This window comes from Cajanus cajan, chromosome 4 (genome assembly GCF_000230855.2).
Source record: "Cajanus cajan strain Asha chromosome 4, NIPB_CcT2T_4, whole genome shotgun sequence".
NCBI lineage: Eukaryota > Viridiplantae > Streptophyta > Magnoliopsida > Fabales > Fabaceae > Cajanus > Cajanus cajan.
This window is the reverse complement of record NC_138520.1, coordinates 540,556-612,644: the sequence shown is the minus strand read 5'-3', so window position 1 is coordinate 612,644 and position 72,089 is coordinate 540,556. Positions and strand designations below refer to the sequence as shown.

The 72,089-nt window shown below is 30.4% G+C and overlaps 7 protein-coding genes and 1 long non-coding RNA gene across 10 annotated transcripts; 5 read left to right on the top strand and 3 right to left on the bottom strand.

The window, feature by feature from the left end:
* The first annotated feature begins 8,308 nt into the window (after window positions 1-8,308).
* LOC109810245 (putative BOI-related E3 ubiquitin-protein ligase 3) lies at window positions 8,309-9,812 on the top strand. Its single transcript, XM_020373665.3, has 2 exons — window positions 8,309-9,047; window positions 9,156-9,812. Exons 1-2 carry the CDS (start codon window positions 8,727-8,729, stop codon window positions 9,705-9,707), a joined length of 873 nt encoding a protein of 290 aa, XP_020229254.1. The 5' UTR covers window positions 8,309-8,726; the 3' UTR covers window positions 9,708-9,812.
* An 8,842-nt stretch (window positions 9,813-18,654) lies between these two features.
* LOC109810157 (chloroplast protein FOR GROWTH AND FERTILITY 2) lies at window positions 18,655-20,995 on the bottom strand. The gene is made up of 2 exons (XM_020373551.3): window positions 20,640-20,995; window positions 18,655-19,677 (listed from the first exon to the last, which is right to left on the bottom strand). The coding sequence occupies exons 1-2, from the start codon at window positions 20,931-20,933 to the stop codon at window positions 18,841-18,843; spliced, it is 1,131 nt and encodes a 376-aa protein (XP_020229140.1). The 5' UTR covers window positions 20,934-20,995; the 3' UTR covers window positions 18,655-18,840.
* Window positions 20,996-35,828: 14,833 nt separating this feature from the next.
* Window positions 35,829-37,028, top strand: LOC109810262 ((-)-isopiperitenol/(-)-carveol dehydrogenase, mitochondrial). The gene has a single exon (XM_020373685.3). It carries the CDS (start codon window positions 36,116-36,118, stop codon window positions 36,917-36,919), a length of 804 nt encoding a protein of 267 aa, XP_020229274.2. The 5' UTR covers window positions 35,829-36,115; the 3' UTR covers window positions 36,920-37,028.
* A 4,226-nt stretch (window positions 37,029-41,254) lies between these two features.
* LOC109810208 (retrovirus-related Pol polyprotein from transposon RE1) lies at window positions 41,255-43,653 on the top strand. The gene is made up of 2 exons (XM_083073227.1): window positions 41,255-41,377; window positions 42,025-43,653. The coding sequence occupies exons 1-2, from the start codon at window positions 41,255-41,257 to the stop codon at window positions 43,651-43,653; spliced, it is 1,752 nt and encodes a 583-aa protein (XP_082929353.1).
* Window positions 43,654-48,149: 4,496 nt separating this feature from the next.
* On the bottom strand, window positions 48,150-48,565 carry LOC145957552 (uncharacterized). The gene is made up of 2 exons (XR_014433579.1): window positions 48,423-48,565; window positions 48,150-48,265 (listed from the first exon to the last, which is right to left on the bottom strand). It is a non-coding gene; the product is annotated as an uncharacterized LOC145957552 (long non-coding RNA).
* Window positions 48,466-53,155, top strand: LOC109810272 (uncharacterized). Of its 2 annotated transcripts, XM_020373694.3 has the most exons (13): window positions 48,466-48,606; window positions 48,705-48,842; window positions 48,961-49,042; window positions 49,320-49,396; window positions 49,595-49,695; window positions 50,055-50,184; window positions 50,550-50,666; window positions 50,759-50,844; window positions 51,678-51,744; window positions 51,973-52,051; window positions 52,261-52,352; window positions 52,545-52,688; window positions 52,788-53,155. In XM_020373694.3, the coding sequence occupies exons 1-13, from the start codon at window positions 48,505-48,507 to the stop codon at window positions 52,821-52,823; spliced, it is 1,251 nt and encodes a 416-aa protein (XP_020229283.2). In that variant the 5' UTR covers window positions 48,466-48,504; the 3' UTR covers window positions 52,824-53,155. The 2 variants fall into 2 exon arrangements, with proteins under 2 accessions (XP_020229283.2, XP_082929985.1); XM_083073859.1 differs by lacking the exon at window positions 48,466-48,606 and having other exon boundaries at window positions 48,966-49,042.
* Window positions 53,156-61,559: 8,404 nt separating this feature from the next.
* Window positions 61,560-62,912, top strand: LOC145957551 (putative aquaporin PIP2-8). The gene is made up of 3 exons (XM_083073858.1): window positions 61,560-62,272; window positions 62,392-62,532; window positions 62,614-62,912. Exons 1-3 carry the CDS (start codon window positions 61,697-61,699, stop codon window positions 62,731-62,733), a joined length of 837 nt encoding a protein of 278 aa, XP_082929984.1. The 5' UTR covers window positions 61,560-61,696; the 3' UTR covers window positions 62,734-62,912.
* Window positions 62,913-67,729: 4,817 nt separating this feature from the next.
* On the bottom strand, window positions 67,730-70,833 carry LOC109810202 (uncharacterized). 2 transcript variants are annotated; one of them, XM_020373615.3, is made up of 5 exons: window positions 70,677-70,833; window positions 70,455-70,563; window positions 69,858-69,995; window positions 68,837-69,060; window positions 67,730-68,740 (listed from the first exon to the last, which is right to left on the bottom strand). In XM_020373615.3, the coding sequence occupies exons 2-5, from the start codon at window positions 70,555-70,557 to the stop codon at window positions 68,000-68,002; spliced, it is 1,206 nt and encodes a 401-aa protein (XP_020229204.1). In that variant the 5' UTR covers window positions 70,558-70,563; window positions 70,677-70,833; the 3' UTR covers window positions 67,730-67,999. The 2 variants fall into 2 exon arrangements, with proteins under 2 accessions (XP_020229204.1, XP_082929983.1); XM_083073857.1 differs by lacking the exon at window positions 70,677-70,833 and having other exon boundaries at window positions 70,455-70,668.
* Window positions 70,834-72,089: the final 1,256 nt, after the last annotated feature.

Here is a 72,089-nt window from a genome sequence, read left to right as displayed (position 1 = left end):
GTCACAAGTACAAATCACATGTAAACATTATGCATACAAAATCAATATCACTTGCACACTCATTTATTATGGAATGATGTCATGGACTCGACTCATAAATGCATGCATGTGGCGCCATACGGAAGTTTCACTTTTTTCATCACTGGTGACCCAAGGTACACCTAAAATAAGTCATTTCATGACATTGCCTATTACATCACTGGTATGCAGCCTAAGCTGCACACCTGGCATAAGTCATTTCATCACATTGCCTGTTACATCACTGGTATGCGGCCTAAGCAACACACCTGACATAAGTCATTTCATCACATTGCCTGTTACATCACTGGTATGCAGCCTAAGCAATATACCTGGCATAAGTATATATGCATATGATGCATGTCTCACATTCACAATTACATTGACTCAATACTTCACATTTCATTTCACATTTCACATCTCATCACATTTCATGTCACATTATGTCACAATGTCTTATTATAATCATATGTTCACCTTTCACATTCTCACATCATATTCCCATAGTCTCATACAGAAACTTCTCATCATCATATACATCAAAATGATACATAAATCATATTCCTAATTTTACCTCATAGGGTTTCCCAAATGAACCCACATAGCACTCTAATTCATATCAAAACTTATATGATTTTGAAATCAAATACATATTCATACATCACATCCAATAAGGAACACAATGAAAGAATCAGAAACCAAAACAGAAAACATTCCTATTTTGCTTGTTTCTCATAGGGTTTCCCGTAGGAAAACATAGAGCACTCTAATTCATATCAAAACATGATCATTCTCAAAATCAATCACATATTTACACATCACATTCAACAAGAAGCCCAACAGAACAATCAGAAGTCAAAATAGAAAACGTTCATATTTTGCCTGTTCCTAGAAACATGCATCAGGCAAGGGATTGGAGGTCAATCCTACTACCCAACAATTATTCCCGCACCCTGAGCGAGGTTTCTCACTCCCCCTTACCTGGATAAGCAGAAGACAAAGCTAGAGCGAAATCTGGTTGATCTCCTTCTCTTGGTTCACCTTGGTCTCTAGAAAGTGTGTCCAGAAACAGTGCACATGTGCTCTATTTATAGATTTCCGGAGAGGCCAGAACGGCCTGTTTCGAATCCAGAACGGCCCGTTCTGGATCCTTGAATATGTAAACTTGGCACCTGGAACGGCCCGTTCTAAAACTAGAACGGGCTGTTCTGGCATCTGGAACAGCCCGTTCTAAAACTAGAACGGCCCGTTCTGGGTCTGCGTGTTAGCGCACAACGACCATATTTGGAACGGCCCGTTCTAAAACCAGAACGGCCCGTTCTCAACTAGGGTTACAAGCCTTTTGGGTGGTTTGGAACGCCCCGTTCCAGTTTGAGAACGACCCGTTCTGAGCTACTAAATCACGCTTGTTTTAGTAGTCTGGAAGGCCCGTTCCAATTTTGGAACGGCCCGTCCTGGGCTACTAAGTCACACTTAAAATTACTAAATTACCCTTATCAAAAGCATGAAAACTAGGGTGTTACATAGGGTCAAGTCAGGCAATACTATTAATGTTGTGACCTATCGAGTAAGGTATGAACTTGATGTGTAAAATTCTAAACTACTTACTAGAAGGGTGTTTGGTATCGCAAGCATAATTAACAGGTTATACCCATATGCGACTTAGTTAATGCATGTCAATGTCCTGACGGACCCACACCCAAGTTATACTATACCTGGCAACTATTATTATACTTTCCTAGTGTAAATGGTGAAATCGATAAATAATATTGTGTTGGAAATAGATTGATATCCAACTTTGTTGTTGACCTAGCAAGCCACAAAGGTTATGTTGTATTGGTTCGGTAGAGTTAAGCCACTTAGATTACTTACTTGTGTTGTAAGAGATCTATTGGTTGAAATGTGTGGTGACACATAAAGTTGTTGTGTTATTAAGATATTATGTTGAAAAGTTGTTGTGTTGTAAGGTTGTTGCATTGTTAAGCTATTATGTTATATGTTGATAATTTGTATAGTGTGGTATTGTGTTTTGTCAAGGTGTTGTGTTGCTAAGTTGTTATGTTGTTATGTTGTTGTGTTGGTATGTTGATGAGTTGTAGAATATGTTATCAACTTGTTAAGTTGAAATGTTGAGTTGTAAAGAAGTTAATCAAGTGAATGATTATTTGTGTTGTTCTAGGTTGTTAAGTCAAGTATGAAGATGATGTTGTGTTTATTGGTGTAAAGTTGTCTATATAGTTAGCAAATAACTTCTATATTATATGTTGTTTTCTTTGCATACAAACTTACCCTTACTTTTCCATGTTATTAGACTATGACGATCATATCATTATAGAAATAGGTTAAGATTAGATCGAGGATGAGCGAGATGTTGTGCCATGCTAGTGATGGCTTATTTTGGTCGCAACTGTTCAGATAGTTAGGGACAACTTGGGATATATATATATATATATATATATATATATATAAGACTTGTTATAATCCCAATAAGGGACTTTATTTTTATTTTTTAATGTAACTAGAAACTCTTTTAATTTTTTTGCTCTTATTCATTATTGTTGCATGTATATCTAAGAATTGTTACATGGGAATTCTAAGTTAGTACATATTTATATTTTTCGCTACTTAATTGCTGAGTAGTAGTAAGAATAGAGATCTGTCGGATCATTACATTAAATATTATTTATTTATTTATTTATTTATTTATAAATAAATATTTAAGTGATTAATATTTCTTTTTAATTGAATTAAAATATTATCATATTAAAGTGAGTATTGTTAACACTGAACCCTAAACCCTATAGGTTTATGAGCAAGAGATCTCATTGTAGGTCCAAATAGTAGAGGATTATTGAGTACAATCTTGAAAAAATACAATAGTTTGAGTAAAATATTTTTTCAACTTTTAAAGGGTCTTACTATAAGTCCAAATAATGGAGGGGCATTGAGTCGAAAAAACACAGGCTATGTGAGTGTAATTTACTCTAACAATAATTGATTATACTAATAGTAAGTTATTGAACTAATCTAATTTTTACAACTTTTTCACACATACTTATTGATTAAAACTCATTGAAAACAACAAAAATATTGAGAGATTCATTAAACATAGTATAAAACTACCAAACTTTATAATTTTTAATAAATTTCAACCACTTAAAAAATATGTTCAAAATAATGTATTAAATAGTGTTATATGAGGGTTTATGAATAGGAGTACTATGAACCTAAACTAGTCTAACCTAACTCAACAATTTGCTTCAAGATATTGGAGCATTTGTGTGAAATCTAACACATCAAATAAACTTTAAATTTAAATTTCATTGTGTCTTTGATTTATTTCATTAGTAGGATATAAATTTTAGTTTACGCACTTAAGAGTCTATAGTTTTTTTTTAAAACAACTTAAGAGTATAAAGTAAGTCTATTTTATATGATGAAAAAAATTAACCCATATAATATTACTTTAATATTTTTATTTGTATATGTATATGTTTTATTTTCTAAGATTAAACTTTTAAGTACACAAATTTACAGAATTATGAAGAATAAATTGAATGAAAGAATCTTTGTGTGTGAAACTCAAACTCTTATATGTGGCTGAGTTTTTAAGATGATCATTGCAAATTCTTGATTAGTATTCATTAACTTGCTTCATCTTGCTTAATTTCTTGTAGAATTAGGTGTTCGTTGATGCAATAATGTTTGCATTAAGTGTTTTACTAAATAGTCACTTTTAATCTGATTAAAGATGTTACTTATAACTTTTTTAGTACAAAAGGAAAGAAGTTGTTGTTTGTGCTAGTCAAAAATGACTTTTAATTAACTGACTTTATATACTTTGAGATATTTGTTTATCTTTTTTTTAACAAAAAAAATAAATCATCATTTCTTTATATGTTATAAACGTCAAAGAAACTTTATTCTTTGGATCCATCAACGAATAACATTAAAACATATGATAAAAACATTAGTGTGATATTTAAGTATTTATCTTATATAAACAAAATATTTAGTTTAAAAAGTTATTATGCATTTTTTACTTTTAGTATCATCTCCTATGATTACTGTTTTTTAAGATCATTTTATGCTTTTACAAAAACATTCATGTTGATTAGCATTAAAACATAATCTTTAAGAGATTCTAAATCGTTCTTTGATCTAATGCAAACACATTTAAGTTTTTTAAAAATGTAACAGTTTCAAATTAATATTAAATAGAGGAAGTTAAACCAAGATATACCAGTGAGGTAAGTATAAATATAAATATTAAATAAAAAATATAGTATTTATTACTTTAAAAATATAAAATTGTTTAAAAGTTATTCTTTTATTGTATTAAATGTAGTACTTATTTTCTTTTCTATTAATTGCTTTAGGGAAAGTCATGAAAAAATATTTAATACAATATATATTAAATATTTTTATTTATTTAATAAATAATTTAATATTTATGTTTTAATGATTATTTTTAAATGAATGAAATATTTAATACACAGTTTATTAAATATTTAAGTATTTAATACTTATTTTTAAAATGTATTAAATATTTAAGTATTTAATACTTATATTTAATTGAATAAAAATATTTAATATATATTTTATTAAGTATTTTCATCGATTTCTATAAAGAAGTTAATAAAGAAAGTCAAGTTAAATTCATTATTTGATGTGATATCATATTTAAAAAAAATTATGGGCATTTTTTTATTTTGTAGTTTTTCTATTAATTATGTACAAGAGAACAATTCTCATTTCAAAAGTGTAAAAACTTTAAAATTGGATCATATAATATATATGATTGATCAATGTTATAAGTTATTTGTGTGATAAATCTACTTTATGTTTTTATATTTTATTTTAAATTATAAAATAAAATTAAAATTAAAATTAAGTAATAAAATACGTAGTTAATAATTTGATAATTTAAGTAGTTAATCGATAGTTAACTTGTTTGAATGGTAAGAATAGAAATAAATTTCAATGTTATTTTTTATTATTTAAATATTTAAAAATATTTTCTTTAAAAAAAAAAAGTAAAGATGAACGATAGTTATAAACTAATATATGTTCTTAATATATACTTGTAAGAATAGAAATAAATTTCAATGCTATTTTTTATTATTTAAATATTTAAAAATATTTTTAAAAAAAAAAGTAAAGATGAACGATAGTTATAAACTAATATATGTTCTTTATATATAAGTATATATTAGAGGTCACAAAAACACTTCAAAAATTGTTATGGTGTTTATTTTAGCATCTCATTCAAATAAAATTTAACAAATTATACCATAATTTTTATTTTTCAAAAAAAAAAAATCTCACTTGTTACATTTCTATCTTTTTATTATGATAAATAAAAATTATAAGTAAAAATTTATAATTTTTTTATATTATAAAATTATATAGTTTTATTCCCGTGTCTTAAAAATAATGCTATTTTGAGTTTAGTTTTTTTTTATTAATAAGAAAAAAATTATGACCATAAAAATTAAGCCCAAGCCTTCATATATCTTTTACTAACTCCTATATTGAATATTTAAAAATTTTAAACATATACTTTTGTTGAATGCACCATATTTCATGATTAAAATTCATGAACCAAATTTCTCAAGAAAATAATGTATCATTTAAAGTATAATTTATTAAAAGTTTAGGGTTTATATTTATTAAAAGTTTAGAAAATAATTTATTAAAGAATTGAGATTTAATTCTTATGTATGATTATATTATTGACCTTTATAATAATTGTATTAAAAATTAAATGTTATTAATTTAGATTTTTGACAAAAAATAAATCATCAATGATAAATATTTCATACAAATAATATGATTATAAATAATACAAAAATATGGTTATAAAAAATGGCTTAGTTGTACATTTTGTTATTCAAATTTTTTAATTTGAAAAACTTTCCCCATCCAACTTTTAAAATTGTATATTTTGTTGTCAAATTTTTAAAATTTTACATATTTTATCACTTAATTAATTGATTATTATATATCGCTAGTTATTATTGATGTGCATGATTTGTTCATCACTAACATATCATGTTTATTATTAACTCTAATTGTCAATATAATATATGGATGATGACATTACATAATGTGTCAATAAGATGATCAATGTGATACATCAACATTTAATGATTAATAAATAATGTTAAACAATCAACTTGTAAAGTGATAAAATATACAAAATTTTAAATGTGTGATAACAAAATATCTTGTTTGAAAAGTGTGGTGACAAAATTCATGATATCATGAAATACAAATAACACAAAATGCAATTAAGAAAAAAATACTAAAAAATTATTTGATTAATTAACTATATAAAATTATTCAATTATCAACTAATAAAAACAATTAAACTTAAATTAAAATAATAATATAGGAAGATAAAAACTTGTTTTATTCATGAATTAAAAAATATAATTAACTTATCTGTATTTATTAACAACGGTGTTGAACGATCTAAAATTTATCATACAAATAAAACACCTTCAATTGTTTCAGCTAATTCTTTGTAGTTTGTTAAGAGTTACATTTTTCTTGAGTTTTTTTTTTTTTTTACTGAATTTTCTTTTGAGTTATTCAATTTATTTTTAATTATTGATACCTGATAGTTTTAATATTTAGTTATAATTGACTTTGTTATTTTTTTTTCTGGCATTTAAATATGTTGACCAATATTTGTTTTCTGATCTCTGTTTGAAAATCATTTGGATTTTTTCCTTTTACTAGATATATCATGATGTTGTGTTGTTGTGAACATAAATATATCTGGAAATTTGTATCTGTTATTCTCCAGCAAAATTCATATGGAAAGAAATATTCTTACTTACATAATCTCTATATTTTGAGAAAGATTAGTCCTGTGACTATCATTAATTATTGCACATTAAAATTTTATTAATATTTTTAGAAAAGAGATTATTGACTAATACAATCATGTCAATTAAGAAGTTCACACATTTATTAATTAATGTACTTCTATTTTTATAAGATTTTGTCTAAAACAATTTGGTAATATATATAAAAACTGTCATCCTATATTATACAGAAAATATCATTTACATCTAATATCATAGTTTATTTTTTTGAAGAATTAAATCATAGTTTTTTTTACACCAGAACTAATATCATAGTTATCATATATGATTTGTTATACATTTTATACATATAATTTATACTATAATAAAAAATAGCTATATAAGTGTTATCTCATTATTTAATATAATATAATATTTTGTTCAATTCTTAATAAACTTAGCAAAACCGGGATTGGTAACTTCTAATTCTAAAGCCCAATAATATTCTATTTCTTTTATCTCAAATTGACTTATGTTTAAGATTTTCTCGAAGTGATTAAAGAAAAATAATTAATTATTGAAATAATTTTATCAACCTATTCTTAACTTGTTTCTTAATTCCAATGAATATACAAAATTCTATATATTAAACATAAATAGTTATTTTGCATAAAAATATTTTTAAGAATTTTTTATTAAAATATTTATAGAGGTTTTTTAACATCTTATTTAATTCAAATTATTTTATTAAAAAATTAATTCAAATTATTATTTATTACATTTATTTATGATTTAAAACAACATTCAACATCTATTTATATATTAAACATGAATAACTATCTTACATCAGAATATTCTCATAGACTATTATTTAATTGAAGCATTTTTAAGAACTCTTTTAATTTTTATCTAATTCAATTCTCTATTTATCATATTTATTTATGAATTAAATTTTAATATTTTAAAATAAATTATTAATAATTAAAAATAATTTTATGTAATAATATAAATTATTTATTTTAAATATAAATATAATTTATATATTTTTAAATATTTATTTTCATAAATTATTATAAATTTTAATTATACACATTAAATATTTAATTCATAAAATATAAATGCTAAAATATTATTTATTAAGTATTTAAAGATAATAATATTTATTAGTATACAAAATTAAATAAAATTTTTTAAAAACTAAAAATATTAGTCAATATAATTAATTGGAATGGTAAAAGAAAATGTTAGAAATATAGAAAAACGACAAAAAAAGATAAGAAGGTGAGGGTTCAGTTTTGGCCGGTAAATCCTTTCCTTTACTTTACAAAGGATGAAACTGCTGAAAAATCTGACAGTTTGATTTTCACTCTTAAATGGAAACTGACTTTTTCACCTTCACATGTTTTTCTATGTCAGTTTCTCTCACTTCAATTCTTATATTCAAATCCAAACAAACGCCTCTGACCCGATAGTTCAGTCACAAAATCTGCATGTGGTGCGTCGTTGCTTACCGCGTCCCACACTCTTCTTTCTTTAATGCTTAGACGATAAATTGAGAAAAAAGAGGAAGAAAGTTATAAAAGATGAGAGAGAAAGCATGCAGTATCCTAGGCTCCCTTTTGTTTCTTTTTCAGTTACTATTTCCATTCATTCAAAATCTATCCATTCATTTATTTCCACATCTTTTTTAATGCTTTCACTTTATATTCATATATATATATATATATATATATATATATAAATGTCCTTCCACTGCCACACACACAGACAACTCTTATGCCTCTTCCTCCAAATCGCTCCATCCACTCCACTCCTCTTATCATTTTAAACATTGTGCAAGCGAAGCAAATAGGTTCGGTTGCTTATTCATTTTTTTGATCTGGATATCTGGATATGGCCATCGAAGCACAGTTGTATCCCAACAACTCCCGTTTCCCATTTAGTGGATCAAAGAATTTAATGATAAACAATATTCAGTCATGTTTGAATTCTCAAGTGTATAGTCCGAAGCATCATCAACATCTACACCATGCCAGGCAGATGAATCCAAACATGTCTCTTGTTGATCCGTCTTTCCCTAATTCGAATGGCCAGCAGAACGTGAACCCCTTCAATAACTATACTTACAACCCTCAAACTTTAGCCTCATATCCTCAAGGCTTCTCTGTTGACTTTGATGAACAGAGGGAGATTGATCACTATATCAGATCACAGGTTGGTTTCACAATTAATTGATCATCTTTACTTTATTATATTTCTCCACAAAAATATCACTTTGCATCTTTTGTTAATGAAACCAGTTTTTGTTTTCTGATTGTGCAGAATGAAAAGTTGAGAATTTTGTTGGAGGAACAAAGAAAACAGCAGGTGGAAGAGTTATTGAGGAAGGTGGAATTGAACGCTCGTTATTTAATGAGGCAGAAAGATGAAGAAATAGCGCAAGCAACAAAGAAAACGTCTGAATTGAATGAATTTTTGAGGAAGTTGGAGGTAGAGAACCAATCATGGCGAAGGGTGGCTCAGGAAAACGAGGCTATGGTGATGTCTCTTCATAATAGCTTAGAACAGATGAAAGAGAGAGCAGTGTATGGGGTGACAACAGAAGATGCAGAGTCGTGTTGCGATGACAACATGGGAATCACGGCAAAGGAAGAAGGAACAGGGGAAAACAGAGTGTGTCCTGGTGGGGCAGTAGAGGTTGAACAAATTAGGAAAAGGACAATGAATTGCAAATGTTGTAATTCTCAGAAATCGTGTTTTATGTTTCTTCCTTGCAGGCACCTTTGTTCGTGTAAAACTTGTGAGTCTTTTCTCCAAGTTTGTCCTGTTTGTAATGTGCCCAAAAAGTCCAGCATAGAAACTTTAATCCTATAGTCTTAATGTTTTATATTTTCATTTAGATAATTTTATAGAAAAATGTTTATTTTATTAAGAATTTGTACCTTTTTTTAATATAAAAACATATACCTTTTTCATCTATTTCTATGAGTGCCTATATAGTACATATTTATATATTACACATTTATCAACACGTTTTTTTTTTTTTTAAATTACTTGTTACATTATATCACTTGTTCTTATATTTTTCTTCCTTTTATGATATCTCCAGGTTTTGGTAACGCGGAGTACTCTTTTATGATTCTTTTTCATTAGAAAAAACAAATGCAGATAACCTTTTAAATTTGGCAATTAATAATTGATGGTTTTTGTTGGCTTGAATATCCATATTTTGCAAAGAATAATGATATATTTTTTCTCAAATCGTCTAAATTTTAAATTTCTTACATTTTCTTCTTATTAATACTTCATATTTAATCAATAAAGAAAACTTTAATATTTCTATATTTCTAATACATTAAAAATATATTTAATTTTAATAAAATATTAGAACGTTTAATAGAAAAAGAGATAAGATTTGTTGATTGTAAAAAGTTAGACTAAATTTTATTTATCAAACTGTTAAATTATATAAAATTATACTTAAGATCGTGTATATTAAATTTTACATGATTTTAACTTTTTTTTATATTTTAAAAAAATATATTTATATATATTTTAAATATCATAGTATACTTAAAAGTATTAAATAATTTTATAATTATATGAAATTTGATATATAGAATTTTAAATATAATATTATATAATTCAACGATAGAGTTAATTAAATTTGTATTATATAAAAAATTATTAAAAATATAAGATTTTATATAATTTTTAGATTTATATTTAATGTCAATGGATTCTAATTCATAGAAAAATATTGAAATAATTTATAACAGTATTCAATTTTTATTAAAAAAAGTGTTAAATAGAAAATAAATGTACTTTATATGTTAAAAACATTAAAAAAAATTAAAGAATAACGTATATATATATATATATATATATATATATATATATATACGACTGAATGATAATATTTTATATATATAATTAAAAAATCATGTAAAAGATTTTTGTACAGTCAATGTAATTATCATTTATTTTAATATTTTAATATTTAGCAAATAAAAAATTAGTAAACAAATATTATTTTTGGTTACTGTTCTCAAAGTAGTCGATTTCTTGATTTTGTTATCAATTACATGTATTAAAAGACAAAACATAGTGATCATAATTACATCATTACGAGATGTAATTTGAAGGTAATATTTCAATTATTTATTTTAATATTTTAATATAATTAACATTAAATTTAAAAATAAAATTATTTATAACATTTATTTAATTTAAAATAGATTTATAAATATCTATAAAAATTTATAAGTATATGTAAATATTTATAAAATTTGCATATATTTACGCAAATATAAAATGGGTATGCGACAAATTTTTATGATACAAGAGAATAATGGGTACCATCGCTGGTTGAAAGTGTTTCCAAGGCAAGTGCATTTTCTCATTTCTGTGTCATGCCACTCTTTTTAAAGATAAAAGTCCGCTACGTGGACGTTAACACTGTACATGACATGGATCTTCTCAATCGATGTGGCCACTTTTTAATGAAATTAAATAAATAATATAATATATAAATTATTTAATACACAAATATAAATTAATTAATTAGGTTAAAAAAATTAATTAATGTTTCCTATATAATAATAAATAGTTGGATTAAAAAAAAGGTTATAATATATCTGTAAAATAAAATACATAACCTAAATCTTTAATATTAGATATAACTATATAAAAATATTATTTATATAATATATTTTTAATTATATAAAATGTTATTAATTGTGTAGTCAAAGAATATGAGTATCTGAATATTAAATATAGTTCTACAAAATATAAATTGTATAATATATTTTTAGTTTTATAAAATTTTATTAATTCAGTAGTCAAAGAATATGAATGTCTGAATACATATCATTCACGTATCCATCTGAATAGAAAACTTTTTTCTTCTTTTTTTAACACTCTTAACATTTTTTTTCCTTCTATTTCCCATTTGTTTTCCGAATACAGTTCATGATTGACAAGTTCTTAATCTCATCCACCAAACACATGTAATCAATAGTACAGTCTATTCGGTGTTAGTAAAAAATTATAGAATATTACTCGTTTTATTGATAACTATTGAAAAGTTTACTAATTATTTTTAATAAAAATATTTCTCTCAATTAATTTTTTTTTAATTTATAAGACTCAAATATGTAAAAATTACTTTAAGTATTTCAATGTTTAGGATTGAATAAGAATATAAAAAACTGAAATTTGATAATCAAAAGTTCTCTAGGTTTTTGGTAACTAGACGTATCACTTTTATGATTATCTTACACTAAGAAAACATGCTGATATCCTTTTAAATTTGACTATCAATAGTTAACAGTTTTTGATTATCTGAATATCCATATTTTTAAAGATTAATGATATTTTTTCAACGATATCTCTCTCAAACAATAATTATGATCTTATTCATATTTCATAATAGAAGTATTAACTAAACATAAAATGTATTTTATATAAATTAAAACATAAACAAAACACTTTAAGTTTAATAAATGTGCATTGTTGATATAAAAATTAGAGTAAATTACTTTACCATCATACAAGAGATAAGGATATTACATTACATTTCTCTTTTATGTTGAAATATATAATTTAGTTCATTTAACTTAATGCTGTTAACATGAAATACATTTCTCTCCTCTAAGAGATGTAAATATTATATTATCATCTTTTCATATGTTAAAATATCAAATAATTACACTTTATCTCTTAAAGATATATGTATATTATCACTCTCCTACTATATTAAAATATATAATTTAGAATATTTAACTTAGTATGGTTAAAGAATATTATATTATTATAAAAATTTAAAATACAATTTGATTTAAAATATAACGTTAAAATATTTAACTCATTTACATTAACAAGAGTTAAATTGTTAAGGTGTAATATATTTATATTTATTAATGGAGAAAAATATTTATTTTAACACAAGAAGAGAGAGGGTGATGTGATATTTACATTTATTAAGGTGAATAGAGTTTTGGTAATAACTTTTTTTTTTTTGCAATGGAAGTTAACGAAACTTTAACAAAAAATTTAAGAAGTGAGTAAAGTGTCATATCTTGGAATTTATCAAAGGAGAAGATTGTAAACTTTATCGTAAGAGGAAAGGACAATGCAATATTCATATCTCTCATTGGAGAGTAGTGTAATTTACTCTAAAAATTAATCATAAATCATATTTAGTATTATTTTGGCTAAATTACACTTTTGGTCCCTTTATTTTCATCAATCCGTAATTTTGGTATCTCTATTTTAAAATAAAGATACTTATTACAAAAAAGAAACACAATATTTATACACGAAAAAGATAGAAACATAGAATAACCAACTCAAATTTCCTCTTAATTCTATTTTACAAAATCGATCAAATTCAGTTGATCTCTCAAAAATCTAAACCACTCTACCTTTATTGGTTTAGTTAGAGCATTGACAATTTGATCATGACTACTACAATACATCAACTTTAGTCTTCTTCAGCTTACTTGATCTCTTAGATAGTGAAACCCGGTCTTGATATGTTTTCTTCTTCCATGCATCACAAGGTTCTTTGACAAACTAATAACAAATTTATTGTCGATGAGCAACTTCAAACCTTCAATCTTTCTTAGCCTCAACTCTATTAGTAGTTTGTCAAGCCAAAATGCTTAGCAAGCACATCTAGCAACAACTATGTACTTAGCTTCACAAGTAGACAAGGCCACCATCAATTCTTTCTTTGAGCTCCATGATATCAGAGCTCCTTCAATGAAGAACACAAACCTTGTTGTACTATTTTTATCGTCCTTGTCACCTCCCCAGTTTACATCAGTGTAGCCAATGACTCCAACCTCCTCCTTTGATTTATTGTTATATAGAAACAAAATGCCCATCTCAACCATTTCCTTGATACATGTCAAAATCCTTTTGGCAACATAGAGAGATGAGATACCTTAGGTCTCTACATGTATCTAAATATAAGACCAACAATAAATTTGATATCAGGCCTCGTATAACAAAGATAACGTAATGACCCAACAATTTGTTTATACTTTGTTCCATTGTCATGTTCATCACTCCCTTCCTTCTCGAGAATCAATCCCAATTCTAATGAAGTGACTGTTGAATTAAAATTTAGCATGTTGAACCTCTTCAACACTTTTGCTGCATATCAATATTGATGCATCATTAGTCCTCCTGCCACTTTTGTAAATTTGAAACCCAAGAAGCAAGACAAGGCTCCCAAGTCAGTCATTTCAAATTCATGCATCAACTCCCTCTTAAGATTGACAATATCACCTTCATGATTGCTAGTAATCAAAAGGTCATTGACATACTAACAAACTATAATCAAGCTTTGCTTCTATCAAACATATATTCCAAACTCACATGTACATTTGACAAAACCAAGTTTAAGATGTATCTGTCGATTCTTTTATTCCAGGCTCTTGATGCATGTTTGAGACTGTAGATAACCTTCTTCAACTTAAACAACTTTGCCTCTTGCCCTTCAATTATAATCCTAGAGGTTGCAACAAATACATCTCTTCTTTCAAAGGTCCATTTAGAAATGTTGATTTTTACATCAAGTTGATGCGTTGTCCAACCTTTTGAACTTGCAATAGCAACAACTATTTTTATTGTCTTTATTGAAGCAATAAGAGCAAATGCCTCTTTGTATTTGATATCGAGCTTTTGAAGGAAGCCCCTTACAACCAACATCACCTTATACTTCTCAAAATCTTCCACCACTTCATTATTTCTTTTGATTAGGTAAGTCCATAACTTTCTAGAAAAATCATCAATGAAAGAAATGAAATACCTATTTCCTCCAAGGGACTTAGTTTAAATCAAACCATAGACATTTGAGTAGAATACTTCTAGCCTCTCTTTTGTTCTCATCAACACATGATTGAAAGAGTTTCTCAACTACTTACACTCCAGGCACTTTTTACAAACTTCATTAGGTTGATTAACATGGGGAAATCCTTTCACCATGCTTTTCGATTTCAATATGTGTAGGTCTCTGAAGTTAAGATGTTTAAATTGATAATGCTAAAGTCATTCCTCCTTATTGACTGCAACAACAAAACATTCATGATTGAGTATGATGATATTGACCTTGAATGTGTATTCTTCGTTAAAGTTGATTTTAATAACAATCGATGTTGATTGTCATATACCTTAAGCATCTTATCTTCTAACTTTGATAATGTCCTTTCTCAAGAAGTTGTTCGATACTAAGTAAGTTGTTTTTCAACCCAGGAACAAACAATACATCAATGATGAAAGCTAGACTATCATTCTTTCTCTTAATCAAGATCTTTCCAACCCCTTATGCCATCAAAACTCAATCATCAACAAATTTTACTTTTCTCTTTATTGATTCATCAAGATTTACGAACCTACCTCTCGTTCCTATCATATGTGTCGAACATCCTATCAAGATACTAGTAGTTGTTGTTTCCACCACCTTTTGTTTGAGCAGTGGTAACCATTAAGAGAACTTGTTTTGAATCTTCATCTTTCTCTTGTTGAGCCATTTGAGCTTCATCTTTTCTAGGATTAAGATACCAACAACTCTAGGCTTAATGACCAAGTTGGTTACAATTGTATCATTTAACGTTTCTTATGTCAATGTTGCATCATTTCTTCTGTTGATCATCAACGTTCTTTCTAGTTTCTTCAACCTCTTTTCCTTTAACTCTACACAAAACCTACCTTAATCTATCTTTATTCTTTTTCTTCTTATTTGATATGTACTTTGAGTTAGACTAAACCTGAAGGGCTTGTTCGATCTTTCTTTCTTCACCTTTTTCGATCATCCTTTGCTCATATGACTTTAACAAACCCTAAAGCTCCTTGAGACTTAATTCCTTGAGATTCTTCAACTTTTCAATTACCACTATGATATGATCAAACTTTATAGGTAGTGTAAACAACACCTTCTCTATCACCAGCAACTCAACTAGTTTCTCCCCAAGACCCTTCATCGTGTTCACAATTGTTTGAACACGAGTAATATACTTAGCCACAATCTCACTATTCTCCATCGACAAAAGCTCATACTATTGCCGTCGCATTTTAAGTTTTACCTTCTTGGTCTTGATTGCACAACCATGCACTTACTCAAGAATCCCCCTCACTTCCTTTGATGTCTCAGCTTTCGAGATCCTCTCAAAATTGGCTACATCCTCACTTTGATGCAAGATGAACAAAGTCTTACAATCTTTCTTCTCATTCTCCTCCGCAACCTTTTGCGCCTCTATCCTACTTGCTTCGACAAGCTTAAAACCCTCTAAATTCCATACACCTTGAAACCTCATAATGACTCGAATTTGTATCTTCCAATTATCACAATTCTTCATCATGAGAATTGGAAGATTCGTGAGAATGGAACCTAATATTGCTGCAATGGCAACAATAACCATTCAAGAAAACTTCAAAGATAACTTCTCCAAGAAACTTTCTTGGTTTCAGGAACCCTCTTTTGAACCTAAGTCTTGGATAAAAATTGGGATGCAAAACTCTTTTGTATTATTCCAGAAAAGAAACATAATATTTATACACAAAAGAGATAGAATAATATAATAACCAACTCAACATTTAGTTCCTCTAATTTTAAAAATATAGAATTTCGGTATTCCTATCAAATTGACATCTATTAATCATTAAGTTTTAACATTTACTCATACTTAAGTAATATGACATTTAATAACGTGGTATTAAGAAATAATTTTAAAAAAACTAAAAAAAAAGCATACAAATAAGATTTTTATTAATAAAACAAATATTAATTACTCATAAAAATAAATACAAGCAAAGATATTTTATATGTTATTTTTAATTTTTGTCTCTATGTGACATCATTCTATATCACATCATTAAATATGACATTACTTAAGTAATGACAAATCACCGATAAACATCAAAATTTAATAATTAACAAAAATAAAATTGATGGGAAGATCAAAATTTCATACTAAATGTCTATATTAAAAAAAAAAGGGGTCAAAATTGTGGATAAACAAAAATAAAGGGAAAAAAATACAATTTTACCTATTATTTTTAAGTTAAAACTAATAAATTTAACATTATAACGATTTATGATTGAATTTCAATATAATTTTTTTTTTCCTTGTTAGAGTGTGTTTGATAAAACTTTGAAAATTATATTATTTCAATAATCAATTATATAAATATCAATTATAATCAAAATAAAATTTTGTTTGGATAAGTTTGTTGAAAAGCAATTTTAAGATGTTTAATTTCATCTGGATACAATAAAAAAAATCAGTTTTTATGTAGTAAATCATCTTAAATGGAAAGAAAAAAAAATTGTTAAGAAATAATCACAAATACCAAATTTTTAACTTCTTAAAAAAATATTTTTTTTCTAAATTTAAATTATTATCCCAAACATATAACTTATTTTACAAACAGTTTATATATATATATATATATATAACAGCTGAAAGTGGAAAAATGAATCTTTCTCTAACATACCCTCAACGTATTAGTTATTTTAATAATTTTTATGTTTAGAAAAAAAATATTAAAAGCATTAAAATTTGTTTACTTCTCAAGTTAGTCGATTACTTGATTATTTTATCGATTACATAGATAAAAAAATTCAACACAATAATTGATTATGTTATACTGAAATCAATTACATTACTACTACGTACGAGATGTAAGTTGAAGGTAATTCAATATGCTGATTTGTTACTCAGAGATTATCACAACTTACTAAGCCTAAATGACAATCATAATAGAGTATGTTAGTTAAAAAATATTTTTCACTGAAAATGTACCATCCTGCTTGCTCTAATTTAGATTATGTGAATTAGGGCAGAGTGAAGTAAGTTGGTACACTTTGAATGCTCAAACTATCAGGTCGTGCTGTTACTTTGCTCTGAAAATATTGTTATTGTAGTTAGACACTAGACACTAATTTGATATCATGACTAGATCAATGATTTAAAACTTTTGTTCTTCACATTCTAGCTATATGAAGAAATTAGGGAACAGAGTATTTATTTCACATTCTAGCTATATGAAGAAATTAGGGAACAGAGTATTTATTTATTTTATCATTCTTCAAAGTAAACTCTAACACGCAAGTTTCTTCGTATTACAAAAATATATAAATTATAAAAAAAAAAATCTGTGTTCATATTATGCGTTTGACTTATTTTTCAGTTGTATGTATGAGCACGAATCCCCTGCCTTTTCATTTTAGTACCAACTTGAAATAAGGTTAAAAGCGAGAATAATTTCAGTATTATAGAGGATAATCAAGCTTACATTTTTAGCTTTATATTATTAATAACGAGTTACAAGAGAAATAGAATAATGTTAAATTAAAGAACCAGAATTTCCATCGTGTATACAAATTTTGGGAGGATTCGTTTCTTTGACATTAACCACTGTTACTACCAAAGGTATTGATTTATGAAATCCGTATCCCATTTATTTATTCAGAAGCTGCTTCATACTGATAAAATTTCAAACACACTATAGCCGTTGGAGGTAAATCTAGTGGCGAATATTTCTGCTGCAGAAAATCCACATGCTATCGGAAACGTGGAGATGACAGCCTCCAACTTTAACCGGCCACTTTGGATAATCACGTGCAGTTTTTTTCTTTTTTTTCTTAAGTGATCCAAACCCTTAAAGAGACTTTTACAATAAGGTACAAAACAATGTTAAATGTAATTTTAAAAACTTGAATCATTAGATGAGAGAACTGCCACGCAGCAATTTTTTAGAATCCTCTTCGCAGCAATTTATGAGAATTTAGATATATAACTCAGCAGCAGAATCATAGAATTTGCACATTGTTTATACACTTTCAAATGCAAAGTCAAGTAATTGACAATCAATTTCACATCTTGCCTAGATGATGTAATTCCTCTAAACAACCAAATTTCTCTGTATCTTACTTCTTTCTAAACACCAAAACAATGTGTTCGTAGGAAACAAGAGTACCCTGATGATTAAAGATGTTTTAATACAGACTAAACCCAAAATACTGGCTAATAATGATAGCAAATCCAAGGGCTATTGCAATAAGGGAAGAAGCCCAAGTGAGCTTCTCAGTTATCCTAGGTATTCTATTCTTCAGTGCCTGGCTACATGAACCTATAAATACAGTATAGCTTCCCATCGAAAACACGGTTCCAATTAAGAACATGATGAGGAATGCAGCACCAGCCAAGCGAGAAGGCAAAGCAAGGGCAGGCAACACCATCATCAATGCATCTGGTTGCAGTCCATGAACAATCCCTGTGGCGAAAGTCGCAAAACCAATCTTCTTTTTTCCTACTGCTGGATTATCAAGTGATTCATACACGCTGACATCGCATTCACCACTTTCTAAAGCAACACATGGAGCATGTACTTCTGAAGCTTCTCTAATTCCCATAGCACCAATTATTAGCAGTGTAAGACCCACCACTATGGTGCCCCAAGTGCGCAAAATTTCAATATGGAGTTGATCCTTCAGGACTAAAAATATTAAGCCAAAGATAACCTGACCAGCATCATGGCCACAGCCCCAAAGGGCTCCCACGGCAGCACTCTCCATTCGGGTGCGACCAATTGACAATGGAGCCAGAGCAGCTAGGTGGTCAGGCCCTGATAAGGTGTGCAAGCACCCAGCAAAGAAACCAGTCCAAGCACTACTTAGGAGCTCAGTGTGGATTAGCTTTCTACCAACTGCAGCAGCAGGACCACCGGTCTTGGCAGCAGTTTGAAAGGTTGCAAAAGCTGCTGGTGCAATGGCTGGTTGGACTAAGATCATAACAAGAGCAGAAAGTATCACAAGAGTCCGAACTGTTATTGCCTGAGATGAAAAACATAAAGGGTTTTTTTCTTAAGATCTATTAATACTCCAGAATTTAAAAGACCTAGGGGCTAGGACAAACCAAAAATACTGTCAGCAGTGTAGAATATCACCAAAACCAAAATAAAACAATAAACCGTAATGTGCCACTGCCACACATAACTTTCGATATATCCAAGTCTCCATTCAATTACACATGACAAAAAACAGAAGCAGGATTATAAATTCAAACAGTAAAAGAAGTGGCTAAACAAAATTTACAAGATTGTTCTTCAAACCTTATAAAATTGACTTGAAAACCGACTTGTAAGATAAAAATTGTTCTTCATTAATATATTAATACATTGTTTTGGACTTATAACTAATTGATGAATGGTTTTCAACACATTTCCTCGTGCCGAGTACCGAACATTTCGTGCATAAAATTTGTTGGACATCCGCAGGTGATTTAATAATAGTCCAACAATTGGTGACCTAATGAATCCAATCACAACCAATAATCAATAAGATAGTTTCTAATACCATGGTAGGAAAATGAAATTGGACCTAAGTCATCCTTACAAAAATAGTTTGTAAGGTGACAAATGCTGTCCAATTATTTTCACTAATTTACCAGTTTATAAGGTGATGAATGCTCTCCAATTATTTTCACTAATTTGACCTTATCACCGGAGGATATCCAACAGAAACATGGCATTTAATTTAAGGAGGATTGTTCACCCTTCGTATAAAACTATAAAGTTAGTTGAGAGGCATCAGTCAAATCGTAACAAATTTATGTACGCATATCAAATTTGAATTCTACGGTAAGGTTCCCTGACATTTTTAAAAATCAAAGAGTAGCTTAACAATTCTATAACCAAAAGGAATTTCCATGAGAAACATCAACTTGGAAATGAACAATGATACACAAATAAAATAGAAGTCCTTAACAAGAATGGTTGGTCAGAATACAATCATACCTTCGGCTTTTGAGAAGCGCCGGTTTTGAATTGATTGAGAGATTGGGATTTGTGTGTGGAAACGGATGGAAAATGATTGGGGTGCTTGGAAGAAGCGAGAAAGGGAATGGAAGACGAAAAAGGAGATGGGTTTTCATGCTTGCAACAAATTGAGGTGACCCTCTTCAAGTCAGAACGTGTTGATGGAGAAAATTTGAATCTTGCAGTTGCAGACTCAAATCGAGTGAGAAATGTGAAAGACTTGTTGAAACTTTTCAAAGAATGGGGTGGAGACGGTGATAGAAGCCTATCCATGGCTTCTATCTACAAAAACACAAATGAAGACCAAAACACAGATGGCAGATTCTTCCCTTAAAAGTTAAAACAAAACCACCAATTAGACTATTACCTAACCCTCCCATTTTTTTTTCTTTTGTCGTTTTCTTTTTCTTTTATTTTAAATTAACATTATAAACCAAAATAGTTTGGCATTGCCATCAAAAGCAATGTTTAATGGTTGAATTTTCTTCCAACCGTGGTTAATAAGAATTATTAGGGTAATAATAATGATAATTATATAATACATAATAAAATTATAAAATCATAATATTATTTTATAAAATTTACGTTTTTTAGGACATAAACTTTAATGTTTAGAATATATAAAATTTCAGATTATTATATTTAAATCTTAAATTAATATAAAAAAATTGTTAACTATTACAAGTTTATATTTAAAATAAAAATAATGATAAAAAAAAATTAGAACAAAAAAATAAAGTAATAAATACGTTAGGCTGATTTTTTTTTAGAAAACCAAAATTTATAACATTGTATTAAAAAAAATCATTGACTTGTAAATTAATTTTAGCAAACTTTTACCAATATTTCAATCTTTTAACTTTTTTTTTTTACAATGACTACAACAAGCTTCGAATCGAAGATTTTGTTATATAATTTCAATTCCTGTCATTATTTTATGATTTACTTACATCAAACATTAGACCAGTTCATCACCTTGTCCAATTCAATCTACTATATTTTATAGTCAAAGCCAATTTTCCATAATTTACTATAAAAATAGATAGATTGTTAATTTCTTCCTCTATTATGGTTAATACATGTATGTATTTCAACTTTATATTGCAAAAACTTCATCCTGACCATTGTCATGCCCTACTTAAAACATGTACGTATTTCGTAGCTCTATATATGCAAAAACTTAATCTATATAGATAATATGAAGATTTAAGTTTAATTATTATTATTATTTACTGTTAATAAAAATAAATAATAATAATAATAATAATAATAATAATAAAACAAAATAAAAACACTTGGGCCTATGGAAGTAGTTGAAAAAAGAATAGGGTCATTTTGAATTTACTTGCATTTGTAGTGTGTGGTATGTAAGATGCAAATGTGTATCTATACTCTTCTCATGTTACCATGATTTGGTTGTTCAAATTAATACTGTCCCTTGTCATTCCCTTTTGAAAGCAACAATCACTAATATCTCATCACTACCAACAATTAAGTAAGTGGTATGAAGGAAGTTGCTAAATCAACTGTATCATGACAATCGTTCACAATTTAATGCGTACAACTAATAGTATTACGCCGTTGTCATTTTTGACTGGTCTAATTAACAACAAAAACGTGTGACCTCACAATCCTTGCAATAACACAAGTTGAAACTTGCAAGTCTTACAAATGCTTGTGGTTTGTGGGTATGTTATTCATGGCGATTTTGGTAAGTATTTATTGGCTAATGCTTTTATAATAAATATTGAAAGATTTATTAAATACTACTATAACTTGCGATCGATAGCACATTCAAAAATTCCTTCAAAGTCATAATGAGGGAAATGGATCCTTTCATGTCGAATTAAAAAACAAAATCTTTCATACTAAAAGAGAGGGAAACGTAAAGTAGAAAAGCTTATGAACAAAAAATCACATATTCTTCCCACTCTGATTTTGCGACCACGTATTATCAGCATGAATGAAGACGGAACCTTACTTTACTTAAACACAATCATTTTACTTCTTTGGTTCGAATGATTAATCTCAGAAGAAAGGGTTTTAAATTTATTTTTGGCATGAATATAGTATATTAATTTGTTTTATTATTGTAGATTTATGGAGAGAGTTGGGGCAATTAAGTTTTGTGGGACTTTGGTGACATAAAGTCCACATTCAACTAATAGTGAACGGAAACAAATAGTTTGAGACAAAAGCAACTGTTTGGCACACGATGACCCACTTTTTAACGTGCTCATGCCATGCGCTTTCGTGTGTTGGGCACACGTCGTTAACCCACTCACCGATAGGTACCAACCTCCTTCACACAGAAAGGAAACTACAAAATCTCATAAAATATTTTATAAATCAAACTACAAAATCCGAATGGTGTATGGGTAGGGTTGGCAACCTATAAAATATTTATTATAAGTAAGGTAAATAATTATTTATCGGAGGAGGGTCTAGGCGATTAATCCGCAAAAATTTATGGATGTGGGTGTGTCTCTATATATGCATGTAAGCGTTGAAATTATATTGGTATAATTTTTATAATTATTATATTATTTAATAATTTTTAAATGAATGATATTTTTTTAAAAATCTCATTTTAGATTGAAACATCATTTCATTAAGGGTATTGGACCGTCTCGGTCGTAGGCCGATTGGTATCTCGGACTATAAGGACTACACCTTAAGCCTTTTCGCCTTATAGGCTCAAGGCTGGAAGACAAGTAGACCGTCTCGGCCGTAGGCCGATTGGTATCACCGACTATAAGGACTACACCTTAAGCCTTTTCGCCTTATAGGCTCAAGGATGGAAGGCAAGTGGACCGTCTAGGCCGTAGGCCGATTGGTATCGCCGACTCGGCCGTAGGCCGATTGGTATTGCCGACTCGGCCGTAGGCCGATTGGTATCGCTGACTCGGTCGTAGGCCGATTGGTATCGCCGACTCGACCGTAGGCCGATTGGTATCGCGGACTATAAGGGCTACTATGCATGTGAGGTCGACTATAAACTCGTGCACTGCCCAGGCCGATTCACGACTTGATCTCCCCTCATTTGATCACCCGACTGTAACCTTGGCCGACTCACCCTCTTAGAGTCAATTGACATATAACCAATTTGGGCCACGTCAACCAGATACTGATCTCACTCACCCATAAAGGCCTACTCGGTCATTATCCGATTGGACACTCGGCAATGGAGAGGTCCCACCTTCACTCACCAAGTATTTCCAGATTAGAACGACTAAAGAGATCCCTACATTCTCGGGGCCCATAAGGTCCGTGAACAAGAAACTATAAAACTTAAAAACCTAGAGCTAAGTAGGCAGATTACACTTTTGAATGCTCTGTGTGACACCCTCTACCCCAACATACATATACAGTAATTATAAAAAAATAGAATTTTTCATCAATAAAAATCAAATTTCCAACCACGTAAGGGTAAAGAGTTCACATTCATAAACTTAATCCAAATAACATGCCAGTAAAATTACAAAGAAATAAAACTGAATTTTCCAAAATAATTTAATAAGAACATTTTAAACTAATCCTATCTATGTCCCGATGTCACATGTCCTATCAGGGCAAAACCCAACATAGAAGCCTAAGCTTCATCACCAACATCCTCAGTCTCACGCTGATGATCACCTGTATATCAAACAAGAGAAACAACACAAAAGAAGGGAGTGAGAAACATCTCACTCTGGCTCACGGTGTAGGAACGCACACCGGATAGCCAAACACAAACAATACAGTTACCTCATAGATCAATCAACAACAATAGTTTATTCAATCATCCAAGTCATACAAATAGTAATTTATCATCATTTAATAATAAGGATGCACATGCATGGACACGAACTTCACATTATCATGCATGTGGCGCCAGTAAAACATCACATGGCATATTGCCGCTAGCAATACAGGAAGAGTAGTCTAGGAGTACATGCCGGGTCACACCCTCTGCGCACTCACACTAGAAGGATATACTACCAGAGTCTCGTCAGGATAGCTAAGCTGCGCAAGATACATCTCATGCACACAATGGGTGAGACTAGGACTTCCAAACCGAGCTATTCCCAAGGACTAATCCCCAAAGCTTTTACACTAGGGGGCCTTCTCTGGCGGTGTATTTCATATCGTACCCTTAAAACACTTATGCAAATGATGCATGTCAATCAAGACTCTATGCATTCTCATATCACATTATCATTTCCCATGGTCATATCACATCATCGCATTTCGTCATCATATTTCATTATCACATTTCATATCCCATGTCTCAATCACATTTCACTTTACATCATCATATTCACAAAGCCTCCACAGAGCACTTTAATTTATATCAAAACTCGTTTATTTATAAAATTAAATACATATTTTTACATCTCATCAAACAAGGAATATAACAGAAAAATCATAAATCAAAACAGAAAATATTTCATATTTTGCCTATTTCTCATAGGGTTTCCCGCAGGAACCCATAGAGCACTCTAGATCATATTAAAACATATTTATTTTCAAAATTAACCACATACTCATGCATCACATCCAACAAGGAACACAACAAAGTAATCAGAAGGCAAAATAGAAAACATTCATATTTTGCCCGTTTTCTCATATGGTTTCCCATAGGAACCCATAGAGATCTCAAGTCATACAATTAATTGCATATAAGAAAAATAATAAGCAAAACAGATACAATTGGGAGAAACCCCTCATACATGAGCATACATAAAAATACAGCAAACACAAGATTGGAGGCCAATCCCACTACCCAACATACAATCCCACACCCAGAGCGAGGTTTCTCACTTCCCCCTTACCTGGATGAGCAGAAGACGGATGGTCTTGGTGTGATCTAAGATCGTTCCTGAGTACTCTTCCTTAGAGCTCTTTGTTTCTCCTCTCTTTTTTTTCCCTAACCCCTCAGAATGAAAATGAGGCAGATAGGGTTAACACTACCTGATTCCTTTCTTAAAATTAATCTATTGGGCTGGGTCAACCCAACCCATTTTCCTTCTCTTCTAACCCACTTCTCTTTCTCCTCAAAATAATTAAATAAAATAAATACATGTATATTATAAAATATTTTTCCTCTATAATAATAATATATTTCTAACCCAAAATATAATAATAAATTTCAATAACAAAATATCATATAAAATCAACCTTCTCTTAAAATATATAAATATTTATTTAAAAATACTAATAAAAATACTTATTTAATACGTACAAAATAATTGTCCAAAATAATAATTATTTAAAACGTGCAAAATAATATTTCTATATAATTATTAAAATAATTATGATCAAATACCATATAATAATAATAATAACAATAACCTTTTTGAAAACTGGAGTGTTACACTCTGGCTCGGAGGCTTGATCTAGGAAAAAACCCTAGTCCATCCTTTGGCCGGAACATTTTGGCGCCCACCGTGGGGCTACGGTGAAACTTTTCCTACGCCCCAAGTAACACAGGAGAACCCGCACTTTACCATGGCGAGAGGCGGCACATCCAACAGCGACTCACAACACCCTACCATGGAGGAGATGATGGCATTGATCAACGGTTTGAGGGAGGAGAATGCGCGATCCAGGGAGAGAGAGGAGGCTATTCAACGAGAAAACGAGGAGATTAAGAGGCGGGCGGACGAGATGCAAGCTATGATAACGGCCAACGCCAGGACGGTGGAGGAAGATGTCATGATGGAAGTCCCTAGGGATTTTTGACCTTTTTTGGAGGCCATAGAGGTCGAGACCATCCCGAGGGATCATCGGATTCCCCAAGTCGAACCTTTTGATGGAACTCAGGATCCCAGTCAGCACTTGATGAATTTCCGCGCTCAAATGTTGATTTGTGGAGGAAGTATGGAAGTCCGCTGCAAACTATTCATGGGTACACACAAAAAAGCAGCACTGGATTGGTTTAGTGGTCTCCCTGACCGATCAATCATCGACTTTGATGTCTTTAGTCGGCTCTTCATGACACAGTTCACCGCTAACAAGAAGAAGCCACCGATCACATCGGACTTGTTCGATCTCAAACAGCAGCGGGAGAAGTCGTTGAAGGACTTTCTACAAAGGTTCAATGAGGTCGCCTTGAGGATAGCGTCCTTGGAGGAAAGGATGGCAGTCATCGCGTTCCAGAAGGGCTTAAGGTCTGGAGCTTTCGACATCGCGCTGGAGAAAGCAAATTGTCAAACGATGTCGAAGGTGAGAGCTTTCGCCCTGAGTCACATCAAGACGGAGGAAGGACAAATCAACAAAAGTGCAGCTGAAAGCCGAGAAGCTGGGGTCGTCCCAAGAGATTTTTATTCCATACAAAAACGTGAAAAGGTTTTTTGCCGAGAAGGTTTTTAACGAGGCACCACTAACCAATAATTCCAACTTTATTAAATACCATCTCTTTTATCTTTCCATGATCGACAGATGTGTTATTTAAAGGCACCAAACTCGTGATTGTCGGAAAAAGTCCGACTGGGCGAGTATAAATAACTCGAAGACCAAACTCGTGATTGTCGACAAAAGTCCGACTGGGCGAGTATAAATAACTCGAAGACAAACTCGTGATTGTCGGCAAAATTTCGACTGGGCGAGTATAAATAACTCGAAGACCAAACTCGTGATTGATCGGTAAAAATCCAACTGGGCGAGTATAAATAACTCGAAGACAGACCAAACTCGTGATTGATCGGTAAAAATCCGACTGGGCGAGTATAAATAACTCGAAGACAGACCAAACTCGTGATTGATCGGTAAAAATCTGACTGGGTGAGTATAAATAACTCGAAGACAGACCAAACTCGTGATTGATCGGTAAAATGCCGACTGGGCGGGTATAAATCTGGAGGGTCGGCTTGTCCCCATTCAACCCTGTCAATCGGTATATTAACGACAAAATATGAACTTGGTTACTCATACACAGTCAGATATCGGACGACCCTCTCATATGATTGATTTTTAAACTTAGATGATTTTCTTTACCTCGTTCAAGTCGGTATTTTGGCGACTAAATATGAAACTTGTTGCTTATTTCAGTCGGATTTTGGACGATTTCATTTAATTGATTTTAAGCTTGGATTTTTTCCCTTATCTTGTTTAAGTCGGAATTTGGATGATCAAAGGTGAATTTTTATTACCAAAATGAATCGGAAATTGGGCGCCTCCTACGTTATTGATTTTAACTTGGAATAGTGCATTTACGTCCTTGAGTCGGAGTCCTAGCAATCAAAGATGAATTTTCTCACCAAAACGGAATCGGGATTCGAGTGACTGTAAGTACGGGAAAACTAATAGAATTTTGAGTACGAAACTCGGTGTTTGACCAATTGTCTATGGAAAACTTAGTTTTTGAACTTAGAAAACTTTTGTTTAAAAATCGGCATATGGCCAATTGTATTTGGGAAAAATACGTTTTAAAACTTGGAAGATTTTCATTGCGTCACCCGGAATTGTGGCGATCACTTTCTGTTTGAAAACCTCAAATGTTACAATATATTTTGGGGTCATTGGTCATTGCAATCGGAAATTAAATGATTATCTTTGGTTCAAAAATCCCCATTTTTAACTTAGAATTTTTCCTATTTGTGTGCTCTCGGTATTTGGGCAACTAAACAACGGTTTTCAAAAACAATTAAGCTTGTAACTTAGAATTCTTCTCACTGGCCATTCGAGCTCGGTGTTTAGGTGACTAAATGGTCTTCAAAAAATCCTCAAGTTTCATAACTTAGAATTTTTCTCATGGATCAAGTGCGCTCGGTATTAGCTCTTTCTTTAAATCGGAATTGGGGCAATTTGATTGTCAAAACTTAAAGGTTTAACTTAGAAAATCTTTCATCCTTCACTAAGTTAATGTCTCGTCATTCTGATCGGTAAATAGATGATTGCTAAAACGAAAGGACATCTCTTGTAAAGTCTCGAGGGATCAAGAATCGAAGCGACAAACGCCCCAAAGACTACACCTTAAGCCTTTTCGCCTTATAGGCTCAAGGCCGGAAGGCAAGTGGACCGTCTCGGTCGTAGGCCGATTGGTATCTCGGACTATAAGGACTACACCTTAAGCCTTTTCGCCTTATAGGCTCAAGGCTGGAAGGCAAGTGGACCGTCTCGGCCGTAGGCCGATTGGTATCACCGACTATAAGGACTACACCTTAAGTCTTTTCGCCTTATAGGCTCAAGGCTGGAAGGCAAGTGGACAGTCTCGGTCGTAGGCCTATTGATATCGCCGACTCGGCCGTAGGCCGATTGGTATCGCTGACTCGGTCGTAGGCCGATTGGTATCGTCGACTCGACCGTAGGCCGATTGGTATCGCGGACTATAAGGGCTACTATGCATGTGAGGTCGACTATAAACCCGTGCACTGCCCAGGCCAATTCACGACCTGATCTCCCCTCATTTGATCACCCGACTGTAACCTTGGCCGACTCACCCTCTTAGAGTCAATCGGCATATAACCAATTTGGGCCACGTCAACCAGATACTGATCTCACTCACCTATAAAGGCCTACTCGGTCATTATCCGATTAGACACTCGGCAATGGAGAGGTCCCACCTTCACTCACCAAGTATTTCCAGATTGGAACGGCTAAAGAGATCTCTACATTCTCGGGGCCCATAAGGCCCGTGAACAAGAAACTATAAAACTTAAAACCCTAGAGCTAAGTAGGCAGATTACACTTTTGAATACTCTGGCTCGGAGGCTTGATCTAGGAAAAAATCCTAGTCCATCCCTTGGCCGGAACAGGTATATATACAAAATTATATATTTATAAAAAATTATTAAATACCTCGTTTATATATTAAAATTAACGTAATATATATTTTTAAAAATATGTTAAAATATGAATATGTTGATTTTCCTTTTATTATTGTTCATTTTTTTACAAAATTTGGCATACACTCTCAATAAATACAAAGTTTCAAATTAATGATGGATTTTGAGAAAATATTATTCAATTGAAGTTATTGAATGATGTCATAGTAGTAAAAAAAATACATAAGTGTAGTTTGAACCTTTTCTTATATAAAAGTTAATAAGACAAAAATAGTTTTTAATTTAAAAAAAATTATAAACTTCAAAAAAATTTAATTTAATTATTGAATAGTTAAAATTTGATGTAGAATATGAATTATTTAATAAAGTAAATCTATATATTTGTGTAAATAATGACATATAAGTGTTAATATTGTATTGTTACTATTGACATATTAATTATTTTATTATCGTTGGTATTAAAAAGTTTTTATTAATTATTTGTTGACGAACTAATTCTTTATACATTGTGTAAGAACGGATAGTGTGAGTCTTACGACATAGAAACAATTTTTATTTCCTATACTCTCTTTCATACTCATTATTTTTTTGGACAATATTTGTGAAACTCCAACATATTTTAGTCTCAAAGTGCATAGGTTCAGACACGATACTGTGTAAACTTTTGGGGAGCAAATCGGATTTTGGATTGCATCAAATGTCCACCGAAATTTGCTTTCAGGGTAGTAATTAATGCCACAACACAATTTTTTTTCTTCCATTTTCTACTAGTATTTTCTAACAATACACACACATATATATATACACACACTATTATTTAATTAGACATAAATATGTTTTATGAACAAATTTTATTTTGGTTCTTATAAAAATATTTCTTTGTTTTTCACTCCTCTAAAATTTAGAGCTTCATTTTTTACTCCTTATTATTATGTAGTCATTTTTAATTAATTATTTATTTATTAAAAAATTATATAATTATCTCAATTATTACCCGTAATTATTAATGATATCATGTTAGTGAATGACTCTTATAAAATTCTTTATAAGTCCTTAAAATAAATATTATATCTATTTTCTTAATGATTGAACAAAAAAAATAGTATTTTAGATTTTAAAAATAAAAATAAAAATAAAAAATAAATATTTTATAAGAATCAAAACTAAAATTTACTTATTTTATAAGAATAAAAATATTTTACAAAGACTAGAAAATAATATCAATAAATTTAATATATATATATATATATATATATATATATATAACCAAAATCAAAATCTACTTATTTTATAGAAATAAAAATATATTTAAATCATTTATTTATTAAAATATAGTCTTGAATACCAAGTCTTTTATTCCTTGCACGAATTAACTTTGTTTTTAAAGTCGTTGTGCTATTTATCCATTATTTTTTCTCTAGCCGTTGTCAGCTTTCCATTCTTTATTCCAACGTCAAAAAACTATTGTCATCGTCCTCTTTCAATGTTACAGTTTATCGAAAAGAAAACATTTTAGTATCATAGCAACACAATCCTCATCGTTAGTTTTTTCATTGGAACTATGTTTTTGATGTCGTATGTTAATATTTGGATGATTTAAGAATGATTTCACATTTCAGTTGTAGCAGTTTTCTAATTAATATTTTTATGATTTGTTGATTCAACACTTAAGTAGAGTGTTAGTAGTAGGTATGGGTATTTAACTATCTAGTGAATGCAAGGATAAAAGATTAAAGTTACCAATCGAGCAATTAAGAGACTCAGTACGAGTATTTTTTTTTTCATACCCGCCAATGAGAATAAATATTACATACCGTATCTTTATCTAATGTATTGTCATCCTTTATATTCATAAAAGCCATTAACATTGGAAAAAGAAAGATATAAGGGACACGCTAGGGATGGTAAAAATACCCGTACTCACGGGTATCTAAAAATACCCGTACTCACGGGTATCTGCAGATAAAATCTGCTACGAATAATAAATGGATAGGCTAATTGGGTATCCGCGAATAATGGGGACGGATAATTTTTTACCCGTTTATAAATGGGGCAGGGGCAGGTATGATGATATTCATACTCGTGGGTACCTATTTAATAATATTTTTTAAATATCCTAATTATTCTTGTATCACATAATCCTAAAACTACACTCTCACATCTTATTTTCTTACAAAAGTGAGGTTGATGAATAAGTTACCAACATGTGTTAAGCATGTTATAGAATTTTGTTGGATGTAATTTGATTAATTTTCTAATTTTTATTGGACCAATAAGATTTATGTATTTTAAGTTGTTTACTTTCGTTTGGAATTATGAGATTGAATTATTGTAGTTTTGTTATGAGACTTTAACTTACTTGTAAGATTGATGTATTTTTAGTTATTGATTATCTTGCATTTTTATTATTATTTCAAAAAAATTAACGTTAAATACAAGTTCAAAATTAATATTGAATTTTTATTTTTAATATTTTAATGACATTAAATATAAACTTAAAATTATTTGTAATATAATTTTTTTAATTTCTTAAAAAATTTATAAATATCCATGGATATCCATAGATATTCGTGGGTATTCAAGAAATTCATAGATACTTACTTAATGGATACTCGCACGAATATAGAGTGGGTATAGAGCCAATTTTCATCTAACAGGATGGGGACAGATTTACTATTACCCGCTCCCATGGACCCCATTGCCATCCCTAGGACGGACATTGGGTTCAGCAAGAATCCATTACTTAGTGCTGGTGGTAGTGGGCTATGTGTAGGAAGGTTGATGTTAACTACATGTGGAGAGGGCCCAATTTGTTAAAAACAAGCCCGGGTGAAGTCAACCTTCGGACAATGAGTGCTCATACAGTCACACATCCAACTCGCATTATAGTTCTAACCAAGTTAATGGAATAACAAGAGCTTTCACTTCATTAGTGACAAATGCAATACTATTTAGAGACTATTAGTTGTGCATTACAATCTTTGAAGGTTTGGGATAAGCATAAAAGTGGAAAGAGAAATTTTTTTATTAAAATATATTTTAATATTAATTATTATAATAAATTATATTATTATCTTAATAAGGGAAATATTTACAAAAATAATGATGATGATAATAACATTAATAATAGTAATAGAGGCAATAACAATAATAGAAACATGATAGTGATGGATGATGACAACGACAATGTAAGTATTAGACGATAATGACAAGAAGTCGAGGTAGTGGTGATAGTGAATGTTTTTGTATTTGAGACAAAAAATTATCTTTAACTTATTGAATAGTAAAAATTTGGATTTTTGTCCAAATCTTTTTTAAGATGAACCTTGAGAGTTAAAAAAAAGGAGAAATTGTCTTGAGCCCATGAATAACAATGGCCCAAAAATAAAATTATAGTTATGATTTTTTAAACAAAAAAGAAATTAGTGTTAGGTTTTTTAATTTTTCTTCTCTTGTTCAATTTGTAATTAATTAACAACCAATTTTAAATTTTCAATGGTTTAAATATTTAGGCTTTTTCTAAATTTGATTTGGAGTGAGCCTATTGTTACTCATGTGTATGCCAATGAGTTGTTGATTATCCATAATCTTATGGCCCAAAATCGGGAGTGTTCTCTCATTCATTCTCTTCAGGAGGGTAATAGGTGTGCAGATGTATTGACTAAGCTTGGGATTTCAAGGAATAAGGATCTTGTTGTTCTTTTAAAAGTTCTAACAATATTGAATAGTTTATTACTCATTGACTCTATGGGTTTCCCCTCTTTAAGGGGTTAGGTGTATCTATCTTTCTTTTTTCTTTCTTTTTGTTTTTGTTGTTCCCTTTTCACTATATGTACCAAAAAAAGAAAATTTCGTAATTTTTCTAAATTTGTGATAATAAATACAACTTTTCTTTATTAAAATTTAAAAAAGGGTTACACTTTTATGTATCGAAGCAAAAGAGACCCTCATGAAAAATTGTGTATTTTGTTTTATAAGTGATAGACATTGCGATAATTAAAAAAAAAAAAACGTATTTTATTGATGATAAAAGTTATTATAAGACTTTATTAAAGAACGTATTTTGTTTTACATATTTTTAAAAAATTATTAAAATATTTTTCACATTGTATAAAAAATTATTATTTTTTTTTATTGAAATTACATGTTTATTTCTTTTTAAATATAATACATATTTAAATTTAAAAATATTTATATATATATAAATTCCTTATTTATTATATCATCGAAGCCCAATAAATGTCAATATCGATCTTGATTATCTTTATCTATTTTTGGCCAACCTCATAACTTTTTTATAAATTAAATGTAGTCTCTTACATGAATTTTAGCGTATCAAGACGTTAGGAACAACACTATAGTTTTGTTTGAGAGAAATGCATATTAGAATAAAACATAATTTTAAAAACCGGATCGGTCATTAAATTGATTAGGGTATTGGTTCAGTAGGTTAAATGTTAAATTGGTGGGTCACTAATTGAATTGCATGATCTGATTATATTTAATTTTTTAAAAAGATATTCATGTTAAATATATTTTATACTTATAAATTTCAATAAAATTCATATCCTATCTTAAATTTCAATTTTTGTCTTATTTAAAATTATCATTATTTTTATTTTGTATAAAGAAATACATAAAAAAATTATTTAATTTTTATTTTGTTGAACCGAATTGATCTACTGGTTCGACTCACTAGTTCATTGATTGAACCATAAAATTGACTAGTTCACTTCATTTTGAAACGGGTCAAATGTATAATCGATCTAACTCAATATTCAAACAAACTAAACCACTCGTTCCCAGTTTCACCGATCAGTTCGATCCAGTTTTTAAAACTCTGGAATAGAACACTGTATTAGTTGTACTAATTATTACTTCATATGCTCATTTTTAAATAAAAAAGTACTTGTATAAACTATTTCATATTATTATTAATATGGTTTTTTTTAATGTGTCTTTGACACATTTTAACAATTATTAAAATTCACTATCCAATATCTCTTTTAATATATTTTTTATATAAGAGAGTAAATAATAATAAATAACATTAACTCTAATTTTTAAAATTAATTTAATGTCATTTTTAATCTTGTCATTCCATTTGTTTTTCTCACTCCCAATCAAAACAATAACGAAACCTATTTTTTTTTTTAAAAGCAATCTTTTGATACGTATATAGTTTTCGTTAATTTTATATTATTTTTAATACTTATATAGTTTTATTTTTAAAACGCATAAAATTTGAATATAAGAAATGTGGACAAATTTGCATTTAACTAGAATTTGCTGTAATTTTATTTTTACTACGCATAAAATTCAAATATAAGAAATGTGGACAAATTTGCATTTTACTAGAATCTGTTGTATAATTTTATTTTTTTTGAAGTTGAAGAGGCATGGTGGGCGGGAGAGGAGGTGCAGGAGGGTGGTGGAGTCAGAAGGTTTTTTTTTTTTTTTTTTTTAAATGTTTTATTATTATTTTAATTGAGAATAAAAATAAATAAATGGAAGGACATAGTTAAAAATGACATCAAATTAATTTTAAAAACCATAGTCAATGTTATTTATTATTATTTACTCTCATATAATTATTATATTAAAAGAGACATTGGATAGTGAATTTTAATAGTTATTAAAGTATGTCATGAGGACATATACATTAGAAAAATTGGTTTTTCATAATAAAAATATAATAAAAACAAGAGTTAATCACCTATACACTATCAGTGTAAATGTAAAAAAATTTATATTGACAATCAATCATATTTTTTAATAGTATTATGTCACTTACTTATTTAATAAAATATAATAATTTAAAAAATATGATTGGTTGTTAGTGTAAAAAGTTTTACACTAATAATGTATAGATAATTAATTCTAAAAATAAACATCAAGAATCGAGTCATATTAAATAAATTTTGTATAATTTTTATAAATTTATTTACAATACTGTCATTATTCCATCATTGTACATTAAAAAGAAAGGTTTTTTTTTCCAACAATTATATAACATGATAGATGAGAAGAGATCATGGAGAAACCCGAAAGGCCAAATCATCAATTTACGTAAAGTGGAAATAAAGAAGCTAGCAACTCTATTCCTAAATTTATTTTTACACGGTTCTATTTAGTGGAACAAATATACTCTCTGCTAGAACTAAACTAAACTAAACATTTTGTGAATCTATTCAGCCTAATTTGAAGTAGGTTGAGCTCTTTAAATTTTAAATCATTGAAGGAGGCTGGATGGTTTCGAACTTTTGCACCATTTTGTTTTTTCTGCACTCATCTTTCATGGACCAATTTTTATTCTTCCGCGTTCACAATCCCACTACTTATATATTATTGCAATACAAATTGAAGAAATATAAAACACGTATGATTGTTATATTTTAATGTCTGATTCGAGCATTTTGATCCGATCGAAAAGAAAACACTAAAATACAAAGGCAGGTAGATTGATAGGAACAAGGAAACACTAGAATACAAAGGCAGGGTTGGTGAGGAAACGAGGTGAGAGGAGTCCATGGTAACTTTGGAAAACACACGTTGTAATTGAAAGAAAAAAAGAAAAAAAAGTTTGGGAGTGTTACTAGCACGATTCGCAAATCTTCTATATATAGTAAATAAGGTCGCTAGGTACGTAGCTTAAGACTCAAGAATTTACATATCCAAGAAAAACTAATGGCGGAATCTAGAAGCAGCAGCACTAACACAGGTCTTAAGTTAAGAAGCAAAGTAGCCATAGTGACCGGAGGAGCAAGCGGCATCGGCGAAGCGACGGCGCGTGTCTTTGCGGAGCAAGGCGCGCGTATGGTGGTGATAGCGGACATCCAAGAGGAGCTGGGAAATGAAGTGGCTGCGTCCATTGGAAAACAGCGGTGCAGCTTCGTGCAGTGCGACGTGGCGGACGAAGATCAAGTAAAAAAGGTGGTGGAATGGACGGTGAACGCGTACGGACAAGTGGACATCATGTTCAGCAATGCTGGCATCCTTAGCCCCTCCGAGCAGACCGTGCAGGACCTCGACATGTCCCAACTGGACAAGGTTTTGGCAGTCAACGTGCGCGGAATGGCGGCATGCGTGAAACACGCGGCGCGTGCCATGGTGGAGAGGCGCGTGAGGGGGAGCATTGTGTGCACGGGGAGCGTGGGTGGCAGCCACGGTGGACCATCGGCGACTGACTACATCATGTCGAAGCACGCGGTGTTGGGGCTGATGCGTTCGGCGAGTTTGCAGCTTGCGGAGCACGGGATAAGGGTGAACTGCGTCTCACCGAATGGGTTGGCGACGCCGTTGACTTGCAAACGGCGAGGGATGAGCGAGGAGGAGATGCAAGAGGCTTACCGGAAATTCGCCAGACTGCAAGGAGTTCTGCTCACTCCCAAACACGTGGCAGACGCCGTCTTGTTTCTCGTTTCTGATGATTCCGCCTTTGTCACTGGCCTTGATCTTAGGGTCGATGGTGGCTTTACTTATGCCCACTGACAACATCTTTTTCCATTCTTCATCTTTTCTAATCAACTTTAATCGGTTTCAATCTCTTCTACTTAATAACTTCTAATATTTTATCATGCCATCCATTCATCAAATATAACTGAGTAACCTATATCTTTATAACTTCTAAAAGTTTTTCCAATACTTCAAAAATTCCTCAATCTGCATATTTAACTTTTAAATATATTTAACTGTTAGGGAGATGTTTCCGAATTCGAATTCAGAGAATTTAACATTTTTAATATAATATTATAAGACAATTTTTCAACAAAATCATTTTCCAACATTCTACTAGTTATCATTGATTTAAGTTTTAAAGTAATGATTATTATTATTATTGTTCTAAATGTATAAGATAATATAATAAAAAACAAACAAACAAGAAATTAAATACAACTGACTAATGTTTTGAATTTAAAGTTGAATCGTTTGAATAGTATGTAAATTTGATTCTTAGAAAAAATAAATATTGATAAGATTTTACTTATCCCTCAGTTAACCTAGATTAGTCTAAAGTAAGACTTATGATACTAGTTTAAAAAAAACAGATATAGTCAAAAGGGATAAATAAGGAAGACTCATATATCACATACTTAGTCCAAGTTTTATCAGATTTAGTCATCGTAATATAAAGAGAGAATAGAGTAAAAAAAATAGAAAAAGACTAAAGTTTAAACCCTCGAAGCTCATTCACCTTTTTTTTATTTCGCATCAGTGTTGTAAGATTTCACCTTAGACTAATGCAACTCGGTCGAAAGATAAGTAAAATATGACCAAATATTATTTTTGCCAAGAGTCAAACTTGAACATTATTCAAACGATTCGACCTTATGTTAAAAGTATTAACCACTTATGTCTAATATCTTGATTAAGCGTATTCACTCTTTGTGACATAAATCCACTAATAATATATTTACTTTTTTTTAAGGATAAGCTTATTTAAGTAAACAATATATATATATATATATATATATATATATATATATATATATATATATATATATATATATATCAAAGAGTATAACTCTTATACACTAGGTCAAATTATTTTAGAGATAATGTAATATCTCTAATTATAATTTTATGTTAAAATTCAAGATCAAACTTTAACTCTTAATTAAAAATAAGAGTGTTAAATCATTTACAATAACAACTTTTGATACACACACAATGTTCATACATTTTTTTTCTTCATTTATCGAGATTCAATTTTGGGAGTGTTTGTTTCCAAGTACGTTACTTCTCTTCCATGAATCACATTCCTGAAAATATTACTATTGGAATGTTATTCCTATGAATATTTAAAAATGTGTCTAGTGAGATTTTAACATTCCTAAGAAAATTTTAAAAGTTTAAATTAATTAAAATAAATAAAAATGAGTTGAAAAAGTTTATTAAAATATAACTTCTCACATTTTTATGTGAATGCAACTTTTCCATCCTCCATCATAGAAGTCAAAATAAAAAGAATCATGTTGTGACTACTTTTTTGGAAATAAATTATATTTAAAAATATTTTTTCAAAATTCTAAATAAATATGAGAATATGACATTTTCAACTCAATAATCTCGATAATAAGTTTTTAATATGTGAAACAAATACTTTTTTTTTATTAAACCAAATTATTGATGTTAAATAAAATCTTGTTTGGTTTTTGTTTTTTAATAAATATGTTTGGTTTTCATCAGTAGTTTTTTGCCTAATTGAGATAAGAAAATTATTAAATACACACAGTTTGTTCTAATTAAATTCACATGTAAATTCACACACTATCACAAAACTAAATAAAACACTCTGTATAAATAAAATGTTTCTCACGGATTATTTGTTCATACAAAAAATAATTCTTCTTACCAATAATTATCTAATTTAGTAATGAAGAAAAATTTGTAAATGTATAAGATAATATAAATAAATAAAAAATTCAACAAAATCATTTTCCAACATCCTACTAGTCATCATCATCATCATCATATAATGTTTTTAATTTAAATCATTTGAATCGTATATAAGTTTGATCCTTAGCAAAAATAAGTATTGATCAGGTTTTACTTATCTCTCATTTAAGTTAGATTAGTCTAAAGTAAAAACTTATGCTACTAGTAAAGAAAAAAAAAGATATAGCCCAAAGGGACAAATAAGGAAGGCCCATATGTCACACACTTAGTCCAAGTTTTATCAGAGTTAATCATTGCAATATAAAGAGAGAATAGAGTAAAGAAAAGAGAAAAAAGACTAAAGTTTAAAGCCTAGAAGCTCATTCACTCTTTTTTTTTTTATTTCGCATCAATGTTGTGAGGTTCTACCTTAGACTGACGTAACTCGATTGAGAGATAAATAAAGTTTGACCAAATATTATTTTCGTCAAGGATCAAACTCAAACATTATCCAAATGATTCAACCTTGTGTTAAAAACATTAACCACCTATATTCAATACCTTGGTTAAGCGCATTTACTCTTTGTGACAATAATCCACTAATAATGATATATTTACTTTTTTGGGGGATAAGCTTATTTAAGTAAACAATATCATATATATAACAAAGAGTATAACTCTTATTCACTAGGTCAATTTATTTTAGAGATAATGTAATATTTCTAAGTATAATTTTATGTTAAAATTTGAGATCAAATTTTAATTCTTAATTAAAAAATAAGAATGTTAAATCATTTGCCCTAACAACTTTTGATAAACACAATGTACATACATATTTTTTTTCATTTAACAGGATTCGATTTTAGGAATATTTGTTTCCAAGTATGTTACTTTTCTTTGAAGAATCACATTCTTGAAAATATTACTATTGGAATGTTATTCCTATGAATATTTAAAAATGTGTCCAGTGAGATTTTAACATTTCGAAGAATATTTTAAAAATTTAAATTAATTAAAATAAAAAAATGAGTTGAAAAAGCAAATTAAAATATAATTTCTCACATTTTTATGAGAATGCAACTTTCCATCTTTCATCACAGAAGTCAAAATAAAATGAATCATGTTGTGACTACGTTTTTAATAATAAATTATACTTAAAAATATTTTTCAAAACTCTAAACAAATATAAGAATATGACATTTTTAACTCAATAATTTTGTGAATAAGTTTTTAATATGTGAAACAAATACATATTTCTATTAAACCAAATTATTGATGTTAAATGAAAATCATATTTTGATTTTTATTTTTTAATAAACATGCTTGATTTTCATCATTAGCTTTCTGCCCAATTGAGATAAGAAAATTATTAAATACACATATACGATTCTAATTAAATTCACATACTATCACAAAACTAAATAACCTACTATGTATAAATAAAATGTTTCTCACATATTATTTATTCATACAAAGAATAATACTTCTTATCAATAATTATCTAATCTAGTAATAAAGAAAAAATCATAAATGTGTCGAGACATGATATAAAATTCAAGAAAGAAAAAAATAAAATATAAATAACTTATCATAATATCAAAATAGATAATATAACTAGAGCTATAAAAGATGGATTCACCTAAGAGATTGGACAGCTCAAGTTTTAAAACTGTTCGGAATTAAATCGGGTCGATTTGCCTCGATAAATGGGTCAAATGGACTAATTATTTGAAACTTTGAAACCTATCAAACTCATTTAACTTAATATTTACTTTTTTTTTTTTAAATAATAAATAAATAAAACATAAATCGACTAATATGACATAGCCCGTTAAATCAGATCAAACAAAAAAAAATAGTGAGTTGTTGAGAACCTATATCAATCCAACTTAACTCATTTAACATGTGTTGATATGCTAATCTAGCCCATTTTAACATTTCTAATCTTTATAAACATCACACGCATAAAGAGTAAAAAAAACTAAAGTTACTTTTTCTTTTAACAGAAACAAAAGTAATGCATTTCATTAATAACATCTTGGAATATACATGGGAAAAATAATCATACTCGTGAAGTCCATCAAATAAATCAGATGCCTTAGCTAGTTTATACGGTACTGAATTGGCTTATCTATGTGTAAAGTTAACTTTACAGCTTTGAAAAAACTTATTATTCACTAGACATTTACGTATGAGAACCACTACTTGGAAGTCTGATTCAAATTCGACCCCGGACAAAACCTTGCTCCTTTGCCCACAACATGCCATCCGGCAGAGCAAAAGTAGTTTGTACAAAATAGGTTCACTTGAATACAATTGTCTTGGAAAATTACTTAATTTATATATAAAAAAGGTTCATAATAAAGGTAATAGTAATGTGGTTGTCCGTTGTCAGATCAACTTGTGTTTGCAGGTAGGGTCACCTTGGCTCAGAGTGTTATTCAAACAATGTCTGCATACTCAATGCAATCTATTCTTATCCCAAAGGGCTTGTGTGACAAACTTGAGGATACGCAAAGGAGGTTTATCAAGAAGGATAGTGGAAGGGGCTGGCATACTATTTCTTGGGAGGTTTTGTGAAAGCCTAAACAGAATGGAGGGTTGGGTTTTGTGAAACTGGATTTGCTGTTCCCAACAGAAAGTTGGGTGGGAATTAATTTCAAAACCCAATGAATTATGGGTGCAACTACTTAGATCAAAATACAAGTGTGGGAGCAAGGTGGTTCCAGAATTAAAAGTCAGGCCTACAGATTCTCAAGTCTAGAAAGGAGCGATGTGGTCAACAATATTAGATGGGTTGTGGGCATTGGTTCTGGCTTGACAGATGGCTTCCTTCTGGAGTTCTTCTGATTATTGTTGTTAATCAATTGTCGGGTTATGAGGATCGTTACTAACTGTAAGGTGGCGGATATGGTGGGATCAAATGGTTTGTGGGATGCTGATTTGTTGAATCAATGTCTATCTGCCTACTCAGGTGGTTCATGAGATATTAGAATTTATCACTAGTCGTCAGTGGTTGTTAGTGGACTATCTATTTCCTATTTTTCAGTTAAGTTATTAGTAGTGGTTGCTAGAGTCACGGGATGTGATCTCTAAGTCAGTTATTTTCAATGTATTTAAATTAAATTGCATTGAGATAAATAAATATAGTTTTCACATCCAGCACATTCAATTTACTTTTTCACTCTCTCTATTCGTTCTCTGTATTGCTCTGTTAGCATTTGCCTTTCCTCCCTAAAACCAACAATTGGTATCAGAGCCCTCTTCTTGAGGGACCTGTGTGTTTCTACATTGTCATGGAACCTGAAACAAGTTTTTCCCAAGCTGCTCTCCCAGTCTTTGATGGGGAAAATTATGACCTCTGGGCAGTGAGGATGGAATCTTACTTGGAGGCATTTGATCTTTGGGAGGCTGTGGAAGAGGATTATGATGTCCCTCCGCTGCCGGACAATCCTACCATGGCCCAGATCAAGAATCATAAGGAAAAAAAAACACGAAAAACAAAGGCAAAATCATGCCTTTTTGCTGGTGTCTCTACAACAATCTTCACTAGGATCATGACTCTCAAATCAGCAAAAGCAATTTGGGATTATCTAAAGGCAAAATACGTGGGAGATGAAAGAATACGGAGCATGCAGGTGCTTAATTTAATGAGAGAATTTGAGTTGCAACGGATGAAAGAGTCTGAGACAATTAAGGAATACTCAGACAAGTTGTTGAGTATTGCAAACAAGATAAGGTTGCTGGGTAGTGACTTTGCTGATTCCAGAATTGTTGAAAAAATTCTGGTAACGGTACCCGAGAGGTATGAAGCATCCATAACCTCATTGGAGAACTCAAAGAATCTGTCAAAGATAACTTTGGCAGAAGTGCTACATGCCTTGCAGGCACAAGAGCAACGAAGGTTAATGAGAGAAGATCATGCCGTTGAAGGTGCACTTTCAGCCAAGCATCATGTTGCTGGATATAATAAAAAGAATTTTTTTAAGAAGAACCCGTCAACAAGTAACGAGAATACAACAAACAACCAAAACAAAGGCAAGGGTAAAAAGAAAAGTTACCCACCTTGTCAGCATTGCGGAAAAATGGGTCATCCTCCATTCAGATGTTGGAAGAGACCTGATGCGAAGTGCAATAAGTGCAATCAGATCGGACATGAAGCTGTAATTTGCAGAGCAAACATCCAGCAAGTTGTAGCTGATGCACAAAATGCGCAAGAGAATGAAGACCAGCTATTTGTTGCTACCTGTTTCTCCACCAATAGTTCAAGTGAATCTTGGTTGATAGATAGTGGTTGCACCAACCACATGACTTATGACAGAGAATTGTTCAAGTGTTTGGACAACACCGAAGTCAAATGGGTCAGAATCGGGAATGGTGAACAAATTCCAGTAAAAGGCAAGGGATCAATAGTTATAACAAGCCACATAGGTACGAAAACCCTCTCTGATGTTTTATATGTACCTGAAATTAACCAAAACCTGCTTAGTGTTGGACAATTGCTAGAGAAAGGGTTCAAAGTTATCTTTGAAGATAAAAGCTGCATAATTAAAGATCCTACAAGTCTTGACATGTTTAAAGTCAAAATGAGGAGCAAGAGTTTCTCATTTGATCCAATGAAGGAGGAGCAGGTTGCATTCCCAGTTACAGCAAGCTCAGTTGATCTTTGGCACAAAAGGCTGGGTCATTTCCATCATTTGGGAATGAACTATATGCTGAAAAATCAACTAGTGCGTGGAGTTCCTTCCTTGACAGAGAAGCTAGCTGAATGTGAAGCTTGTAAACTCAGGAAGCAAACAAGGAAACCATTTCCTGAAAGTAGTTGGAGGGCAAGTCAAAAATTGTAGCTAGTTCACACTGATGTTGCTGGACCACAAAGAACTCCATCACTAAAAGGAAGTCTTTATTATATAATTTTTATTGATGACCTAACGAGAATGTGTTGGATTTTCTTTCTTAAATACAAATCGGAAGTAGCTGCGGTGTTTTGGAAATTCAAAGCACATGTTGAAAATCAAAGCAATAGTCGTATTCAGATTTTGAGGTCAGACAATGGAAAAGAGTATATAGCAAATCAGTTTCAACAATTTTGTGATGAAGCTGGGATTGAGCATCAATTGACAGCTCCTTACACTTCACAACAAAATGGAGTGAGTGAAAGGAAAAATAGATCAATCATGGAGATGGCCAGGTGTATGCTTCATCAAAAGGAATTACCAAAGAAGTTTTGGGCCGAAGCTGCAAATACAGCGGTATTTATTCAAAACAGAATTCCTACACGAGCTGTACAAAATCATACTCCTTTTGAAGCCTGGTTTGGTTTTAAACCTTCCTTAGATTTTTTTAAAATATTTGGTTGCTTGTGCTATTCACATGTACCTCAGGTTAAGCGTGATAAACATGACAAAAGAGCCGAACCTGGAATATTTATAGGCTACAGCACGATCTCTAAAGCTTATAGGATTTTTCAGCCTCAAACTGGAAAAATTCTTATAAGCAGAGATGTGCACTTCATGGAGGACGAAAAATGGTGCTGGAGTGACTCAAAGAAGAACTAGTATGTTGTACTAGAGCTTGGAGATACAGTAGATGATGCACCCATTCGAGGCACAAGGTTGCTTTCCGAAATCTATCAAAACAGCAATGCAGAAGCGTGCAATATAGCAGTGTGCGAACCAGCCAATTTTGAAGAAGCTGCTATGGAGCAGAAATGGCTAGCTGCAATGAAAGAAGAGATGTCCATGATCGAGAAAAATCAAACCTGGGTGCTTGTTCCAAGACCCCATGACAAAAATGTCATAGGGGTGAAGTGGGTGTTTCGAACAAAACTTAATCCTGATGGATCTCTAAACAAGTACAAAGCAAGACTTGTTGTGAAGGGCTATTCTCAAATTTTTGGAGTTGATTATGCAGATACCTTCGCTCCAGTAGCAAGGCTTGACACAATAAGGTTACTACTTGCCATTGTTGCTCAAAATGGGTGGCAAGTGTTTCAAATGGATGTCAAGTCAGCCTTTCTCAATGGTTTTTTGCAGGAGGAGATTCATGTTGAGCAACCAGAAGGTTTTGTAATCAAGGGACAGGAAGATAAAGTCTATTTGTTGAAAAAGGCTCTATATGGCTTGAAGCAAGCTCCTAGAGTATGGTACAACAGAATTAATGATCATTTATTGAGCTTGGGCTTTAAAAAGAGCCAATATGAAGCTACACTCTATGTCAAACATGTTGATGATGATATTTTAATCATCTCTTTGTATGTTGATGATCTTTTGGTGACAGGAAGCAACCAAGCACAAATTAATAAGTTCAAGCAAGAAATGAAGGATGTCTTTGAGATGACTGATCTTGGTCTTATGACCTATTTCCTGGGCATGGAAATCACTCAGAAGAAGAATGAGATTTTTATATGTCAAAAAAAATATGCAAAGGAGATCCTAAAAAAGTTTCAGTTGGATGAATGCAAAATAATGAACACGCCTATGAATCAAAAGGAGAAGTTCAGCAAAGAAGATGGAGCTGACAAAGTTGATGAAATGCATTTTAGAAGCTTGATTGGGTGTCTTATGTATCTTACATCCGCAAGGCCTGACATTTTATTTCCAGTTAGCGTGCTATCAAGATTCATGCATTGTGCTAGTGAACTGCACTTGAAGGCAGCAAAAAGAGTTGTAAGATACATCAAAGGGACTATCAACTATGGAGTCAAGTACTACCAGGTACAGGACTTCAAATTATCTGGTTTTTCTGACAGTGATTGGGCAGGTAGCTTCGATGATATGAAAAGTACTTTAGGGTACTGTTTTAGTATGGGTTCAGGAGTTGTCTCTTGGTGTTCCAAGAAGCAAGAGGTTGTAGCTCAGTCAACAGCAGAAGCTGAGTTTATTGCAGCTGTAGCAGCCGTGAATCAAGTTATTTGGTTGAGGAATATCTTGATAGATTTGGGTTTGAAGCAAGAAAAAAGCATAGAAGTTTTTGTTGATAACCAAGCAGCAATTTCAATCTCACAAAATCCTGTGTTTCATGGGAAGACCAAGCATTTTAATGTGAAGTTGTTTCACTTAAGAGAAGTTCAAGAAAATGGTGATGCAAGTTTAGTTTACTGCCGCACAGAAGACCAAGCTGCTGATATGTTTACCAAACCTTTTCCACTCAGCAGGTTTGAATTCCTAAGGAAGAAGCTGGGAGTTTGCAGCCTCCAAGGCAAGGAGGAGTGTTGAGAATTGCCTTTGGAAGTTGCATATTTTTAGGAATATTTCAGATTTATTTTAGTTTGAATAAGTCAATTTAATTAGAATTTATCATTAGTCGTTAGTGGTTGTTAGTGGACTATCTATTTCCTATTTTTCAGCTAAGTTATTAGTAGTGGTTGCTAGAGTCACGGACTGTGATCTCTAAGTCAGTTATTTTCAATGTATTTAAATTAAATTGCATTGAGATAAATAAATATAATTTTCACATCCAGCACATTCAATCTACTTTTTCACTCTCTCTATTCGTTCTCTGTAATGCTCTATTAGCATTTGCCTTTCCTCCCTAAAACCAACAAGATTCGAGCGCAAAACACACCTTTACTTCTCAATGGGGATGATAAACCGCTGTGAAGGGTTCGCATCGCATTAGGAGCTTCCTTTGCTCAATGCTTCAAAATGGCCTCAAAACCAAATTGAGAAGATTTCAATGTGGGATAGCAGAGGAGGACCTTTGCCCTCTTTGTTGCAATTCAGCTGAAACCAATAGCCACACTCTTCGGGGTTGTGCCCTTGTTTGACCAATATGGGAAACAATAGCTATGGAGAACGAGATTGATAGAATTGCGTTTTTTGATTTGGAGGTGAAGGATTGGGTGTTGACTGTTGAGGAATATTATCAATAATCTAACAAACTGGAATACTTTGTTTGATAAAACTCTGTGGGCTATTTGAAACATGAGGAATGAGGTAATTTTTTCAGTAACTAGTTGGAGAATGGATGCAATTATTTGTAAATCAGTTTTCACTGCTACGGAAGTAGAAAATGCTCTTGGCATGAAGTGGCACATGTTTGATAGGGTCCCTTCCTCCGTTAGGTTGGGTTAAGTACAATGTGGATGCTTCAGTTCACATAGGGGGAATGCAAGTGGCTTGTGGAGGTGTTCTTATAAAGAATTTGAAATTCAAGTATTTTTGAAATTCTTTAAAATAGTAGAATTTCAAATTCTCCCAAAAATTGGAGAATTTAAAATTTTTCATATATTTTTTTCTTATTTCACCTATATATTTTATCTTATCTCTTCATTCTTTTAATTATTAGATATTCAAAAATATTTTTAAAATTATTAAATATTATCTAATATTAATTTTTTAAATTATTAAATATTTAAAAATGGATTAATATTTATTTATATAAAATTTAATTTAAAAATCTTAACATATAAATATATTTTTAAAATTAATTTTACTATGATAGAATCAAATTATCATATTTAACTTAACAATTTAAATTTTAAGAAATTTGAATTGACTCATCCAAACAAAATATTTTAAGAATAATAGAAATTGAAATCAAAATAATTCAAATACCAAGAATTTAAAATTCCTTGAATTTGTAAAATTTCTCATCTAAATACACCATAACAGAGTCATTTTTAATATTTAATCATTTTATCCTCGTAGGTTTCTAATAAATATAGCAAGTAGGTAAATCAGGCTAAAATAGAGTTAAAATTTGTCTTAAACTCCCTTAATCTTTACTTAATTAGTACTAATTATTAATATAACAATGATTAATCAATTTAATCCTAAAAATATCTGGAGTGAGGTTGCTTATAAGTAATTTTTTATACCACATCATGTCACATTAACTTTTTTTTATTTTATGGATTGTTTAAACTTTAACAAAATTACTTATAAAAGTTCTGTACTAAAATTTAAACGATTCATAAAGTAAAAAAGAACTTATATAACATGTAAAAATGGTTGTGAGACGTATGGGCCCACGTATGTTGGTTGAATGGGGAACTTCACACATGGGAATGTGCATCATAACTCATAAATAGGAACTTGTGAGTTGGCACAGTCCCTGCCATCCCCGTACACTTTCTATTCCTCTCTCATTCTCCTTTTAGTTCAAGCTTGCCATCACGCCCAATTTCCAACTATTTTAAATTGAAGGAAAGCATCGATTTTATAACAAATTAATTTTTCATTCATGTGTTTGGCCCCTCCAAAAACATGTGGTGGAATGTATGCTACATACTAGGCAGTAGGCACTATGCTGAAACCGAAAATAATTAAAATTTAAAACCAACACTTGTTGGTGAAGGTTGTGATATTCATCCAAATTGAAATGTGTGAAAAGCATGAGATTGCAAAAGGCAAGAATTATTTTTGCGACAAGATGAACAAGTTTGAAACATAGTTGGGGTAGGTGTTAATATCGAGCAATCCGAAATCCGAAGGGACCCATTCAGCTGGCGCCACGCTGTCAAAGACAAATGAACAGTATGAGACTATGAGCATATTCCTAGGTTCTTATTCTTACGCCGTCCTCTCTCCAACTCCTAGTCAACACCCAAAACTAAACCAAACCAAACATAATAATGGAATTGATAAAGCATCATCGAGATTCGGACATGTACCTTTTGTTTTGTTCCAGTTCCAATCCAACTCAGCTCCAATATTTGATGTGTTGAAACACACACGCACACATACTGCGCCTAAATGGCCGATTCACGGCCGCTTCTGCTCAACGATTCCGAGCCAACTCAGTTCCAAACCACCCGAGTCGCTTCTCTCGACGTCTTCCGAGGCCTCTCTGTCTTTGTAACTCACTCTTTCCACTTGTCTCAATTCAAATTTCATTCATCCCTTTCTGTTACTACTTTGCTTAAACATGAAGCTACCCCTTTCTTGAATTTCAGCTCATGATATTTGTGGATTATGGGGGGTCCATCCTCCCCTTTATTGCTCACGTCCCCTGGAATGGGATCCACTTGGCTGATTTCGTCATGCCGTTTTTTCTCTTTATTGCTGGAATTTCTCTCGCACTTGTTTATAAGGTACCAATTCTTGCTAATGCCACTCTTTCAAATTACGTATTTGGCACTCCTTCCATGTATAGTATACCAAATAGCATTAATTAAAGCCTTCTTTTTTCTTTTCCTAATAAAACGTCAGAGAAGGCCGCAGAAAACACAAGCTACATGGAAAGCTTTAGCTAGAGCAATGAAACTCTTTGCTCTTGGTATTGTTCTCCAAGGTAATATCTTTATACTTAAAGTCTTTTACATCATTTTCCACAGTGTCATGATACCGTGTTCTTCAATTAACTTGGTTTTGCTCTGTCGCTGATAGACTCAACGAGACATTATTAAGCTGAACTAAAATGTGTGTTATGTATGAATAATACTATGTGGCATTTGGAGTATAGGTTGATGGATTTAAACCATGTTCGCCTTATTTTGCTGTACTATCCAATAGTTGTTTCTGTCGTTCTAGTTTCATCAGTTAAATAAACATGATGCCACTCATTTCAGGTGGCTATTTTCACGGGATAACTTCCTTGACTTTCGGTGTTGACATTGAAACAATTCGATTGATGGGCATTTTACAGGTAACTTCATCCATAACATAATCTGTTACAGTCTGTTGACTACTTGACTACTTTTCAGGCTAAGTTTACTGTACAAAGAAATGTAAGGATGTATGATTGTACACCATAACTGATGGTTGATAACTTGATATGAATATTTTGTTTGTGCATACTACTTGTAGTGGCTAACGAATTTGATATGACGATATATAAATCCAGAGGATATCAATTGGATACATTGTTGCAGCTTTATGTGAGATCTGGCTTCCAGCTCCGCGATTGAAAGAATTAGGTTTCTTCAAAAGTTATTACTGGCATTGGTAAGGTTTTCATGTCAGTCTTGTTTTCTGTATTATTAAATTTGAGGGTCATCAAAAGTCCTCATTTGACTGTCATATTAAGCAAGATTGTCACTAATCCAAAAGCATTCTTGATAAGTATAATTTCAGACACCTGTTTGCTGCCACAGGACGTTTAAAAGTAAAACTTAACATCTAGTCCTGTGCTTTCGAAATTCCAAAGTAGAAAATTAAATACACTTAAATAGCAGGATTATTCCATTTCACATTGAATGAAGTCGGAAAAATATATTAATTGAGTATTGCACTCACCACTTGGTATATTGACTATATTCATGCAATCTTCCTTTGCTCTTAATTTTACAAATATTTTTATGCAGGTTTCTTGCAGTAATATTGTTGGCAGTTTACTCGGTATTATTGTATGGTTTATATGTTCCAGATTGGCACTTTGATGTGTCATCCTCAACCTCTTCATTGTCTCCTTTTAGTGGTGGTGATTTTTACACGGTGAGAGTAGGCATTTGATTTTTATTTGCTTCAATTTTTGTTTTGCATTTGATTTTCATTCCTTTTATTATTGAAAGTTTTATGGTTAAAAAAAAATTGTTACTATTTGCTACTCCTAGGCTTAGAGTGAAAATGTACCTGCTGTATTGTTCAAGCTACAGCTGATGTTCTTGATCAAATGTTTCTAATAGTAATATCCAAACTTTCCTAGTGTTGCCTTCAAATTTTACTCAGTAAATAGTTGTCCAATGCTTGTTAATTGTCAAAAAACTTAACCTGCTTCTTCATTTCTCTGAAAATATACTGGTGGTGAAATTCAAAATATTTTGTTCGTAATTCTTGCAATGTTCTCCACCCAATATCAGGTGAATTGTTCCGTGAGAGGGGATCTTGGACCTGCTTGTAATTCTGCTGGAATGATTGATCGCTATATTCTTGGTCTTGGCCATCTGTATAGAAAGCCTGTTTACAGAAATCTTAAGGTATTTTATAGTTGATACTTATCCCATTTCTTTGTTTAATGGTTTAGAGCATAATGTGATGTGTTAATGCCTTGTTGGTGTTCGACTTCCAGGAGTGCAATATGTCTAGTAAGGGTCAAGTTTCAGATAGCTCACCTTCCTGGTGTCATGCTCCTTTTGATCCAGAAGGCATTTTAAGGTAATCAGTATAAACTTCTGATTCCGTCAGTTAAAGCCCTTCATGTAGAGTTGCCCTTTTAATCTTTTGAATTTACGACACAGTTATGTGTAAGCAATTGGAAGCTTCTTTTGCAGATTAAATTGATATTCTTTCTGATCAGTGATCTCATGGAATAACAGCCATACACTTCCTATAAGTAAAATAGAGCTAATAACATGCTGTTTAAATGAATTCAGACTCGTCTGACACTTGATCTGGAAGCTTTTAGAAGATTAAGATTTACCTTCTAGAAATCCCCTTTTAAGCAAAGTATTCCATTAAGATTACTGAGACAATACAACAAGGTCCAAGAGATATTATTCTAATCAAACCTAGTTGATTTTTCTTTTCAAATTCCTAATAGAAAACCGACTTCCTAGTTTGATTTATGCTGAAAATAACTTTACCATACTCTGTGATGTAGGAGTCTTTTGTTAGGACAGGTTCAATCATCATACGTAAGTAATTTAATCCAATAACTTTGCTAGCATCTTTCCATAACAAACATTTTTTCAAGAGTTTTAAAGGTTTCTCAATTTTAGGAAAGAACAAGTTGTGATGTTCTTTCAGTTGATATTCATGATTCATCTATCAGAATCAAAAACTGATATTCATCTATAGACCTTTATTCTTAGGAACAGTCTTACTTGACTGACCCCGAGTTTCTTTGACTAATATTTTACTCATAGTTTGGCAAGAAAATATTCATTTAACAACAAATTCTATGTTGGTCGTAGGTTTTAAATTAATGTTCCTGTTAAGTTGACTGGTACTGATGGAAGACGGTTTGTAATTCTTTCACTTGTTCACAGCTCCATAACAGCTGCAGTTTCATGCATAATTGGACTTCAATATGGTCACGTTCTTGCCCATCTACAGGTGAGATCATTTATTAAGTTTCCAACCCTCAGTTGCCTGTTAAATTCTAGCATTTTCAAAATAGGATAGGAGTTCTTTAAAATCTTAATCCTGTGGTTTTGCTGCTTATTTTGGCACTGAATCATCTGCTATGTATTGTAAATTTTGGCTTAAAATTTCCTTGTTCGATGTTTTATAGAGCTTAGTTGACTGAACTTTTGCTTTCTGTATGTTTGTCTTGTTCTGTAGGACCACAAAGGGCGCATAGACAACTGGATGTGTTTTTCCTTTTCATTTTTGGGCCTTGGATCGTTCCTTGCCTTAATAGGTCCGTGCTGTGAACCATCTGTGGGCATCTTCAGTTTGTGGAGCGCCTTCTAGAAGTTATTTGCTGATAATAAATCGAGCATTTTCTCTTCATAATCATGATTGTTTGGTTTTTTATCAAATCAATTTTCTATGTTTATCGATGCCAATTGCCATAGAAAAGATTATATTCATTTTCATTTTTAAAAAATTTTTGCCTTTTGTTTTCAGGAATTCCTCTAAATAAATCGCTGTACACAGTCAGCTATATGCTATTAACTTCTGCAGTTTCTGGTCTTACATTCATTGCTTTATATGTTTTGGTGAGTGTTCAGTGCTGTTGCAAGAGAAAACTATATGGACAGAGTCACAGAGATATTATATACAATTCCTGCTTTATTTATTGGATACTCTGTTTGCATTAAGATCAAACTTATGATTTCTTTCCAGGCCACTATCTTTCATTACATTTTTTTCCATTCTGACTAAATTGTTGTACATTTACCCTACTGCAGGTAGATGTTCATGGTTACAGGCGTCTGACAGCTGGGTTGGAGTGGATGGGAAAGCACGCCTTGAGTATATTTGTGCTTGTATCTTCAAACTTGGCCGTGATAGCAATTCAAGGATTTTATTGGACTCAACCCGAAAACAACATTGTAAGATACTGTTGCATGATGCTTTATGCTGGAATTTGTTCCCGGTACCCCAATAAAAAAATTGACTATAATGTTTGGGTTTACTTTTATTCCGTGCAGATACACTGGATTGTGACACGTTTTAACCACACATGACGTTACTCGTTGCTGTTAGAATTTCATGCCTTGCCTTTCATACTGTATATACATTCAAAGTAAAAACAATACCATTGCAGTGAGGTAGGTTCTTCGAAGATCGAGGCGGAAGTGCTTATTGAATTGTATAGGTACTTTCGAATTGCATGATTTCAACAACACACTCTCATCAGTGAACTTTTTTAATTTTAAAATGGTTATTGGTAGTGCACAAGCACGCCCAGTCTTTTCTGTTGGGCTGGCCCAGGTTGTATTGTCATAAAAGGTTAAAACCTCACTGAATCTGAATCTTTTCAGGTGAACAAAAGAAAAGAATTACATAGTTTCTTGAAGCACGGTTTTCTTCTAACGCGTACATGCTACCATTATTTTATTTCGTAAATGTTGTTTTTATTTTCATTTCATTTTTCACAAATAATTCTTAAAAAATTATATTATATTATATATATATATAAGATATTAGGTACAAGATGTTTATTTATGTAGGATTCTCAGATTTCTTTTTCTATGTTTGTTTGTACGAATAAAATATGTTTTAAGTCCTTCAAGATGTCAAATTTAGTTTTAGTCCATACAAGCTGCCTCGTATTTTTCAAATGAAATAGATGTTGTCCTGGACTCTATGTTTTTTTCTTTTACAAAGGCTATGCCACATGTTTACTTGATTAGGCTCTATACTTTTGTCTCTTTTTCATAATGTTTAATATTTTAGTCTTCTCGATTATAAAATTAAGCGGTTTTAATTCTTCATCCATTGAATGTTAGTTGACTATATTTTAGTCTATTTTTTAATTGAACGAATGTAAGAAAAAGAAATATTTATTTTAGTGAAATGTTTTTCTTCTCTCATTTCAACTCAATTAAACAATAGGAGAAAAAATTGCTTTTTTATTAAACATCTAAAAGTTATCTATTTTTTTATTCTCTTTATTTCTTACTATTTTTCTTCCTCAACTAAGGAATGGTAAGACCAGTAGAAGTGGAACTATAGTATGAGGAAGGATGCAATTAATTATAGATTTTACCATTTTGTATCATGGCAAACGGAAGAATACAGTCTCCAGAGGAAACTTAAATGTTGATATTTAACAGCCTGCGCTGTCTGTCTCAAATTCTCAATACAGAACAAGAACACGGGACCAAGGAAGATATGGGCAGAATGTCATATTCATGTGAACCACATAGTCTTATCAATTAATTATCAAAATGTGACACACATCATTGTTAACAAAATCAATATTTCAGTTACTTATTATGTTCTGACATATTTCTGTATAAAAATTTGAATACCAGCCCCCTTCTAATACAGCCATTTTCCAGAGTAACTTCAAGATATAATATTAAATATCTGGTTAACAGATTAACCCTTTTTTTAATACTGTTTCATACACGGAAACTTCGTATTGCTCTATGTCACGGCCATAAACAGCAAATAACGTGTATAATATTTTATTCTTTTAAAAATATAAAAATTACAATAAGAACAATGTAGATATTATTTCAACTCTCGATTCTAATTATTTAGTTGGCTTTACTGATTTTGTGAGAATTTCTATTCATTTTTATATTTTTTTTGTAACTAGAGCTAAGATTTTATTTTCTCATATGATTGAATTCTCCATTTAATTATTCTAACATGTTTGGTGGGAGAAGAAAGAAATACATAAAAATTATTGTATATCCATAATTTGATAAAGGAAAATTTGTAAAAAAAATAAATAAATGTTGTATGTCCTCTCCATTTAATTAGTACCATTGTCAGATATAACATGGCTTGGATATAGGCTTACCATGACATTGACATCCATTGACCAAGTCCCTCATGGATTACAACCCAACTAACTATCCTCACGATACCATGCACCCCTCTAGTAATCAATTAAGGCTTGTAGTCTTCATCGTCATACCTTACTTCAACATCAACTAAGGATTTAGAGGAGACTTAACAAACCACTCCAAGAGATAATGCCTACTCAAGGAGGATTTTCAACAATTAGGCTCGTAAAGCACCACACCAATATCCACACAGTGGGATATCCAACTTTAAAAAACAACCTCTCTTCTAATGCTAAGTCAATCAACATGCCTAAATTCCTATAACATTCTTAGTATCATAGCTCAATAGTGTATTAACACAATATGTCTAAATGTTTATAGCACTCTCAACATCAAAACCTTAACAGGTCAACAAATCAACAAATCATGCCTAAATGCCTAAAACATTCTCAATATCATACCTCAACAATTATCATCCATATGCATTATCTCATGTTAATGGATATAGATCTAACAACATAAATCAATGTACAACACAATTGCACTTCAACAGTTCAACCATATAACCATCTACACATATTATCCCAGATTAATTTACATAGACCCCAACCACACCTAGCAACATACAACATGCAGTAGATTCACCCAACCTATTCATGTTCACCATATAATCATTCAAACAAGAGTTTTCAAAACAAACTACACTTGATTGCACATATCTTGCACTCGACATCATTGAGGCAGAGAACTTTTTGCCTCATCCACATTCGACGTCATTCAACTTGCGTTCGGTGTGGATGAGGTAGTGACCCTTAGGCCCTCATGCCTAGCATGGTGAAATCCAATGTTTTTCCTTGATCCAAGCAAAGATTATTTTCTCTCCTTATGCATGACCCCACTCCTTTGGGGCTCAGTTCCAACCCAAGCAAAGTTAATTCTCTCAAATCATGTCCGAAGTTGTTCAAACCACGTTTGATGCCATTTCAACCTAAGGCAATCCTCTCTCCTACGCTTGGTGCCACCAATTCTATGTCGGGCGTGAGCAAGACAAAGTATCAATGGCTGAAACCACGTTCAATGCCATGAAGGCGTGCTTAATGCGATGGTGAATTCTTTGCCTAGTAGACTCGCGAATTGTTCTCCTTTCACTTGAAAACCAGACAATCCACTCATGCAATACAATAACATGCATGTAGACATCATATTCAACTCAATTTTCATCATAATATCAACATGAAATCACAAACCATCCACTTTCACCAAAATCATTCAACATGTTCAAAACCCCTTAACTTGCAATTCTTTCATTCAAACAACCATGAATACCAATTAGTTCCAATCAACACATACACCATAGATCAACATAAACAACTCAAAATCAAGAGGAATCAAACCTATCTTCCCTTGCCTCCCCAATCCAAGAGGAAGAAGGAATATGAAGGATTTTGAGTTATCATCAAGAAATGCTTCGCATCGACTTTGACTCTTAGCTACAACCTTTGAATCACCCAACAATGATCCTCTACAACTCTCTAGAAACTAAGAAAAAAGAAGAGAAACTTTTAAAACTCCAAAGCTTCTCACACTACTCTATCTCTCTATAAAGTTTTTTTGAAAAAATGAGTTTTGAGACTCAATTCCAAAAAAAAAAAAAAAACTCTTATATACTCTTCATTTCAAAGTCAAGTTGAACCTTTGCCTAGAAAAATCCTCTAAGACACCCAAAGATTTCTCAAGAGTTCCTTAACTCCTAAAGTCTCTAAACACTACACCTCAAAACATGAAAACATACAATTACTGCTAAAGAGACAATAATTTACAATAATTTATAATATTACACTTGAAATAAGTAGAACTCTCTTCATAAGTTATATATATATATATATAGATGAGATGAAAAATAAGATGTGGATAGAAGTGTTAAAGTTGACTCAATAAATTGTGAGTCGATGGATTAAATAGATTGATTAACTTTTTAATAAAGAAAGACAAAAATAAAGAAAAAATCAATAATGCTTATTTTATTTTATTTTTATAAAAAAAGTTACGATTTTTATATCAAAATATTTATTGGTTCAAATATAAATACAAAATAAAATATTATTTAAGTGATATTTTTATTTTTAATTGTTAAAATATAATAATTGTTTTATTATATTTTAATTAAATCCTTTACCAATTGATTATTCTTTATTTGTTTTTATGTATAAAAAATGAATTTTATTGTGCTTCCTTTACATCATCGTTACATTTTGTTAGAATTGTTGTTTACCCATGTGATTGCAGTTTTTTTTTTTTTTTTGCTGTTATAATCATTTTCAAGTATTTTAAAGAAATTTTCCTTTTATATATTCAAACGTAAAATAATTGTATGAGTAATATTTTATATAATTATTTTTCTCTTTCTTTTCTCTTATACAACATTTTTTCTTTGCCAATCATGTTTAACCTCTCATCACTTTGATCAGTATGAAACAATTTTTCTTATCATCTTTAACACTTTTTGGTGTGCAAGTACAAACAACACATTACTTTGCTTTAGTTCTACACATTCGTAAAAAGTAAAAAGTGTTCAATGTGTCAACTTAAAAGTTCAATATAAACGAGGAACAAAGGTATCGCATCGCATATGATAAATATCAAGCTTTTATTACATTATTTTTCTTCAAAAATTATATAATCTGGTAAGCTTTACTCTTAATATTTTTTTTGTTTTGTAATTTTTTTTTCTTGTATGTGTACTTAAATTATTATAAATAATTACTAACGTATGTTGATTTAATTGGTATTATAGTTGATCTTTAAATTTTAAAATTTTAAAATTTTAAATTTTTGAATCATAAGTTTGATAATAAAAAAAAATATTAAGAATGATAATCTAAATATAATCAAGATTTTGAGAAAATTTGATTCTCAATAAAGTTGGTAAATACTTTTTCCATTATCATAATATTAAAAAAATATATATATTACAAATAAAGCATTTCTCTTGTTTATTTAGTTTTTGCATAAATTGTAATTAATATTAAATAATAAAGAAAATGTTGAAAAGAGTGTGTCATACATTACTAACTCTTCCTATACTAATTATAGAATTGTATATATGTAGAATTTGTCTTTTTTAAAATGCAACTTTGTAGTTTAATTTATATTTTAAAAAATAAAGTACAATAATAAATTTAATTATAATTTATATTTGGTTTTCAAAAAACTATAATTTATTTTTCACATATAAATTATTAATAAAAAATAACAGTATAGAATAAGTTTCACAGTTAGTGGTCAAAAATAAAAGTTACACACTGCAAAATAAATTAATTACTAACAAACTAAAACTTCAATATATTTTTTTTTATCTTACACTAAATTAGATTTTCCTAGTATAACCTTTCTTTAATAAAAATTAAATTATCATTAATATAAACATAATGAGTTTATACTAACAAATAATTTTGTTAGTATTAAATTGAATATTAATATAATTGAATATTAATATATACTATCATTAGTAACATTGTTGCTTTGATTATTGTTTCCTTAAACTTGTGACCCTTATTTTTAATGTAAGGGGGTGTATTGGATTAGGATTTTAAATGACTTTTTTAGTTAAAAAAAATCATGCGAATTTTAAAAGACTTTGCAGGATTTTCATGACTTTTAAGATTTTGCAAGATTCCATAAGACTTAAAATCAGGATTTTAATAGATTCTGCAAGACTTTTAAATCAAGATTTTAATGGATTCTGTGGGATTTTGTGGAGTTTTGACATTTGATAAAATTTTAAAAAAAAATGCATACATTCAAATTTAAAAAGAGTCAAAGACAAAAATAATAAAAAAAATAATAATGTCTAGATAAATAATAATGATAATTCTTCATAATATCCTATCCTCTTTTTATAGCATCCACTATCAATTGTAACAATTCATCAGAATCCTCCTTGGTCCAAGCTTCATAGTTTTCTTTCTCTTTTCCTTTTTCTTTATTATTTCCTCGTGAATCTCCCATTTGAATTACTAAAACAATATATGTTGACAACTAGTTATATAAATAATTATGAATAAGAGACAAAATCAATAAAATTATATTATTATTTTTAGAAGCACAATATATCTTAACTATCCAAATGAATCAAATACCTCAGTCATTATAAAAAAAATATGTAAAAACGAAAATATAGAAACATAAGATAATTTTTTATATAAAAAAGAAATTAGTATATTCGATACTGAGAAAATATTTAAATATATAATATTTTTTATATATAAACGGAAGTATTTAGATATAGAGAATATATATATATATATATATATTATTTTAGTTATATATTATATAATAATTTTTAACGATATTTATAAATGTAAATTATTCTAACAAATAATTTTAACAATATTTTCTTTTCTAAAAAATAAGCTAATGAAGACATAAATCCTAAATCCTAAAAAATTAGATATTGCAATGTCTTATGTTAATTTTCTTTTTTTTTAAATATAAAAGAATCTTAATTTCACAATATAAAAATAAAAAAGAAAAATTCATAGTAAAAAAAATAAAATAATTGTTGAGTCATAAAAGGATGAGGGATAAGAGTAACAAATTCAAGGGAAGGAGAGAGTTCGCAGTTTTTATGTTGAGAGGGTTCTTCCCCCAACTAAGATTCATTTTCATCTCATTCTACTCACAGAAACCCTAACAAATTCATCTTATATATATATATATATATATATATATATATATATATATATTATAGAGATTATGATATCAATTTCATCTTTCACATTTTTCTTTTCTTGATGTGTGTTATAAAAAAAATTACCACTTAAAATTTAAAATTTCAAGCATTTTTTTTGTGTTATATAAAGGAACAAATTTAACTACATAGAATAAATAAAGCAAGTCAATTAAAGAGAACGAACAGAAAAATAGAGCAAGTCAATGACACTATCATTTACATATCAGAGATTCACAAAATAGGGGAATGAGATAAGAACAGTACTACAATATTATATATGAGCAATGAACAATAATGTACTATTATTAGTAGAGAAAAAATGGAGAAGACAGGAGCATAGAAAAAAAAATGAAAAACTCACTTGAAAATTCTTAAAACACTTGAAAAATCATTTCAAACAATCCTTCAAAATCCGATGGGTTTGGATGGGATTGTTTTATGAATCTGGTATTTATAGATAACACTAGAAAGTCCTTCAAAATTCCTCTCACACAACAATCCTTTAAAATCCTTATATTTTTGAATACCAATGGATAGTTTTTAAGTTGTAAAAAATCTCAAATGAATACCAGTGAATTTTAATGGACTCTTTAAAAAATCTTGAAAATCCAGATTGAATACCACTAGATTGTTTTTAAGTGACATAAAATCCTGATTGAATACCAAGAGACTTTTTTACTAAAAAAAAAGTCTTTTAAAATCTTACGAAATCCTAAACCAATACACCCCCTAATATTGCTATACATTTTGTTGGCACACTCACTGTTACCTTCATTGGTGTGACTTTAATTACCATTACTTTACTAATGTCATTATTTCACACCACCTTTTTAATGGTGGCATCAGTTTTGTTAATTTCTACAACTAATTGTCATTAATTAACAACTTTGCCTTTCACCCATATCATTTTAGTTGTTGTCACAGTTAACATAATTATTGATCTTCACTGTATTCACTAGTCGTCACCCCATTGTTATCAGCTTTATCTATGGATTAAATTTTTGTTTTTCATACGTTTCGTAACATCAATTGTGACTATTTCTAATTAGAGATGTCTAGATGAAATTATAAGTTAATTTAGAGTTATAATTATTCGGTTTAATTTTTTATAAACCCAAACTACGAGACATGAATTTTAAATTTAAAGTGATTCCAATTTCTAAAAATTAAAATTAAGTTACAAATTTATTTTTTTTATGAAACGGATCTGAAAAGAAAAATCCGTATGCAATAATGTTGTCTGGTGATATTATATTTCAACCAAACATCAATTATCAACTTCTTAATTAATATTGTATTTAGCTTTATGGAAACAATCATTTATCCAAGTTTTTTAAACACAAGCGGTAGTTGGTAGTTTAGCATGATAAGCAATAATATTGGGTAACAAGTATATTAGCGTGATTTATTTAATTTCTTAACTTAGAAAGAAGTATAGAATTGATGGAAATGACATCCTTTTCAACGGTAAGCATCTCCGCTGAATCTTTGTGTTTAATATAAAAAATGAAGCCCTTGACAGACAAGGACAAAGCATTGAATAGATAGCAGAGTAGAGGACAAGTTTGAGTATGGTTCTCAGTTCTCAGTTTCTCACACACGAGACTTCACTTGAGAATTCAGATAGCCAAAAGCTGAGCCAGAAAATGGTTCCTTATTCCCCAAACTCATCCATAATAAGACAACAAAAATTGAGCAGCTGAAAATAAAATATATCATTTTTAATAAAGTAGATAATTCAAAAAAGAAAAAGAAAAAAGGCCATTCAATATTAAACATTTGAATATGCGTGAGAAGAGAAGTGCTTGACATGACAATGAGATAGTTTTATTAATGTATATTTTGATTTAAGAATGCATTGCATTGGGTTTGGGTATGATTGGTTTTTGAAATGAATAGTTGTAGATTGTGAGACGTATGCATGTGCCTGATTAGGGACCACAATAGAAAGCAGCAGAAAGGTGAGAGAGCACTGACCAGAAAAGGACCCCATCTCATCATCCCTTTACTCAACGGAAACTTTGAAAACTAGTTGCGTGTATTTGATGATTTTATATATTCAATTTCTTTGCTGTAAGTCCTATGTAAAACCATTTTTTTAATATATTATTATTTTAAATTATTTAAATAATAAAAGAAGAGAATTAATAGTGTAAGCATAAGTTATAGGAAATGAAATAGAGAGATAAGTGATAGGGGTGGGGTGGGGTGGCAGTGGCAGTGGCAGCTTTAGATGATTAGAATTCACATGGTGAAGGTGTCCCACAGAGACAGAGAGCAGTTAGCAATATTCCAAATTTACCCCTGCCCTTGTTCTTATTATCCCATAAAAAGCAAGCAACGGAAATAGATTGATAGAGAGAAAATGTCGAAGGAAGTGAGCCAAGAAGGAGAGCAGAGGAAGGACTACGTGGACCCTCCGCCAGCGCCTCTCATCGACTTGGCGGAGATTAAGCTCTGGTCCTTCTACAGAGCCCTCATCGCCGAGTTCATCGCCACACTCCTCTTCCTCTACGTGACGGTGGCCACCGTCATCGGCCACAAGAAGCAGAGCGGAGCATGCGAGGGCGTTGGGCTGCTGGGGATCGCATGGGCCTTCGGCGGCATGATCTTCGTGCTGGTGTACTGCACCGCCGGCATTTCAGGTGGACACATAAACCCTGCGGTGACTTTTGGACTCTTCCTGGCGCGCAAGGTGTCTCTCCTCAGAGCCCTCCTTTACATGGTAGCGCAGTGCTTGGGCGCTATCTCCGGCGTTGGCTTGGTGAAGGCCTTCATGAAGCACTCCTACAACTCCCTGGGCGGCGGTGCTAACTCCGTCAACTCCGGCTACTCCAAAGGGTCTGCTCTGGGTGCTGAGATTATCGGCACTTTTGTCCTCGTTTACACCGTTTTCTCGGCCACCGACCCCAAGAGAAGCGCTCGTGACTCTCATGTCCCAGTATGTATTGTTGTATTTGTATACATATATTATATATATTTCTCTTTCTTTCTTTCTCTCTCTTACAATAAATAATAAATAATACATAATAAATGTGTCTGTGTCTGTGTCTTATATAGGTTTTGGCCCCATTGCCCATTGGGTTTGCAGTTTTCATGGTTCACTTGGCTACCATTCCCATCACGGGTACCGGGATTAATCCAGCTAGGAGCTTCGGTGCTGCTGTTATCTACAACAATGCCAAAGTTTGGGATGACCATGTATGTATATTAATTAATTAATTAACGTACGTAACTGCATGGTGTTGTTTAATTTTAATTAATTAAGTGATGGTGGTGCAGTGGATCTTTTGGGTTGGGCCATTTGTGGGAGCGTTGGCGGCGGCGGCCTACCACCAGTACATACTGAGAGCGGCGGCTATTAAGGCGTTGGGATCGTTCCGGAGCAACCCCACCAACTAAGTCCACCACAACGACAGAGATAGGATAGGGTTTTCATTTCTGTTTGCATTCTTAATTTATTGCTTCATGTCTGTCTTTCCTATTTATTATTTCTTTCCTTTGTTTGGTTTGATTGTATCACATGTGAGATTATGACCCTTATTCGCTCTATCTCGATTATTCTTTGCAGTTTGCACTCACCCATATCGCCTTTATCATTTCTCTTTTCACTCTCCATTTCCTTTCTCATTTTTAAACCCTAAACATTCTTAAGCGATCTCAATCTTTAAACATTATTCAAACAAAATTGTTAAGCGTAATTTTAAGATTTGATCTGAATCTTTATATTATTTTAACTATATCGTCTTATTATTTCTTACCAGGACTCACGAGAAATAGTACATGTTACTTCATTACTTCATTCAAGCTTAATTCTTTAAAACTGTCAATATAGTTCAGTTCATTAAAACTTAATACTTTTAAACTGTAAATAGATTACTTCATTAAAACTTCTCTCAGGTAGAGCTCTTAACAGAAAGAAATTTTAAGGACAATTGTATACCTCGGAATTTTTAAAGAATTAATGTTTTTATGAAATATCTCTTACATAAATACAAGATTAAATTTTATATTACACGTCTTATTATTCTCTTTTTGTATTTCTTGATGTATATGAAAATATCTACTTGGAGAATAAATTTTAGGACAGTTATTTTCACCCAATAACTCGTATTTTTTATTTAATTTTAATAATTTAATTATTAAATTTAAATATTTTATAATAAATAGATTAAATTTACAAATTTCTACAAAATTTATTTGAGGGGAAAATTTATACAAAACTTGAAAATTATTTAATATATTTGGTTATATTATGATAACTTTAACATAAGTTAAAGTTAGAAGTTAATGCATGTTACATGGATCTGAAGACTAAGGTGGTGGGGCCGTGGGGCAGGGCAGAGAGGGCATTTTATGGGGTGGCATGAGGGTCTTTAGGAAAAGTATGCCGGAAATTGCTACACAGTCACCGCTTTCCAAGGAGTGGGACTCATAACTCATAACTCATAACTCATAACTCATAACTCATAACCCATAACCAACCAAAATTTGAAAAAGTAGAATGCTGAATGATAAATCAAAGAGTGGCATTGCCATCTATGCATACCCGTTTCAGAATATCACGTGCCACCAACCCTCTAACAGTCTAACGGGTTCCAATTCTATCCGCTTTCACAAAAGAGGGTCACCCTAGATGCGCCTTTCTCAATTATGCACAACTTTCTATTTATATACATAAATGAAACAATTCTCTTACTTTAAGGAAGGATGTGTTTTACTACATTTATTTTTTAATTTTATTTTAATAATTTTATTTTAAAACTAAAAATTCTTAATTCATAAATCAAATTTTCATATTTTTTTAAAATTAAAAAATATTTAATAAAAAAATATTTTACTTTTCAATTTAAATTAATAAAACAAATTATCATATATTTTCAAACTTTTTAAAAAATTATAAAATTGATTTATCTGTTAAGAATTTTTAATTTAAAAGTTAAATTGTTGAAATTCAATATAAATGATGAAATATTAAATAGAATAAGTCTATTAAAATTTAAGTAAAGAAGTAAGTGAATCTCTCATCTCTCTTATCCCTTTCTAAAAATGGTTAAAATTTGGTCTCAACTTACATTTCTGATTATGTATAGAGATCCCTTAATGTTACAGGTGAAATCTTTCTAATAAGTCTATATAAACCCTCAATTCAGCAAGTAAAATTTTAGGTCAAATTAATTAAACATTATTGAACATGGATTCTTAATATGCCATTGACTTCCAATTCAATAGTCTTGAAAGTGTTTTCTCCTATCTAGCATTTAATGATAATTTTTTTTAATATTTTATTAATTTTCTTTTGTGATTAAAAGATACACACCCTCTTATTAAAAACTTAAAAGACAAAAGTCTTATTTTTAAAATAAAATAATACTTTTTAATTTTGATTACATGTTCAAAATAAAAGATCGAATCTTATTTTTAATTAAAGAATATAATCTTACACTAATAACATCCAACAACATTTTGTTAATTCCTACTTTATTTTTAATGTATCTCAATATATCACATTATTTGCCCATCACACTAGTTTGTAAATGCCTAATCAACTTGTAAATCATATAATATATGAAACTAAAGTTATATAATTATGATATCTTTAATAAATCAAAAGTGTAATAAGTTTTATAGTTAAATTAATTGAGCTATAATGGTGTTAATTAGGAGAAATTTAATTAAATTATAAATAAAAAATTCCTTAAGTACTTTCAAGGAAGGATGTTAATGGGGTGAGTACAGGCAGTAACTTTCTATACCCTACTCGTCGAATAAATATTCACCCCATACTCATTCCTATATCCATGCAGGATATTTGTTGAATGAGTATCCACATATTTTTCAATATTCGCAAATAATAAAGTATAATATTTAACTATTATAAGTCCAAACAAAATCTAAATAAAATCAAATTCATATAAAAAAATTCAAGTAAATTGAATATTAGTAAGTACGGGTATCCACGGTTATGGATACTATGTTACTCGTATCCTTCTTGTTAACATACGGGTATAAAAAAAAAATATTCGTACTCATTATATACAAGTACTCATTTCCAATATTCATTTTTTATCTATTGCGAGTTTTATTCACGAACACCTACAAATACAATTTTTTTAACATCCCTACTTTCAAATATAAATACTTAATTAAAAACTCAATAAAACTCTAGGGCTTATAAATGAATATACCAAAAAAATAATTAAGCTAATTAATTTAAACTAATAATTGAGTTGGTAATTAAGCTAACCAAAATTAAATGATAATTATACTTAATAACACTATTTGTACTACTTCAATGAATCATTTTTCTCACTAAATTTTTTTTATTTATACTATATCTTTTATGTGTATATATAACTGAATTCTTTTTTAATTAAAACATTTTTTGGAGTTTTTTTCTTTAATAATGATAGTATTTTTAAAAGTTTTTCTTCAATTATAATATTTTTATTAATCATTTATCTCTTTTGAACTATTTATTTATTTTTAAATTAAATTTTAAAATTTTTAAGAAAAATATCAATATTTAAAATAATCCTATATCACAATATGAATTGATATCATAAATTAAAAAAATATTTTTATATTAAAATATATTATCATATTTATTTATCATGAATTTTGGCATATAAAAATAAACATTTATTATATATATTATACATACTTAAAATACTAATCTCTTATTAATAACTTGATAAATAAGAGTTTAAAAAATATAGCAATTAACATATCTAAAATATATATTTTTTATAATTACAGAAAAAAAATATTCTTATCTATTTTTCATATAAAGAACATGAAGTAGTAAGCTAGTAATAAAGATCGTAATTATATTAATTAAAAAAATTACTTTGTTGATTTATGTCTGTTCTTTGAGTTTTCCTCGCTTCAAAAGAAAATAATTTATTGTTTAGTTAAAACATTTCGCTGCCAAAATAGAAGTCTTAATATTGATGCATAATCAGTTTTTTTTTATTTAATATTTTTGATATTTTTTTAATGAGATAAAGAAATATTGAAGTTTGATCCGAGCCTATAATTTTATGAATTGAATTATTTACGCAACTTATACAATTTATTATTTCATAAAGAATATTGAGTATTGTCTTCTAAGTTTCACTTTCATACATGATTAAATAAGATGCTTAAAGACCTAATTATTTCAATACATAATTAAGAGTAAATGTAACATGAAAGTAGAACTGAAAATAAATCAAACCAACTCAAAATTATTAGGAAAAAAATAAGATTAACAATTTTATCATACAAGTATTTATCTTATCTCTGTATTTATCTTTAATCTTTTTTATTATATTATATTATATAAATTCAAATATCAATTAAGAGATTTTAACTTAATGGTTAAATTATTAAAATTTAATATAAACTATGAGTTGCTATAATAAAAAATGACACTACATATTTTCATAAATTTTTTAAAAACAAAAGTTATATAATGGTAAGTGGTTAATTGAAAGTATAGATAATTACGTAAGAAATTTACAGAAATAAAATAAAAAACTATAATTTATAAAGTAGTATTTACATGCATAAAATTGGACAAAAAATCATGTATATGAAAGCCCAATCCTTCTTATTGTAGTTATATATATAATATTATTTCTTTATTTTTCTTATGATGGAAAACATAGATATTAAAAAAGAAAATTAATAATTATAAATATAGTTGTTAGTATTATTAAAATAAACCTTTATTTTTCATTCTGTTTTACTGAGTTGTCTTGGTCATATATAGCAAGTTTTTCAATATTTTTTCTAGGTCTAGCAGTTACAAATGGCATTTACTAATTGTGCCAATGTTGTTGTCGTTAGTATTTTGTCCTTCTTTTCTCTTTCTATACTCACCTTATATACAACCATGTAATCTTTTTGGTGATCAATGAGGATAAGGAGAATGATATATTTTAGCACTAAGAATAATATAAATTATTTGTATATATTTTTATTAAAATTATTCATATTTAAGTTATATACACATACAAATATATTTATATAGATGATTGTCATTAAAACAAATTTTTATATAAATTAAAATGATATAAGACAAATGTGAAAATAAAATTATATATATATATATATATATGAATATTTATAATTATTTTTATATATTTTTTAACATATTCATATACATATATATTAATATACACCTTTACAAAGAAACCATCAACCATAGAAAAATCACGAGACTTAAAGAGGCAAACTAAAAACTTCTTAACAATGAAATGTTTTATCACATTTTCTTTTCCGTTTCTTAAACTGAGTATTACTAGCATTTTGTGATTACATATTACAGTCATACGCATCAGCCCACCCTATAAAATTTACAATAATAATCAAGCTAAAAGAAAAAAGAAATGCATAAAAATTTACAGGCATATAACAGAGACACAAAATTCCAATTTCAAACCAACGTCATGAACACCATCGTTGGCATAAAAAGAAACAAATAATTAAAGTTCAAATCCTATGGAGAGGGTGCATTTGTGTATCATATCATATGTCAGTATGTTCATATAATGAGTAAATAATATATGCTCCTCCGCATGCACTTATTCTATAAACTATATATATTCTACTTTTAAGGATTACAATTACAACTACAACATATTAATATGATTTCTCAGCAGACGAAATTGCTGAGTTATAATTATAATAGTTCATCTACCAAGGATTTGATATGCAGATTATCAACCTTGGACTTGATAGATAGCATGTTTTTGTTCAGTTCAGAGGCCTTGAGTTCGAGCTCGCTCAAGCGACCTCTGATCTCAGGAATTCGTGTTTTGATATCAGCAACCTCTTGTTCTTTCCGAGCCAAACTTTCCAACTCTGATTCAAGCTCTTCTCTCAGTGACTGCACTTGGCGACCAGAGTTATCCTTTTCTGTCACCACCTCCTGGTGCTCATCAATGAGTTCAATATTTTCAGCTAGTTCATCAAGGACGCTATGCAACCACGCCACCCGAAGTTTAGCAGATTCTACATCCTTAAGAATAGCCAATAGTTCTTTCAGTTTGGACTTGCTTAATTCCATTATTGTGGTGGATTGTAACTCTTGCACCACGAAACATACACACTCAATGTAATATGAGCGCATCGCAAGTGATTCCAAGTGACAGCTTGCACCTATGTCCCCATACTTGTCAAGGATAGAATGAAAGATGGAAGCAAAACTTTGTTTTATTTCATACCTTCCAACTCGAATACGGGGTTCAGATGTCACAGACTCGGCCTCTCCTTCATCACTCTCATTTTCAACTTGAATTTCACCAGTTGAAATTATAGTAATACCTTCTTCAGTGTCATCAACTGGGGTTATTGGAACAACTTTATGAGAATTAGCAATTTTGTCTTCAACATCCTTTGGTTGGTCTTTGTGATTGACAGGCTGCAAAGAAACACAAATGAAGGACATGGCATGAGTTTGTTTGTGTCACTCTTAATTAGCCCAAGGCATGAGATAAAAGAAAAGAGTGACGCCTACTTTTAAAGTTGGGATATGTGTCTGTCCATTAATTGGTTCAGAGGGAACGTGCTTCTTGTTTTCTTTCTCCACCTTTTCCTTCTCAGAATAATGTGATATTGGTGATGAAGCATCAGATAGGTATATTGCCCCAACTTTTGAGGCTGGAACACCGTCAAGAACTGGGGGTTCTGGTTTAGAACCTGCCTTCTTTTTCCTCTCAAACTTCACAGGAGGAGGGGCACCTACAATCAGAAACATATTTACTCATCTCGGGTGTGAAAGATCTTCGTCAATCAACAATGATCAATCATCAACTCGGGTAAAATATGTTTTATTTCTTGTTATACGTGACATGATCACATACCATTTTAGAATAAAATAGTAACAGATGTGACATGATTACAACATATTTGCAGTACCTTATTATTAAACAGTGAAAAATGTTTTTAGAGATTTAAAATTAAATTTATTTCTATTTATCTAGAATAAAAACATATTTAAACCTTTAATATAATCACGGTCCAACAAGTTAACAGAAAAGCCATGTTATAGCGATCATATTTTGTTATATTAGCCACCATTTGAAGTATACATGCTTAAAGGCACCGTTATTTATATAGGCTTGTGGCACGGGCAGCAACTTCATATGTGTGAACTCAGTAATCCTTTTACAAATGTCACACAGTCACAGATACTATATGAATGCATAGAATGTTTTGTCAAAGAAAACTAATTAAAAAGTCAAACAAAATGGCTAGGAACAGTTGTATAATATCGAAAGATACCTAACCTTATTCTCATTCAGTTAACCCAGCCCATTTTTAAACAAAATTAATTAATTCTAGTTATATCTCACGCCGCTTTGCATGACATAATTTAAATGACAGGACTGAGATTCAATACAACAGAGGAATTAGAAAATTCTCAGGTCCACTCAGATGACTCATAAATTCTTCAAAAACCACCTAGTTTACAGGCGATTCTTTTTTTGTGAACATAAATTAGATCATTAAAGAGCAGATAAAGAGAGAAATAGTACCTGAATCCGACAATCTTTTGTAACAATTGTCATCACACTGGTGGTAAGGATTAGATGCTTTAGGACAACCTGAATACGTTCGTTTTTGGTCATTCATCTTTTTGCCAAGCTGACCATCAGTCACACTTCGGCCATAACCTAAGGGGGGTTTATTTACAAGTTTTGAGATATTAGCATCCATGCAAAACAGAATTTGAATATTTTACTGATGCAGAACAGTGTGTGAATGGTTCAAGATCAATCATGAACAAAACTTATTAGATACACTTTTATATGTGTTGTTGGTATTAATCTCCGGTCAGAATTGAAATTTTATCTCAATAATCTATGTTGATCCTAAATGCAAGCCTTTACTATGTGAACTACAGGTCTGAAACTCTAAAACTACCAAATTTGTCTAATTTGTCTCTAATACTTATTATACAATATCAACAAGGATGGACAAGAAAAACTATGTTGATAATCAAACATTTTTTTGTGAATATTACTAAGATGAAACTTTCATTCGGATCGAAAACCAATTCCAGAAAAGCTAAGGAACTATATCTAAATTTTTTCATTACTTAATATGAAGGATGGAGAAGAAAAATAACTAACCTGAACTCTTCTTTTTATTTGTGTGTTTGGTGTTGGTGCTTTGGGAGCAAGCTTGGGTGCATTGATGGTAAGGATTAGAAAGATTTACACAGTTGGGAGCCATCTGATTCTGTTCTTACAAAAAATGAAAAATGGAAAAAAATAATTAGAAGTCATTTGACAAATGCCATTTCCCAATAAATAGTGTTTCTAGTTGTGTGGCTGAGTTGAACCGTGACTTACTGTTTGCGAACAAGAGGGTGAGGCAAGGATGAAGTAATAAAGCAATTCCAAGTTTCTAACGCAACAGCGATGGATAGCAATGAATGAGAAATGAGAAATTTGGAAAACGAAGGAAACGTCTATTTATTGATTATATTACCATTGGCCTAATGCAATCTTCTGGACTCTCTTTGTTTGACCAAATTAAATTCCAAATCTTGATTTGATTTTTGAATCAACCTTTTGAATATTTTCAAAAAATATATACATATATTGTGTCAAAGTCTTGTCTTCTAGACACTCGCGCGCCAACAACGACCATTTTTTAAGGTTGTATCATTAAGGCGTGAAACGTGATAAAAACAGATCTGCTGTATAATTTAATAGGAGAGAATTCTGATATCATATTTTAACACACATGGGGAAACTTACAATACTTCAATAAATCTTATGAAGATTTTCCTAACTGTGAAGGATTTATTTAAGTGGTTTTCAATCATGAAATTATAAAATTGAAAATGTTTCTAATGTAAAAGATTATAAATAGGGACAAAGTATTAAAAATGATGAAAAAATAAGTTATTGCACCAACACTCTGTAGTAATTTGCAATTATAAATATGTCAAGTTAATACATTTTTTTTAGGGTGTTAATACATTGTTATTTCATACAAAATATTTTTTTTTCTTTCATTTTCTTTCGAGAAGAGATATTTTTGTGTGACTTACCTTTCTTTCCTCTCCTAAATCAAATAGAAGAATATTTACTTTTATTTACATTTTCTTTCCTCCACTTATTTCTACATTGATAATTTGACTTGAATAATGTTATCTCACCTGTAATAAAAGATAATACATTAAAATTATCAAAACTTTAATTGTTAATTTTCTAAGTCAACTATTATAATTTAGTGTTTTATATTTTTTTTTCTTTTCAACTATATTATTTTAAAAAAATCCCAACTTTTAAATTGCTTTGAGGATTTTCAAACTTTAAAAAGTATTGAAAAAGAAACAAATAAACATATAAATAATTATTAAGTAAATCTCTTGCAAAAGTTCGTCGTATATATATATATATATATATATATATATATATATATATATATATATATATATATATATATATATATATATATATATATAAAATATTCTCATTGATAATTTCTAGCAAAGGTGGTTATGTAAGATGGCTTCATATTTAATGTAAAAGTAAAATTTCAAACTCATCTTTATGGAGGAATGCCAAAATTGCCAGTTGGTACGATAAATTTAATCGACTCTAGCGAAGAATTATAGGGACTGTTTAATTTTATTTTAGTTTTTTGTAAATAAATTATTTTTGTAAAACAATTTTTATCATCTATGTTAGAAGATAAAAAGAAAGAAAAATCCTGTTTGATAACTTGATTTTGGATAAAAGTTTTTAAAGGAA

Excerpts from the sequence above, each read along its gene's own strand:
- LOC109810245 (XM_020373665.3), top strand. The coding sequence starts at position 8,727 with ATGGCCATCGAAGCACAGTTGTATCCCAACAACTCCCGTTTCCCATTT. Across the intron at positions 9,048-9,155 it reads ATCACTATATCAGATCACAG|AATGAAAAGTTGAGAATTTT; the intron begins GTTGGTTTCACA and ends CTGATTGTGCAG.
- LOC109810157 (XM_020373551.3), bottom strand. The coding sequence starts at position 20,933 with ATGGATAGGCTTCTATCACCGTCTCCACCCCATTCTTTGAAAAGTTTC. Across the intron at positions 19,678-20,639 it reads GCGCTTCTCAAAAGCCGAAG|GCAATAACAGTTCGGACTCT; the intron begins GTATGATTGTAT and ends TTTTCATCTCAG.
- LOC109810262 (XM_020373685.3), top strand. The coding sequence starts at position 36,116 with ATGGCGGAATCTAGAAGCAGCAGCACTAACACAGGTCTTAAGTTAAGA.
- LOC109810208 (XM_083073227.1), top strand. The coding sequence starts at position 41,255 with ATGTCTGCATACTCAATGCAATCTATTCTTATCCCAAAGGGCTTGTGT. Across the intron at positions 41,378-42,024 it reads GGCATACTATTTCTTGGGAG|CATTTGCCTTTCCTCCCTAA; the intron begins GTTTTGTGAAAG and ends TTGCTCTGTTAG.
- LOC109810272 (XM_020373694.3), top strand. The coding sequence starts at position 48,505 with ATGGCCGATTCACGGCCGCTTCTGCTCAACGATTCCGAGCCAACTCAG. Across the intron at positions 48,843-48,960 it reads CTCTCGCACTTGTTTATAAG|AGAAGGCCGCAGAAAACACA; the intron begins GTACCAATTCTT and ends ATAAAACGTCAG. Across the intron at positions 50,845-51,677 it reads GATCCAGAAGGCATTTTAAG|CTCCATAACAGCTGCAGTTT; the intron begins GTAATCAGTATA and ends ACTTGTTCACAG.
- LOC145957551 (XM_083073858.1), top strand. The coding sequence starts at position 61,697 with ATGTCGAAGGAAGTGAGCCAAGAAGGAGAGCAGAGGAAGGACTACGTG. Across the intron at positions 62,273-62,391 it reads CTCGTGACTCTCATGTCCCA|GTTTTGGCCCCATTGCCCAT; the intron begins GTATGTATTGTT and ends TGTCTTATATAG. Across the intron at positions 62,533-62,613 it reads CCAAAGTTTGGGATGACCAT|TGGATCTTTTGGGTTGGGCC; the intron begins GTATGTATATTA and ends ATGGTGGTGCAG.
- LOC109810202 (XM_020373615.3), bottom strand. The coding sequence starts at position 70,557 with ATGGCTCCCAACTGTGTAAATCTTTCTAATCCTTACCATCAATGCACC. Across the intron at positions 69,996-70,454 it reads AAATAAAAAGAAGAGTTCAG|GTTATGGCCGAAGTGTGACT; the intron begins GTTAGTTATTTT and ends AACCCCCCTTAG. Across the intron at positions 69,061-69,857 it reads CAAAAGATTGTCGGATTCAG|GTGCCCCTCCTCCTGTGAAG; the intron begins GTACTATTTCTC and ends TTCTGATTGTAG.